At 32.5% G+C, this 72089-nt stretch overlaps 1 protein-coding gene across 1 annotated transcript; it reads left to right on the top strand.

Annotated features, from left to right (window-relative positions):
• Positions 1-14785: 14785 nt before the first annotated feature.
• Positions 14786-66386, top strand: LOC134264426 (fibrillin-2-like). Its single transcript, XM_062746715.1, has 105 exons — positions 14786-15885; positions 27903-28170; positions 28586-28698; positions 28786-28853; positions 28933-29168; positions 31561-31674; positions 32011-32124; positions 32281-32397; positions 32544-32657; positions 32835-33065; positions 33190-33303; positions 33458-33574; positions 34723-34839; positions 35013-35126; positions 35235-35351; positions 35463-35579; positions 35892-36005; positions 36550-36666; positions 37008-37124; positions 37321-37437; positions 37681-37797; positions 37912-38025; positions 38119-38235; positions 38625-38741; positions 38853-38969; positions 39077-39190; positions 39338-39454; positions 39663-39779; positions 39953-40069; positions 40815-40931; positions 41226-41339; positions 41579-41695; positions 41802-41918; positions 42042-42158; positions 42280-42396; positions 42519-42635; positions 42767-42883; positions 43137-43253; positions 43358-43471; positions 43591-43707; positions 43927-44043; positions 44284-44400; positions 44500-44613; positions 45486-45602; positions 45823-45939; positions 46062-46178; positions 46314-46427; positions 46565-46681; positions 46849-46962; positions 47075-47191; positions 47378-47491; positions 47899-48012; positions 48176-48292; positions 48392-48508; positions 48589-48702; positions 48958-49074; positions 49329-49445; positions 49584-49700; positions 49828-49941; positions 50089-50205; positions 50830-50943; positions 51154-51270; positions 51358-51471; positions 51577-51690; positions 51919-52035; positions 52446-52559; positions 52702-52818; positions 52906-53019; positions 53113-53226; positions 53351-53467; positions 53707-53823; positions 54190-54303; positions 54474-54590; positions 54690-54803; positions 54966-55079; positions 55172-55294; positions 55377-55493; positions 55611-55727; positions 55906-56022; positions 56118-56234; positions 56471-56584; positions 56763-56876; positions 57033-57146; positions 57236-57349; positions 57442-57555; positions 57652-57765; positions 57854-57973; positions 58068-58181; positions 58272-58385; positions 58521-58634; positions 58739-58852; positions 58985-59098; positions 59439-59552; positions 59654-59770; positions 60228-60341; positions 60581-60694; positions 60830-60943; positions 61164-61277; positions 61818-61931; positions 62407-62523; positions 62779-62889; positions 64500-64613; positions 64973-65281; positions 65680-65988; positions 66120-66386. Exons 1-105 carry the CDS (start codon positions 14938-14940, stop codon positions 66281-66283), a joined length of 13749 nt encoding a protein of 4582 aa, XP_062602699.1. The 5' UTR covers positions 14786-14937; the 3' UTR covers positions 66284-66386.
• Positions 66387-72089: the final 5703 nt, after the last annotated feature.

Here is a 72089-nt window from a genome sequence, read left to right as displayed (position 1 = left end):
GTAAAAGTGAGACTATGGCTAGCAATTTCACACAACAGCAGAAAATTAATCTTATCAAAAGAAGGATATGGAGATAACGAACAGTATTCAATATCAAATTCCTTAAAACAATACAAAATAGGAGCAGAGCAAACACGGATCTCCGAAACATCAGAGGTGGGATCAGTTGCCATGGAGGAGTGAGCATCCCCTGCTGACCGGTCACACCCGCCATGTGCTCCTTGTCATGATTGGGAAATAACGGAAAATTCCGTCGTCAATTTAGTGTATAAATAATGGACTAACAATTAGTATGAAAAACGTCAGTCAGCATTTGACTCAATGATAAATTGTATTTGCTGACAAGGTCATTGTATCGGCCATAGAACTTACAAAATGATGACTTTAAACGAGACTGCTGATATTCTTGTTTCATCAACTTGCTTGTCAATAATTTACCTCGTTTTAGAAATTGTTCATACGAAGAGCATGCTCTTGCGTATCGAATCAACTGAGATATATACACTCCGTATGCAGGTGATGAAGGTATATTGCTGCATAAGTAAAGGGGGTTGACGACAGAAAAGTTAATGTCATCCCGTTTATCATATTGCTTGATTGTTAGATTACCATTAACGTCTTTTTCAAGTAAAATATCCAAGTATGAAACAGATGTGTCAGGCTCTGTGGTATCTTTTATCTCAAGTTCACCAGGATATATCGTATCGACGTAGGAATGGAAATTACCGTTGTGAATTGACAATACGTCGTTGGTTTATCTAAATGTTAAGTTGAAGGCCACAGCAAGTGTTTTCTTCTTTTCACGCATAAGATTTTGCACAAATTCCGCTTCATATGAATAGAAAAATAGGTCTGCTAATAACGGAGCGCAATTGGTTCCCATGGGAATTCCAATAGATTGTTGGAAGACCTGGTCTCCAAAAACCACATAGATATTGTCAATCAGAAACTCAAGCATCTCTTTGATGTCAACTTCAGAGTACTTGTGTGTGCAATCAGAATGTGTTTTAACAAAATAATTTTGCAAATGACCAATGAGCAGGTAAGTAAATTTACGAGTTCCATTTTTATTGAAAAAGGAGCTGTCAATGATATCAAAAAGCCTGGACTTTAATTTATCGTGGGGAATGGTTGTGTATAAAGTTGAAAAGTCATAAGTTTTTAAGCTGTTGATTTTGGTAAAATCTTGTGATTTCAAATTGTCCAAAAGTTCTTTGGAATAAAATGAACTTTTTTTTAATTAGGCTCAATTTCTTTTCCTTGAATAAAGAGAAAAATACCCACCCATACCAATATTTGCAATACATTTGTTCTTGAGCCTGTTAAAAAGCCAACATGACACAAAAATGAAGAGTTTATAATCAGAGTACCTGGTACGTCTTTATTATTAATAAATCTACCTAATACGAAATGCACATGTTGACGAAACATAACCATATATTTTTCCATTTTTTACAACCAAATTATGAAGTATCTTAATGCTCTCACACTGACAGTCGAGGCCAGAGGATTCCCATAACGTTCAAGTGTCAACCGAAGTAACGTGATTGTTAAATAATTGTAAATATTTAAAATTCTTGGCATGCACATTTTCTCTGTAGCAAATGACATCGCTTAAGTGAAGAGTCAAGGACTTAAAGTATTACTGCATTTACACAGATGGAACTTATTTTTGATTACAGTAGTACTCCAAAGAAAGAACAGATCATTAGTTTCTTTCTTCTTTAAAAAAAAAAAAGGTTTTTGTCTACCAATTGCACCCTTTTTATAAGCTGGCTTGATTTCGACAACAATTTTATAATTAATAGTGTTTGTTTTTATTTATACTATTGATTATCTCAACATTTAACTATAGTGAGATGAATAGAACTACAGAGTATCTAGCATTTACGACATATTATTACTAGACAAAAGAAGTTTATGGTTATCTAACAACAAAGCTTTATGATAAACTTGATTACTTTAACTTTTCAATCGTCAACTTCACTTACTTATGCATCAATGCACCTTTGTCACCTACATACAGAGTTTATATCTCTCAGTTGATTCCATTCCGAAGAGGATGTTCTACGTATGAACAAATTCTAAAACAAGGTAAATTATTGACAAAAGGGTTGATAAAACAAGAGTATCTTCATCAAATACTCGTTTAAAAGTCATCATTTCGTTAGTTAGAAAGGGTAATTGCTCAGTGTTAAAGTCAAGTCGTGTTTTAGTAGTTTTTTCTTATTATTAATTGTTTACAATTACAACCATGTGAAGATTTGTTATATATACCTACTACAATTCATTTTTAAGGATCTTTGTTGTCAACTTGATCCCACATCTTAGCTATAGTATCATGTATCATGGGTTATCCTTGGTATAAAAATGTAATGTGAATCATATTCATGTCTTTCGAAATCTGATTGATTCCGATATTTTATTTTAATTTTATTGTTTAGTGCAAAACATTTATATAAATGTATATCATAAAAGTATTTTATTTAAAAAAATGCATTGTAACAATGCACAGTGTATATGTAGTATACCAAATAAATATCTATCTATATAATGCTGACTGAAATTTTTTCATATTGCTTCTTAGGCCATTATTTACTTAATTCTCCCACTTTATGCTTTCTTAGTTTCTTTTATGAGAGGTCGTTTTACTGAAGAGCAAAGAAAATGAGAAAAGTGGGGAAAATGAGGAATAGTTACAAGAATTCTGCCTTGAAATAAGAACTGTTTAACTAGCCAACGTTATCGTATGTTTTGATAAAAGCTGAATCTATCGTAAAAATTAAATCAAAATTTTAGCTTATAGCAAACGCTGAATATTTTTCTTAATTCACGAAAAGGTATTTCATAGTTAAAAAATAAGTTATTTGTTTTAAATATCAACACCCTTCATCAACCTATGTAACTTATGAAATGTAAAATCAAATCCCATTGATCATAATGGAATGATTTATCTTTATTGAATGTTTTCCATCAAAAATAGGGTAGGAAGTTATTGCTTAAAGGAACTAATGAATTTGTTGACGTAAAACACGTTGAAACGCATATTTTTTCTTCAAAAAGTATTTTACTCTGGAATTAAGTTATCAATAAAATGCATGTGTTAATGGTATATAACTATAGCATTGATATATGGACAGTACAAAACAATACCTAGGTTTTAGAGAAAAACAGAAAAAGTCAGGCGTTTGACTTTTAATCAAACATTTGTTCTTGTAAGTATATGTAAACAAGAGGCCCACGGGCCTTATAGGTCACCTGAGCATTATGCAACAACTTTCCAGTTATTGAATTTGATTCATGTTTTAAAAAAGATGCTTTTCCAAAATTGGATTATACACTTAGCAGTTGCTTAACTGTAAAAGCCAAAATAGAAACTGTAACACATTGCACAAATTTTAAAAAGAACTATTAAATAAATGTTTTATAAATACAAAGGAATCAAACAATTAATTCCTTTTCAGTATATAAGTAAATTCACAATTCTGGAAGATTAGGGCCCTTGCTCATCATAAATATAGGTAGTTCATCTGCTTCATACCCAGAGACAGAGAAGAAAATTTTCAATTTAATGTATTTTCACTACATAATCAATAACACCAGAACCCCTGACCCTGGGGCCATAAAATTCATTTTTAGCTATTTATTTAACTATGTACTTAGTTAATTTAATTTCTAGGAGCAGAGAAGAAGATTTTCAAAGAATTCATGTATTTTCAATATATAATCAAATGAGCCCTGCCCTAACACATGTTAACCATAAAATTCACAATTTTGGTATTAACTGTCAGTTACTTTATACATAGGAGCAGAGAAGAAGATTTTCAAAGAATTAATGTATTTTCACTATATAATCAACACCAGCACCCTTGATCCTGGGGCCATAAAATTCACAATTTTGGTTGAAGCACTCTTGCTCATCATAACTATGCACTTAGTTAGTTTATTTAATACCTAGGAGTAGAGAAGAAGATTTTCAAAGAATTCATGTATTTTCACTTTATAATCTATAGCCCCCCCCCCCCCCAACACAAGAACCTTTGATCCTGGGGCCATAAAATTCACAATTTTGGTTGAGCACTCTTGCTCATCATAACTATGCACTTAATTTAATACCTCAGAGAAGAAGATTTTCAAAGAATTCATGTATTTTCACTATATAATCTATAGAGCCCCCCCAACACCAGAACCCTTGACCCTTTGGGCCATAAAATTCACAATTTTGGTAGAGGCACTCTTTCTCATCATAACCATGCTTTTAGTTAGTTTATTTGATACCCAGGGGCAGAGATGAAGATTTTCAAAGAAATCATGTAATTTCACTATATATAATCAATAGAGCCTCCCCCCTAACACTAGAACCCCTGACCCTGGGGCCATAAAATTCACAATTTTGGTAGAGGCACTCTTGCTCATCATAACTATGTACTTAGTTGGTTTATTTAATGCCCAGGAGCAGAGAAGAAGATTTTCAAAGAAATAATGCATTTTCAATATATTATTTAGCCCCACCCTAGCACTAGATTGAATTCACAATTTTGGTAGAGGACTCATGCTGATTACAATCATGCAAACAGTTTGACTGCTTGATGTCCAGGAGTAAAGAAGAAGATTTTTAAAGATTGCATTTATTTTAGTAGTTTTGGCCCCACCCCTCAGGCCCCAGGGGGGCAGGGATCATGAAATTCACAATTTGTGTTTCCCTTCACCCATAGGTGCTTTGTGCCAAATTTGGTTGAAATTGGTTCATAGAAGAAGCTGAAAATGTTCAAATGTTAACACACGACGCCAATTTTTACTCAGGTGACCTAATAAAAAAAATGGTTTTCCAATTGGATTATCAGTAAAGTAAAAGCAAATAGAAACTGTAACACATGGAACTTTATGATGAATCTCTGTGTAATCATCTTCGTCATCAAACCGTATACAATAATCTTGCAATCAAGAAAATTTTAGCTATTTATTTAATTTACACTAATTTACACATAAAAATACGTAATGTTAAGTAATTCATTTGTCAAATATTGCTGCAATATGATACATTCCTACATTTTTGGCCACATTCCATGTATAAGGACCTTAGTTATTTTTATAGCGATTTATGTAAAACCATGTTCTTATCACAAAATCTTTCGTTAATAGAAATATCTCAAAGATATTATCCAAGTTTGATATAAAAAAAAATGGTAGGGATCATTTTCATCTGATAATATGTCTATATTTGAATATAAATAAATATATGGTAGATAATCATATCCATTATGCATTAAAAATTTAAAATATGTTATTTATACAAGAATATATTATATGTCTAGAATTTTAAGATTTGTTAATCAATGATAAAGAAATGAAAATCAGTTCTTATCTATATCTTTTTTTATTAAGTGGTGGATTTTCACAATTACAAATTTTAACGTTTTCTATTGTTTGATGTATCATGTTGATTTTCTTCTAATAAATCAAATTTTTTTTTAGATCTAAAGTATAGCTTGTTGAAAACCTAAAGCAAAGAAATTTAATTTGATTAATTCATCAACCATAACTTTCTGCAGAAACAGACTAAATTGCAAATTTGAATTCATTAAAAAATTATAATAACTTTATTTCTTTAAAAGTTGTTTTCTACCAATTTTGTTCCGTCAACACGTCGAGTGTCAGCGTCCAACAGGGCATGCTTACTATCCTACAGCCCTTATCCCATCCCTGGAATTTCCAGGGGTCCATGTTTATGCCCGGTATATACGTCTGATTTTATAAGATATCATTTTTTATTTTCATCGTCACCTTTTTCATATCGACAACACCCTTTTATTTCATTTAATTTTATGCCTAACATGAAATCTGTTTATTCTCATTGTTTCTTAAGGTCAAGATCTAGTAAATAACTTGAGACAATTTTTTGGTGCTAGATCATTAATCAATTTCATTTCTTTTTCCCGTACTTTACGGCTTTAGCAGAATATCCTGTCATTCAATTTTTCATTTAAACCGGATACCTATATTAAATTTGATACTGATTTAAAGAAAAGGCCATGAACATATTAATTACCGTTTTCCGAGAGACTGTAGGCAATCTGGATACATTTCCTTTGCCGAAAACGAAAAAAAAACTCCCATTTTCATGACTGGTTTTCTTAATTTTTCATTAAAAATGACAGTTTAGAATACAGTTTTTCATCTTGTTTACCTACAAATTATGCCCCGAAACACCTTATTTGACCAAGCTAAAGTTGTAAAGCATCAATAAAGGAATTTATTTCTCAAGTTTGATAAATCTGTAGGCACCTTTCATTTACTAGATCTTGACCTTAATTAATATAAAGGGCTTTGAATAGCGACAATAAGGGATCCATTACAAAGTAATTTTTATGTTAATTAATAAGCAGACATCTGGAAAACCTTGATATATTTTTTTAAAAGGAGAAGAGAGGACAAAATGTATGCAGTCTTACACCCTTCAAACTGTCCACGCCCATTATCATCGTCATATTCATACCACAATGATACGTATACTGCAGGTTTTTTCGAATCTTGGCGCAGAGGTAACATAAAGTTGGCAAGAAGAGTCGTGAAAATTAATGAACACATTAATAATATGGCAGATTATTTATTAAAGCATGTTATTAATAAAATACCTTTATAAAAATGTCTATGTTCTAGTCATACAGTCTCCTTTATGTCTTGGATCATTCCTCATTCATGGAAGATAAATTCCCGGGAAGAACCTGTATCCACTTCACATCTTATCAGAATCGTATGACTGAGAGAATTTGTGAAGATCTGTTTAAGGATTTTTATTTCTTGTCGAGTATCTTCACAGTTATATTAATATATTATTATCAACTGAGTCAGGAATATTTCAATTCAAAGAGATTCATTTTCTAAATAAAAACTATATCTTCCAGATTTGTTGAAACAAACATTATACAAAACATGTATAATATAAGACTTTTTGATAGTATGTGAATAAAAATTGCAAAAAGAACAATTCTTCTTAGATAAGACTAGTTTATATAACTATAAATATAAATATAGCTGGGAAAAAATTATGAGTTGAAATTAGCCTTGAACTTCATGACATTACCTTTTAAAGAAGGTTTGAAGAACTTCTACCAATGGGTCAAGAAACGTAAAACGTATTATGTATTATTAAAATGTATTCATTAGCAAGTTTACAACAGACCGCAACTATACGTGTGAATTGTGGTGACCGTGAATTGTTTGTAAACTTTCAACTGAAAAAGGTCAAAATATAGAAAATAAAGAAATTCTAATGTATCTTTTCTATGTGGTTATATAAAAAAAAATTGACAAAGAAAGGAAAGTGCTTTTTCTAAAAACAAGAAAACAAACAAATTACGAAATGTAATCTTGAATATAAATATATACATAAAATTTTATCCCCGGTATATCCCGTTGAGCTTGAAATACTTGTAAAGGATACCATGCAGAGTCTGACACACCTGTTTCATATTTGGATTTTCTACAAGAAATTGACGTTAATGGTTATCTTACCACAGAGCTGTATGATAAACCTGATGACTTTAACTTTCAATTGTCAACTTTTTTTTTTACTTTTGTAGCAATATACCTTCATCACCTGGAAACGGTGTTTACATCTCTCAGTTAATTTGATACTGAAAAGCATGTTCTACGTATGTACAATTTCTAAAATGAGGTAAATTACTGACAAGCAAGTTGATGAAACGAATATCAGCAGTTTCGTTTCAAGTCATCATTTCGTCAGTTCTGTGTCGATACAATGACTTTGACAGCAAAAATACGAGGGCCGTTCAAAAATTACGCGGACTGTGCTATTATTTACTCTTACAGACGTCATATAGTTATGAAATTTCACAGAGAAATATGTATCTTAAAGATTCCAATAAATTTTGGGCAATATTTTCGTATTTTAAAAAATTCTACTAAAATTATCAGTATGTTGATATCGCTGATGGAGAGGTACGGAGCACGACAAAACATTTGAAGCAAAAGCATGCGGAATCCAAAAATTTAACTCATTAATTTTCTATAATTCGCGATATTTCTCATAATTTTCTCAAATGTATCTTTGAATTGTTCTATTATTATGTATTTATATTTCTGACGTGATATTTGAAGAGAGAGAGAGAGATAGTGATTTTTCTGGTGCACATTCCCGTGAAAACGACTGTGAAAATTTTTGACGTCTCCTGAATTGACACACTTTTGTTAAATTATGTTTAATGCTCGAGATATCGCCAACATAGATCTAAAATATGCATAATAAAACTTGTAGTAAACTAGGGTATTCGTGACATTCGTCCACAAATAGCAAATTAAAATTTTAGACCGTTAGACCTCTGTAAAAAGGCTATACGGGAGGACGGGAAGAAGATTATCGACGAAAACTTGATCCGGACTGTAAAGAACGTGATTAAGAGTCACAAATATCACACTATATCTAAAAAATACCTGCAGTTTTTGGTCTTTAAACAAAAAAGAATATTCTTTACTTGTTAAATAGTTATTAAGCTTGACAAGAAATGGTGTTTGGATGTGTAGATAAGGTAACTCAAACTGTACAGGTACTCTTGGGAAAATGTTGAGAAAATGAAAGCTCAATCACATATTTTTTATAATGCCTGTGACGTAGAAGATTTTGCTGCTCCGTGACTTAATGATATGTTCTGGAAAATCACTCAAAATTGATAACAATTTACAACATTTTGATATGAAATTTTGAAGACCATATAAGTAAAGATTCTTTTATATTACGTGTGACGTTTTGTCCGATTATATCGTCCCTGTTTGCTCTGCTTCTATTTTGTATTGTTTTATAGACTTTTGAGGTCGAATTCTCTTCGTTATCTCCAGATATTTCTTCCAAAAGTATCTTTTAATGTGAACATGCAAATTTACATCAAATATTTTTAATATTTCAAAACAAATGTTTAACCAACTAATTTATATAAATAGGTGACTTCCGCTTTTCATGGTCAGCTTCCCCTATTTACTCAGTAATAATCCGCTATCATCTGCTTTAGGTTCATACGTCGTTCAGCTTATTCTAAGCTCAAGAGCAAACTTTGAGTCCGATCAATTTTAAAACTGAAGTAGGCTAAGTTGATGCAACAGAGATTTCAAAATCCTCAAAGTCAGCATTTCGTACCTACATTCTATGGACGTTATATTGACCTCGTTAACAAAAATAAGCTATCATTTGGTCGTACTTTGGTTGAGGCATTTTATCATTATCGTTTTGCCTATCGATCAATATTTGGTACATAGGGTGCACTGCAGGCGTGAACTGCTGGAGTTTCCGGGGTCCAGGTTTCATGCCAACTTCCCAGAATCGCCGTGTGCTCCTTGTTCTGTTGGAGGAAAATAGAAAATTCCATAGCAATCAGTGTAGTCGAAATAATGGCATTACAATTAGTATTAAAACCTAAGTTAGCATTTGACTTTATATTAGGTTGTATTGACCATAAAACTTGGAATAATCATGACTTGAAACGACACTTTTGATATCCTTGTTTCATCAACATGCTTTACAATAGTTGAATCGTTTTTATAATTTGTTCATAAGTACAGCGTGCTTTGCGTATCGAATCAACAGAGAGATATAAACCCCATATGCAGGTGATAAGGATACGGTGTATATTGCGGCATAAGTAAGGGAAGCTGAAGATTGAAAAGTTGAAGTCATCGTGTTTGTCATAAAGCTTTAATTTGTTGTTAGGTTACGATTAACGTCTTTTCCTAGTAAAATATGAAATAGATATGTCAGACTCTGTGGTATCTTTTATTTCAAGCTCAAAGGGAAATATCAAGTCGACATATGAATGGAAATTACAATACCTTATCTTCGATATATACAAGTATCTAAATGTCGAGCTGAAGGCCACAGAAAGTTTTATTTTTCTTCTCATGTATATAAGACTTTGAATTAATTCTGCTTCACAGGAATACAATTAAAGTCTGCTAATTATGGAACCCACTGGAATTCCAGCAGATTGAAGGTCTGGTCTAAAAACAACAACACAAAAATGTTGTCAATTAGAAATAATATTAACTTCAGAATACTTGTGCAATCAGAAGTGTTATTCAACAAGAAAATCATTTTTTAAACGAAATCTAATAATATCAGAACATCTCGAAACACAAAATGCATCTAGACCCACTTTCTTGAAGCATGTATGATAAACTATTCTCCTGAAGTCGCTTGTTTTTCAGACAATGTCTATAAACTGAAGAATTCGGTTTATGATTTCAATTATATGGCGAACTAATCATATGTAAATAATCCTGTCAAAATTTTAATTTATATCTGTTTTTCATTTAAAAGTCGGATTGGGATGGTCAAAATGAGTGACTTGAAAGTAAACCTTACATCTATCATTGCTATCCCTAACCACGGAAAGGACATAAAAACAACAAACGCCGTCGTAGGTCAGCCCCTTTTCTCTTAGAAATTCACTTGCACTGAGGCTTCAGCTTATTTGAATTTCAAATTTCGTTTTATGCTGCTTTTGCAAAGAATTATTAAAGGTGACCTCTATGAATTATGAATAAAGGTTAGAGCTGGATATGCAAGCAACGTTATAGATTTCGAAGACGTTCACCACAAATACGTACAATGGAAGATTGCAATTTGTAATTCTAATTATCAATTTTTTTCCACGCTTTACATTTTATTGCCAAAGTTTAGACTCACACAACATGGTGTTTATTTTCAAATTATGTTCGGTCTTTTGTAAGATACCTCACATCCATTAGGACGTTTTGCATTGTAAATGTTTCTACTAGTAAATGCTTTTTTTTGTTAAATTACCAATTTAAGTTAGTAATTTTAACAAATACTAATATTCAAGAATTTTGGATCTGTCCTGACTTTTTTTTTTGAATTGCATATATCAATATACATTTTAAAATATTACTTATTGACACAATGCTTTAATTTCAATTTAAATTTTCATTTAGAGCAAAATTGATTATTATATAGAAGACATTCAAAAATTTACTAATTTTTTATGTTTAGTTTAAGGAAAATAACATTTAGGTTTCAAAGAATTGCATTGTTTATAGATGTTTTGAATTAAATCATTGTTGGTTATCGTCACCTTTTTTATTTGTTTGCGTCAACATCTTTTTTTTTTCTTTACACTATGACGCTGTATTAAAAAACCGTTTTATGCTAACCATTCCAATAACAAATATTAAAAAATGAAAATAAAATGCTTAAATAATGTTTAAAATGACGCTCGTTTTTAAAGAGGGATCCGGGACCATTTTATTTAAATAACAAGGTCATCTAAAGGTCAACACCTTTTTCGTTCTCATCTTGAAAAAAAATATTGTTGTCAATTATGTTATGCCTTTTTTTTTTATAGATATTATTTTTAGGGGGAGGGGACATTGAAAGATTTTACAATATAGGACTTTTCAAACGTTACCAATAAATTTTCATTAATAATATAAATTAAATGGATATAAGTTAATTCGAATTTCCTCTGTTTTCCTTTATTAAGGAATATACGTTATTTCTCATAGATCTGAAGAGGACTTCAGGTTTATGTTATTTCATGTGCTTTGTATATTAAAATTTTTCTTGTTGTCAAATATGTTAAGATAGTCATATAAAGATACAAAGTTTTAAAAATACGTTTTTACCGTTTAGTCAGAAAAAAGACTTTTTTTTACTGATTTTTTGCTCAAATATGTACTGATCATTAGAGAAAGATTAAAGATTTTTTGAAAATCAATATATACACTTACTATAAAGTTAAGTACCATCACTCTTTTTGTGAATTTTTTTTGAACATTTCATTAACACAGACCTATCCAATTAAATATTTCAATTTTCGTTTTAAAATCTAAGTAGATCTATACTTTCCTTAGTCAATGCATGTTTCGAAATCATCTGATAATTAATTTGTTTTATGCAATTGACATTTTCCAAAGAAAGGAATATAAGTAAAAAAAATGAAGAATTCAAAGTTTCACTTTAATTTGTTTTTGACAAAAGTTGCTAGCAATAAGCATGTTTAACATTATTGGCATTTAATGAGTCATTAATTTTCAACATTTTATAAGCATGGATATTTAATAATGTGTATATCCACCACGACTTTTGTACAGTTCTTTCACACGCCTTCTCATACTGTGGTCAAGTCGTCGTAGCCGATTTGGGGGAACTGTCTCCATTCCTGAATTAAAGCGTCTCTCAATTCCTGTACGTTTTCACATCTTGGGGTCCTCTGATTGATTCTACGACCAAGATAATCCCACATATGTTCAATTGGATTCATACCTGGGGACATGGCGGACCAAGGCATGGTTTCAATGGCTTCTTGGCTGAGATAGTCTTGAACTATTCGGGCCCGATGAGGTCTAGCGTTATCATCTATGAGTACAGGTCGAATTGCTAATGAATGATCATCGAAATGAGGCACAACTAATGGGCTTAGTATGTTGTCCCTATATTTTTGAGCAGTTAAGTTGCCATCAAGAAATTGCAGCTTCAGTTCACATCGCAAAGAGAAGCATCCCCATACTGTTACACCGCCTCCACCAACGGCCTTCATTCCCAATACATGCTGTTGTTTGTATGCAGAGTTTGGATGTCTCCATAATCGAACCATGCCGTCTACTGGGTGAAGCAAGAATCGGCTTTCATCTGACCAATGTATTCTCTGCCATGACCGAATGTTCCACCTCCTATGCTGCTTCTTTGTGTCTCTGGGATAAGAGTGGACGTTTTATTGGCCGACATGGTCGCATTCGTTCTTTGTTAAACCTCCTGTTGACTATGCTTTTACTGATTCGAGCTTGGGTGTTCTACTTGCTTCTCAGCGTGTTTGCAGTGTCAAAAGGACTCCGTTTAGCAAGTCCTTTTAGAAGTCTATCTTCCCTTTCTGTGGTCTTTCGGGGTCTTCCAGATCTTGTTGCTTCATTCACAGAAACAGTTCTTCTCCAGCGCTGTACCAGACGCAAAATTACGGTTTGACTGACATTAAAGTGATCGCCAACCCTCCTATACGTCATTCCAGTTCTTACCATTCCAACAGCCTGCCAACATTCAGCATCCGATAGTTTTTGACGAGGCATGGTTGCACAAAACTTGTAACTTTTTTCCCTATCAGTTAAGCTCATGCCAACATTGACGTGAATACAATTGAAAACTGCATTGTTCGAACACGCATGGATAGCCTTAAAGAAACCGGATTTACAAGTATTTGAATAGAGACATCCAGGTAACATAAAAAACAAATAATAAATAAGCGTTTGATTGGCTAGTAAATCTGAAATTATTCAATCAAAAATATTTTTTTACTTTCAATTGTCATATCAAAGTGAGTGGTCATTAACTCTTGGATAAGTGTTTGTATCAATACTTAATAAACTTAAGAATCAATGTTTCGTACGCGTAGCACATTTGTTTGAGCGTCTGCTCTAGAGTCACGGAGTAAAGAAGTGATAGTTCGTTTCTACTTTGGGACGCGTGGAGACCGGTCCTGCGGATGAATCCGTATAAACTGAGGTTCCATGTCGCAGTAGTTGTTGACAAAAATGACTCAATGCTCAATGCCCATGAGTGCCAAGTTTAAGTATACAAGTATTTGCAGCCCTCCACCTCCATAAATGTGGGAATTAGTTTAAACTTTATAATCCCCAAAACACATACAAAATTGGAAATATTCTTGAAATTTTGAATTGTTTTCAAAATTTTTATTTAATTTATTGTTCTGTAAAATTACAAATAAAAAAAAACGTAAATTGAGATTTTTCATTAGCCACGTTTTCACCAAATATATTCCATTAAAGATTTTGAACTCAGTTTATCATTCATATTTGAATTTTTAAATTATAAAGAGAAAAGAAATAAATTACATTTTTAAAAATCAATTACATCTAAATATATATATATATATATATATATATATATATATATATATATATATATATATATATATATATATATATATATATATATATATAAAAATATTAGAAATTATATTCTGAATATTTTTTAGTCAGGATCCAGACAATAATCCCTCTTTAACCTCTCAAACAAAAATTAAGTTTTTTAAACAAATATTTCTTTCTATTAGTTATCCTTTATTATCTAAAATTTTTAATGACTATTGCAGTTTATTGTTAAGTTTACACTATTCGTAGAATGATTTCAGTGATTAAATTTCAAATATTTTTATGACTTTTTGGTATGCATTTTCGCACCATCTGCTATGCTAGTCTATTTACATGATCGTGTTGCTATGTTAACGAAAAATCTAGTGCAGATATATAATTCAAATTCATATCTCTAATTGAATTGTGTATATATGAATAATTTCATAAATTATTATTAACACATTTGCAATATCTAGTTTTAAAAACCTGAATGAGAATTACAATACATTGCAACATAATCTATTCAAAAATTATACAATAGAAATAAAGTCATGTTATCTTTAGACTTTTAATGTTGACGTTCTTAATAGAGCATAAAATTGAATCTTAAATGCTCTTTTGAACGATGATGTGCCTAGAACAGGCGTGGAAACTGTGATTGACACATTATGTACCGTGTACTGGTCAGCTCTCTCTTTGTTACCTTTTGAGATTATAAAGCAAATATTCATTATGCAAAACGTACATAGGAATTGTATATTCTCCTAACACGTTGGTTTAACATTATTTGACAGGACTTTGTAGCAACAACGTACTTGTGTAATTAATTATGTACATGGAAATTTTCTTTTAGAAGTTATTATTATAAACTGTACTTGGATGTCGTGTTGTATATAAGGTGCTCTGCAACAGTTTAATAAAACGTGTCGAGAAATGTGTTCGAAGACTTTAGAATGACTGCATTCAATTCATCTTTGATTGACGCATTACTTTAATTAACATAATGTTGTAAAACAATATAGAATACACATAAATTGAGCAGTGATGGATGACGAAGATCTCCAGAAAATCAAGGTTTTGCCAACTGATCAGGAAAAAGAATTCGGGTCTGTCTGGCGAAAATGGATCACACGTAAAATTTCAGAGGAGAAAAGTGTCTCAAGAAAACCAAAGTGGCGAACCTTATTAGATTCCCACCTGAGAAGAAAGCTCAGGAAACCCGAAACTGAAAATTCTCTGGATTCAATTGAAAAACAAGTTGACCCTGTTGAAAATGGATCTGAATTAATTAAAAAATCAAATATGTCTGAAAATATTGTGAATGATGGCGATGAGGCAATGGATCATCATGATTACATTCACGAAAAACTTAAAGGAAATTTACCCAATCCAGTAAAAGTGATCCCTAAGTTTAATAGAACGTTCTCTTTACCGGAAGCTGGTATGAATTTGTCTAGTCCCCTTGTTGAAAATGTGTATATTCCAACGAAGGATTATTGTCCATACCTTGACAAACCTCCGAGGAAAAAACGAATTAACAGCGATCCAATCGATGACGGTGCCAAAAGTGTTCCCATTGTGACCGACGATATACAGGATAATCCAATAGTGATTCCTGAAAAGGATTACTGTCCCTATCTAGACAAGGCACCCCGTCCTCAAGTGAAGCAAAATGATTTCGAGGTTCGAAAATGGATACTGAAAAATGAAGCCGGGGAAGACGAAGAACTTCAGGTGTTCTTTCAGGATAACACATCCTTAAAGGATAGGAGGATTTCTGTCGGAAAAAACCTGGCACCAAGATCCAATTCTCTTCCCGAAATTTCTTTTACACGCGATAAGCCACCAAAATGGATGGAACTCGTAGATATGAAGTTAGGATTCGGAGATTTTCCGGAGGATATTGATAGCATTGTGGAATCTACTCCGGAAACAGAAATAACTGAAATAAAGAATAAACCCAATGATGCTGTCGATCAAGAAGTCTTCAAGGTAAGATAATCATAACTATTTTATTGCCCAAAACAGAATAACATAGATTGTATTACATGTACAAGCAAAGCAAATACAGTTTTGTGATAAATGTTATTAAAGGTATTCAGTAAGAATAATCTGTAAATTTATAGATTTTCTAATCGCAGTGTCCCAATGATTCTTATTAATAGATAATATCAAGTTATGAAAAACCCATTGCTAATTAGAAGTGAAAACTAGATTGAATGACTCAGGATAGACATGGAATATATTAACATAATTTAATAATCAATGAACAATATTTTTCTATTCTCTTTTGAAAGGTTTTTTGTTAGCCACCATTTTATGTATCAAAACATGTGCACAGTAAAACAATTGTAAAAAAAAAAAAAAAAAAAAAAAAAAAAGCCATGTAAGTTTAAAGATCCAATTTTTTGATATTATAATATTACAGAAATTTCTTTATATATTAACCCTATTTTTTAAAAAAAATTGATTTATTGAAACTGATAGTATTTTTAAATCGACTTTTGTCAATAAAAATGTGTTTATCTTAAGTCATCTGGTTATGTAACAAATAAACAAAGCTTAGTTCTACTCACAATTTTCTTAGATTAAAAGGGTTAAAATAATAAACAGAGATCGGTCTTAAAAAAATCCACAATCAATGTATAAACAAGTACCCCCGGAAATTTCAAAGCGAGGCTGGTGTGATCTGGTGCCCGAGAGGAGTAGACATCCCCTTTGATGTAATTTCAATTAAACTGCTTTTATCTGTAATCGATTAAATAAATGAATTCACAACGATCAAATGTTATTGAATAAATTATTGTTTATTTTACAAATGTAATCATTGTTTAAATGAATTACAATTAAAATTGTTGGTACGTTTTGTAGCGAAATAATTATCATTTTATGATATGAGTCCATGTATTAATTTGACATATAAATTTCACAAAAGCATAAACTGAACTAAGAAGCAGTAAATCACAAGTATAGAAAGAGAAACTAATAAATGATTCAATTTCCTTTTGCCGGTCTAAGTTTATGATTTTTTTTTCATTATTGAGGACAATATCTTGCAGTGCTTTTAATTGGTTTTCATTATTCCCTGATGCTCACTCCTCCATGGCACCTGATCCCACCTCAGATGTTTTAGAGGCCCGTGTTTGCTCTGCCCCTGATTTGTATTGTTTTATGGACTTTTGATCTTGAATACTGTTCGTTATTTCCATATGTTTCATTCCATATGGTCTAGAATATTTAAAGGTTGATAGATAGATTAAGATATGGATTGTCTAAAATCATAGAATATTTGATAACATAGGCTATGTGTTTTACTAATCATTGCCTTTAGGTATATAAAATTAGATCAAGTGTTAGCAGGGATTAATTATGATGAATGACATCATTATCAAAATATGTATATCAACGAAAATAGATAATTATGTGACTGTGATACTCAGGTTAATGTATCGCCAATACTATAATGTTATCCTATACGTTTTTTGAAAGCTTATCTTTTAAATTAATTTTTAAAGAAAACTAGTCTTCTTTTCAGAATCTATTGACCCTATGTTATTTTATTCAAAGTTGGAAAATGTTATACTGTACCAAATATGTAAATGCATAGCATTGTTTCAATAATTTCAATAATTCATTTAAAAAAAATCAAAATGCCTATAAATTGCACGTGTTAATTTTAAATGAAAATGGAAAATGTTATTTTGAATAATAAAAATAAGGACTGTTGGCATATTTCAGAGTAAGCAATTTAATAACATTACTTAAATAATGGTTTAGCTAACTTACAATTGCTTCTTATTACATTGATGCCTCTTAGATAGCAAATTAATAATCATTTAGTTAAATGAGTTTATTTATTTTTCTAAGAATTGTTTTTAATGTAATGAAATGTAAATCACCATTTTTAATAGTTTTTTTCTCTTTAATATATAATTTAATTACAAATCAAGTATATCATAAATACGAAAATTAAATATTAGAAAAGTTATGTGACACGATTTGCACCGATTGATGTTCAGGAGATTAACATTCAAATTATTTGTATTGGTCCAATGGACTTTGGTATGTGATTACTTTTCTATATCTTCATTTTAAATCTAAAGTGTTGTGATTCATTACCAATTCAAAAACAAAATCTATTTGTGAACTAAATTAAAACCATATGACTCCGTGTTCGTACATTTCTAGCCATGTTATTTATTTGTGATAAATGTTTCTCATTAAATTATTATAATGATAGTTAAATGACTCTAAATGACCTCTTCAGCAATTTTATCTTTATATCTTTAACATTCGCAAACTGAACATCGTTTTATTTTTTCTCTGAATAGTAATTTAGTTTTATCAATTTATTTCAACACACTAGAAATACACGAAATAATAATAGGCTATTAATTTGATTTACGCTTACAATGTGAACATGTTCAAGGCCCTTAAACATTTGACTTGACTAAATTATATTTTCAACCTGAATAGTATTTAAGATTATTCAATTTCTTCATTCAATGAATGCCTTTTAAAGCATTCGTTTTAAATGAAGGAGCATCACATTTGTTACACTTGGCATAATTGGATATGTGAAAATTTATATGAAAAAAGGTGCAGATAACGGACATCGATCGATCTCCAAAATTCTATGAACGATACAAATTTGTGAATATGGAATGAAACACGTACCTCTGGAAATTCACAGAGAGGGATAAGGTACCTAGGAGGAGTAAGCATCTCTCGTTGACCGCCTTGAGTTCTATGTAATTGTATTGATCAGCTAGACATAGCATTATAGATTGAGAACTGAGTATTGATATTACAATAAAACATAACTCAAAAGTTTAAAAGTGTATTTTAGCTTAATATATACTGTTGCAAATTTTAACATTTTAGAAATAAAAGTTTTTGGCATTGCACTCCATGTAACTATTTAGAAATGAAGCATTCATTTGCGTTAGAAATAAATGATGAATTTAAATAAATAATTCATTAACTTTGTTTAGCACAAATTCATCATATACATTATCAGCCATATGTTTTCTCTTCTGTTCTCTTTACGTTTATTTTAATAATATATATACTTTAGATGGGTGTGAATGATCGACAGGGAATACTGCTTATCCATGGCCCCAGATCCTTCCTCTGTATTCAAAGCCCTTTTTGTTAAGGCTGTTAATATAATTTACATTTTTAGAATGATCACAGGTCAGTATCTTCAAATTCATAATCTATATTACCAAAAATACTTATATGCACATGTGATATATTTAAAGTAAGTATATGTTACAGCAATTTCCACAACCTCGTTTAAAGTCAGCATGCATTCTAACATTAGTTGACCGTTACAAAGACCCTGTTAGCAAATTAAACTTATGAATGGGACGTATTTTGCTGCCTTGTATTATACTATATGTCAGGCCTCTGGTCTATACAAGAATTGACGACTGTATCATTGTACCATGTATCATTGACCGATTCAAAGGGCTCACAGCGGATGTGATCGATCAACAAGGGATGCTCACACTTCTTAGGCACCTGATCTCATCTCTTATAATTCCAGAGATCCGTTTCTTATGCCTTCTTCACATATTGCATTTTATCTTTTTTTTTTAGATCTATAAATGTTTTCTTCACTGTTTACAGTTTTTAACGTAGAGTAAAATTGACTTGTAGCATATCTATTCTTAGTCTATTGTTTAGAGAAAACTTGGAAAACTTGGATGTGCTTTATCATCAATTTCACGAGAAATATAGTAAAAGTATAAAGAAGAGATAATAAAAAATAAAAAGGTATATAAAAATAAATAAACGATAGAAACTGAATGCAAAAAAATAACGAACCCCTGAAAAATTCAAAGATAGTATTTGGCATGGTATATACATGTATCTTTCTCGATACGTAAAAGAAAAAAAATCAAAGATGAATATTTTAATAAGTTTTTTTTAATTCTTGATGAATAGGGAATACGTGATCCATTTGATGTATTAAGATGTTACGTTTTGGATAAAAATGTAAATAATTTAAATATTCAAGACAATTCCATGACAGGCATGTCCCCTAGACTGACTTCAAACGCACTGATGCTGATGACAACTGGCGTATAGTGACCTTGGCTTTATGTCATACATTAACAATAAGGTCGCTGAGTAAAGGGATAAAAGAATCAGAAAGTTTGAACAATTGAATTTATTTTGTTTACCTTGAATTTAAAAGATTTTTTTATTCTATTATTATCAAGGTCGCGTCAATTGGGTTGTACGGTATGACCATGTTATCCGTTTTCGTCAAAGCGATCTATTCTGTTGTGTGTGATATTGTTTCCAACACAAATTGATGAGATTTTCGCTACTACATAATAATAAAACACTTTGCTATGAGTTAATGAAATGCTTATAAATCTTGATACTAAATAACTTGTTTTACCTTTTATGCACCTGGTATGTTATGAAACATATTCAAGATTGAAGCAGTAGCTAAGTGCATATTATTACTAAACGCTAAAATCCTTAGAAATACGTACATGGTGAACTCAGGGCATGGGCGTAGACCGTAAGAAAAGACGACAGTGACATAAATAAATTTTACAAAGTCTTCTGCAAAGTCTTGCAAAGTTATTCTATAGTCAGGCATTTTTCAAAGGTCAAATTGACAATTAAAGTTGAGAAAAAATGTTTATTCAAAGAAATCTTGCTGTTGTACGACGAGGAATAGTAAATACGGTATTTTAAAAACCTAGTTTTAAAGCTACTTGTACACTATGGCACCTGATCCCACGCCTGATGTTTTTTTTAACCTTGATAGTTGTTTAAATGGACTTCTGAGTATGAATGCTGTTCTATATTTTCAAATTATATATATATATATATTCGATATAACTTTTTATTATACCTCTGTGAATTTGTTCTATATAAAAATATGACGAATAAACATGCTATCTTTTCCAAACAGCCCCTACCGTGAAATAGTTTTTGTGCTATCTGCCCATGGTGAAATAGTCATCAAACTATTCACCGGCAGCATTCTGTTTCCCTCGCTTTTCATCTCGGAAAACTTCTGATTTTATACGGATTGTGACGTATATATTATGACGTAACAAAAGTAAAGTCAGCATCGGTATAATAAAACACTTATTTACTGACTATGAGGACAATAGCAAGTTAATCGTCCCCCTCGACAGCAAACTATTTCCCTCGGCTGCGCCTCGGGAAATAGCTTGCTGTCTTGGGGGACGATAAACTTGCTATTGTCCTCATAGTCAGTAAATAGGTGTATAATATTTCCCCCTAAATTGTAATTTTCTACCTACTCCACCATTGTATCTGTTCCTACTTCTGATGCTCTTGGAGGTCAACGTTTGTTCTGCTCCTGATTTGTGATGTTTGGGTAGACTTTGAGTCGGAAAATTGTTCTTCATTTCTATAGTTCATTCAAGAAATGATTAATAATTACTTTTTTGCCTGTATACGTAGTTTATGACTCCTAATTGACTCAATATGGAAAAACACCTTCTATGTGAGCAATACCTCAAGCACGGTAGGTTATTGACAAATAGGTTTATGATACAAGGATATTGACAAATTGCTAATATCCGGCATTTTGCCAAATTCTGTGCTCGATACAACTGATTTAATGTTTCTTCCTGATAAAAATTGATAATGGTCAACTAACCACTAAACTGTAGGACAAATTTCAAATTCTCCATCATCAACTTTCCTTATTTAGTAAATACCTTATGAAGTAATATCGAATTATCTCCTGGCATATTGCGTTTCCATCTCCAAACTTATTTGATACTAAAGAGCAATCTCTGAGTACTATCTTTTAAGCCAAGGATGACTACTGATATACAAGTTGATGTTACAGGGATTTCAGTAACATCATTTTATGTCAACACTTAGTAAACTCTTAAGGACGCTGTAAACACTACACACTGAAGAGCTCTATTTATAAGGTAGTTTTATGCAGTTAGAGTGATCTACCCTTAGATGTAAGATTAAAAAAAATGTTATTTACTGTTAATAACATAATTTATAATAATATTTTTAGCATTATATAAGACCAAGAGTAAGAAGTTAGATTAATTATTTTCATTAATTTTCCAAATGTAAGTAAAACAGTGATTTCTGCTTAAAAATAGTCCATTGTCTTTGAATATTTTTCCTGCACAAATAAGGCACGTACCTCATGTTCTAAATGAATGAAAATGTCTCAATATGCATATCTTTATATAATTTATTTTTCTCTGAGTCCAAAAAGCAGTTTCTGTTAGTGTTTAGAGCTTCCTTAAGTCAATAAAAAGACATAGTTAGTAATTACAAACCATCATTGGGTCTTATTTTTGGCTGATTCGTTTCATGCCAGTCGTTAGGCGTCTGTTTTTATACTGAATGTTTTGTCTACCTCATCAGTTTACAAGGCTCACGGCAATTGTGTCCAGTCGACGGTAAATACTTACTTGTCTAAGGCACCTGATTCCACCTCTGGGATTTTCAGACGTCTGCTTTTGTGCTCTCTTCATAGATTTGTATTGTTTACAATATTTTTGAGATCGATCACTGATCGAATACTTTATCTTCACTCTCTTTATCATCCGTTTTCTACGGATTTCCGCGATTATGACAAGGTGCACAACGCGGTGCGTGTAATGACCGATTGACATGGGATGTTCTATACTCTGGTACCTGGCACCTACTAGTATTTTTAGACATCCATGTCGGCTGTTTAAAAGGTCATTTAGGAATAATCATTTTTTTATTCCACATATTTCTTTCAAGCAGATATTGGTTTTCAATACCATATAAATTTAGATGATTTATCTGCCAATAAAAGTAAAGAAACTCGTTTACATTAATTCTGAGAAATAACACAAAACACAGCTGTAAATTAAAAAAGTTTATTAATCTCTATTTAAAAACTCTTCGAAGAGTTCTCCCGACCAATATCAATAACAATAAAACATTGCATAAGATGTACTTCACTGATATATTATGGTCTTAATATTGACACACCCAATTGATTTCTAAAAATTCTAGCCATTTTTGCTGGTGATTTATTGGATTTAGCAGACAGAATGATTATCTGTTCAAACCTTTAGCTCCTGATGACAGATTGATTGGGAAGTTAGGACTGTCTTGTGATTGAAGCACTGTCTTCTTCCTTGTATATAAAAAAACACAATCCTAAATATATTAAAAATGACACAATTTAAGATAAAAATAATGTGAAGACAAATATGATTTGATCTGAATTTTAATATTCCTTCATTATTTAATTATTTGTCTCTAACTAAAAATTAAACGTTCATTTTCAACAATACAGTAGTTCTAAAAATAACTTATGAATGCATTGACTGCAATTCTTTTTATGAGCAACATAGTTTTAACCTTCATTTTCTAAGAGGTAGTGAAACTTTGCTTGGTAAACGTTTATTTATCACAAGAGATATTTTAACTGTGACAAACCGCCATATATAAACATGCCATGTGACACTTATTTCATGCCATCCATTATATCTCTAATTTGGAGGTTACAGAGGTCCGTCTTTTGCGTACAGATGACGAGAAAAAAAATCTTACCCTAAATAATGAATCACAAAATGTCCTGATTTAGTTAAAGAAAACGTGAAATGATAATAAAACTTGAAAATAAATGGCTGACACAAGAAACGAGAGCATTGAAACCTATTTGTAGATTTAAGGTACTCTTTTGATGCATAAGCATTTTTTTTAATTTCCGTTTTTATTTACTAATTGGTTGTGTACTAATCAAACGGTTTTCTTCGTGAATTTCGCGTCTTCATAATTTTTCGTCATACCCTTTTCATAGATTTGTATTTTTTGTAGATTTGTTTGGAGATTGATCACCGTTTTTTATATTTATCTTTTCATTATATATGTCCTGCAAAAAAAAAACATAACTTCGGTTTGGTTTTTTATAATGTTACTGTAATTTCTGAGACAAGCAAGTGACCTATTGTAGTTAAAAGTAGTTTCGTTTTTCGCTTTATCTCAGATCTTTGACAAGGTAAAGTCAGTGTTTAGTCATCGTTTTGTGAAAGATATAAAGAGGAAGATAACGAACAGTGATCAACCCCATAAACCAAAAAGAAAACTTCATAAACACGGACCTCTGGAAACACCAAGGGTGGGATCAGGTGCCTAGAAGGAGTGAGCATCCCCTGTCAAATGGTCACATCCGCCATGAGCCCTATATGTAATAATCAGTTAGTAGTTGATGGATTCTCTTAATCGTGATCATATGAGATTTTTTTAATTTTTGACCATGCTTTTGTTTAAATGTCTATGGTATAATGTTATTTTCCTTCTTATCTATTCTACTACTACATTACGAAAAACAGTAATTTAAGAAAAAAAGAAAAATGCATGTTATATTTTTCAATGTTATGCCAAATATTTTTTTTAATTCATATTAACAATACTGGTTCAGCTAAAACTTTTTGCACTCTCTTGGTCCCACTTTAATTTATGCTTAAAGGTCAAATGTGTGCATATATTTCACTATTTACCTGATCATTTGCTTCTGTTTGCCCTGATGGTTTCAATTCTAGTACTGACAAGTACATATTTAAATTTTTTTTTTAAGTTGTGATCATTTGTGTTCATTTAAAATGGAGATAATGAACAGAAGCTCAAAACTTCACTGAAACAATGCAGTTCAGGAGCAAAGGAACTTTAAAAACATAAGAAGTTGGATCAGGTGCCATGGAGGAGTAAGTTTCCCTTTGACCGGTTATACCCGCCGTGTGCTCCTTCTCATGATCGAACAAAGATAAATGTACTTACTAAATATTCTTTGTTACTGTACTTTAAAAACTGGTTGTTAGACAGAAGAATCAAAACAACACATAACCCTTTATAACAACCAAGTAACAAATAGAATTTTCCAAATCTTTTATGTTATAATGAAGAAATTTGTTTACAGGAAAAAAGACCAATAAAATACCCCGATACCTAATGTTTTTCCCCAAAACTTGCTGTTAGGACTTCTCTGTTGTATTTCTTTTTGTTATGCTAAGTTAAATGATATTCACTATTAGTTTCAGCAACGTTAACACATATGAACTTTTAACAAAAAACTTTGCTCATACTGGGCTCCTTTCTTAATCCCAGGTGGTTCAAATCTGTGTTCCAAGTAAATTATTCTTCGAAGAAAGAAACAGTAATTTGTTTTTCAAATCTCTGCAATGCCAAGTTCTTTAGATGGAAGTACACATGGTTTTTGAATAGATTCTAATCAAACTGTTTTAATTCTAACAAACATATATATGTCCTCGACATTCCAAATATAAAAGTTTTTTAAATGCACATTTAAGCATTAAATTAAACAAAAACATGTCCCAAAAGAAGGATGCCTCAAAATGATAAAGTGTGTCTTTTATGCCATCCATTTTACTGAACTGCACACCATAGGAGAATTGTGCATAAATCAAAACAGCTGGATGATTTTATAATTGACTTTTGTACATTTCTGGTCTGTGTTTGTTAATCATCATAATATGTTGACAGTGATATGTCTTCAGACACAAATGGTCATTACGGGGCTACGCATGCAGAAAATTAACCTTATGGATTGTTATTTTTGAAATTTATAGCAAAAGCCTTCACCGTATGTTGACATATATTAGTGTTAGAATATCTCTTAGTTTATCATGTTTCTTTATGGTTTTCTTGCAAAATGATTGATATTTCAAACATGCAGATAAAAATAATTAACACGACCTGTTAATTGTGAAATGATTGTTTTACACCTAACAACTTATAACAAGTTTCAAAGGAGAAATTGGGTAAGTATGTCAAAGATACTCTGCAAGACTTGCACCAAATTTCAATTCTTCTCAAGAATGACTGTGGTTTCAGTAAAAGTTGCATTAAATGTGCTTGACAAAACAAAAATATAAGATTTAATTGACCGTTTTCTCTTGGAACAGGTGTTGAATGCAAATTATGTTCAGGTTATTTAGAAGTAATATCTTTTCTTATCCAAAGCACACATCAATTTCAGAGAACAGCTGTAACGAATATACAATTAAAACAAAGATTGTAACAGACATGGACTTTGTTCCTAAATGTGACCCGTTACAGACATACTTATTGATGAGTAGCGGCTGAAAAAATGACAACAATTTCCTCGCTACCAAACCCTCCAACAAGAAGGTGTCTTGGAGTGTTTTAATGTCAGATAACGTCGATCTTAGAGCTGTGTAAAGTTTGATGATTGATAGTACTAAATTCTTTTTTTTTTTTTTTGCGTTTAATTATGAAATAAATAAATTCATAATTTATGACATATCACTCATCACTTATGTTTGTATGGACCTGTGGGTATTCGGGTCATAAGCGCGTAGAACAACCTAGAAATGATTTAACTAATGTTTGTTTTTTTTATTGAGAACTCAATTTATCTTCTCAAACTGCAAATTATCCAATTATCGAGAAAAAAAATTGTACAAAAACAAACAAACAAACAAACAAACAAAACAAAAAAAACCCAACAAATCCATAACCAAAAAGTTAATTAATATGCGTATAATATGCGAAGGACTGAATCCGGAATTCAATATTTTCTATATGAATTTTTTCATGTAAGTTTTTATCCCCAAATATAGTTTTATGTTTTCCTAATTAAAGTTTCTTAGAGAAATATTACCCCCAGCATTTGGTAGAGTAGGGGTCCTTAATCGTTACAAATGATTATTTTTTAATGCATCTTTCCACGGACTTCCACTTTCCTCAACAAATCTTGTAACTCAAGCTTTTAATAAATGATAAGCAAACCAACACAAATGTCACAGTGATTGCCTTCAATTACTGCAAACATGCAAATACAAGCGAATGATTTATAACAAAGCTTACTTAAAGTAAGTTATTGACAAATAGGTTGATGAGGCGAGAATATCAGCAGTCTCGTTTGAAGTCATAATTTCGTTGGTCGACACAATGACTTAGTCAGAAATACATATTAAGTCAAATACTGACTGACTGACGAAAACCTCAAAATAAATTTAATATTTATAAAAAGTATACTTTGACAATAATACAATATATTCTCTTTATCTCATTATGAATTGATGGCAGCATAAGAAGATTTGACAAACCCTCTTTAACGATCTATTTTTTTTACAGTTGTGTCACATGACATCTTTGTTAAATTATTTATAAAGATTACAAAGATCAAGTTAACGCTTTTATGAAATATTTTTAAATTTCAATGTGCATTGAGTCCAGGAGGTGCAATTTTTAATGAAGGACTTGTTTTGTAAATATTTACTCTTTGCATGTTTTTCAGTTATTTGTAATATAGATTTTAAACCAAGTCTGAAGTCAGGACCATATGACATTTATACAAGAAAGAAAATTGTGAATGCTTTAAGATATTGCGGAAAATTTTATCTAGAATTATTTCTGTTCGTTGCCTTAACATTTTTTGAAACATCATTTGTCTTCTGTTTTAATGAGGAAATCAGTAAAGTAACTTTTGTATTGATATTTTAAATTATTCACATGGTAAACCGTTGATTCTACACTTTTTTCTTTTATTTAAATTTGATATTTTAATTTATGAAATGTGAAATGTGAAGGAATTGCTTCATTAAAAGATCCTTATAATAAATGTACAAGGTTTCATAAATTTTCGCTTTGTATTTTGTTAAAATAAATCTTCTTTACGTTGTGGTAAACATTTGTTTGTGGAGAATTCTGCAACTAATTATAAAGCAATACTTTTTTGTTTTGTCAACGTCCTTATACTTCAATTTTGACTTTATAAAATAGACAGAACTTGACATTTACGTATCGTGATGCCTTGTCACGTCGATTGTTAATTTATTTGGGGAAAATATTTTAATTGTTAAAAACACAAATCAGTTTTATTTCAGGAACCTTAAAATCAGAAAGCATGTTTACAAACATATTTACGCTCTAAGAAGGTGATAAAGCAAATTTTAACGTATTATATAATGATTTAAACATAAATGAACAGATTTATTTTCCCTTTGAAGCCTGCCTTGAGGTATACCCCGTCCCAGCCATGGTGGCTTCCCGGAATGTTAGGTTCCCTCCGGGACACTCCGGATTTCGGAAAATACTCCCGCTTCTCCTCATTTTCTACCTTTGCCCGATCCACGACGGCGTCAGAGCTCACCAAGGAGCCGTCCGAGGAGAACCTCCGGCGGAGGAATACAGTGGTCGTCATTCTGATGATCATTGCGGTACTAGCCGCCATAGCTGTGATTCTTGGCATTACTCTCTACTTTCTATACCATAAAGGTAATACAGCAAGGAGGATTACTTTCTATGAAATTGTTAATTAGCAAAACAAGCATAATGAAACACCACATTCTCTTGTTAAGGACAGACGAGACGTTCCTTAATAATAGATAAATTTTTCATAGAGTTTGTCATTGAAGTTTGCTTGAAACATGTTTATTGAGCAAAACAAGTTTTTCTTATATAATCCTTTGGGGAAGAAAAATAATTTTCCAATTTCAAATGTTTAAGTGTTTAGATTTTTTTAAAAACGTCTAGAAACTGGTTTAGAAATCAGAATTTTATGAAAATTTTGAATATTTTTCATACATTACGTATACAAAACAGATTTTGACCCACTAAAATTACATTAATTCCTTTAATTTCACTACAATAAATTATATGATAATCACTGGCTATTAAAATATTTTTGCAGCAATAATCCGAGCCCACATTGATTTAACCATTTATAATCGTAATTTCACCGACGCAATGGACAACCATACATCATCTGATTTTAGAAACATAGCTGAACCTTTATGTGACGAAGTAAGTACAATTAGCATCTTATATGTTGCTCCTGAAGCTTCACTTTTGACTTTGAATATTCATACTACTTGTGTTTTATAATTGCAGATGGACAAGTATTTCTTTACCAGTAAATTCAAATATTTCTACCTCCAGTGCAAAGTTCATGATCTCAAGTAAGTAATAATTAAAAAACAATCAATTTTTCTTAATATTTAACTCAGTCGTATTATATTACTTGAAATCTACTTACAGAGATAATGGCGGGAAAGTAGGCGTGTACTTTACCGTAGACTTCCTGGACAATATTTACACACAGAACGTTAAGGATATACAGGATGTTATTCTAAAGAAGTCTGGGCGACTTGTTAAGGACAATGCCTTATTTCTTGTCATCCGGGACTTCTTGGTTTACATAAAGAGTTTTGGCATACGATTGGAAAAGATACCAACAGATGGGCCAATCAACCTACCCCGTATTCCATTCTACGGTACAGTATGATAAACTGATAACTTCATGTTTTCTTCATTCATTTAAGAGTTTGTGTCTGTTTATCCTGATAAAAAAATTGCCTGTTTTCCATTAAATCAATATATGCAAGGTAAAAGGTGTTTGCAATTTGCATGAAATATCGCTTTATTTTGCATCATTTGTCTTTTCCGTTATGATTTATTCAGAAACATACCTCTTAAAATATCTAATAGAGTAAATATTTCACTTAATAATCACCCAAAGCTTGCTTTAATATACATAAGCAAAAATTAAGGAACTCATGGAATATACCATTACCAATTGAATTTTCAATAAATTCATCATTAGCGGACAATACTCTTACTATTTCGAGTACGGAAACAACACCGGAAGATGTAATATCCACATCTTCTACGACAAAAGAAGCACCAAAAACAAGCAAAATACCAAAGTCACTCGAAGAATTTAAGACCACTAGCGAAAAAACAAACGTCACTACACCCATGACGTCAACAACAAGTCAAGCGCCATCTCTTAGAGTAGGCGCACTTAAAGAGAGGACAACTACAATTTCTACCACCACCGAGAAAACAAGAACCACCACGCCTCTATCATCAACATCAAGTAAAGTATTATTATTGAGAGTAGGAACACTTAAAGAAGATACCACTTCCACAACTACAACCAGCACGAGTACTACAACTGCGTCACTTCCGCTGACAACTACTACTTTTAGTCCTAATTATTGGGATTTATTATTGAACAGATACGGATTAAGGGAAGGTGTAGTTGAAGAGGGTTCATCTCTTCCAAAATCACTGGAAAAACCTGGTGAGAATGTGCACAACTATTACCTCGACCCTCCACACGCCATTTTCCATATAACCAGCTATTGTAGAAACCTGGTGGGAGTGTGCGAAACTGTCACATAGAATCCCGTAGACGCCATCATCTATATAACCAGCTATATATTTTAGAAACCTGTGTAGTCGTTCAGAACTATCACCTAGACCCCATTTTCAATATCCAGCTTTCTTAGAAACCTTGCGAGAATGCGCGAAACTGTCACGTAGCTCTCTCTAGATGCTATTTTCCATATAGTAGTAGCATACCCCATGCACCCAGACCTTAATATAAACATATATAAATTCCCTGTACAATAACTGTACACTCTTATGTCTGTGCTGTTTAAATAATTTATTGTACACCTTTCATTTCCAGTCTTTGCATCATACATTATTCTAGTAACATTTTAATTTTTTATATTGTTATCTTAAAAAAAATTTGTTTCCTTTGAAATATAATGTTGTATACTTGTACACAAGTTTCTAATGAAATGAAATTTTGTTAACGAACATGAATTGTTCCCATTTTTATAACATAATCAGGACAAATATCAACTAATGTATGTTATTTGAGATGATAAACGGTGATTTGACCTTTTGAATGCCCGGGCCCCATCTCCAATCTGTGCCCTGTAGCAAAATGTTTTGCTATCAATTCCATGTGGTATAATAGAAATTACAATCATATTTGTTCATCAGAGATTTCAGTTTGTTTACGCCGACAGTCTGAATGCCGTACCGTGGTGGTGACCCAGCTAGCGACCTGTGACCCAGCTCAGAACAGACCTTAAACTACGTAAAGTTTGAAGAATTGAAAAATTTTATAAATTATGAAATGCAACAGGATATTTTTCATGTGATCTCTGTTCAATATTTATATCAAGTCAAAATCTATTTCATTTATAAATAAAGATGAAAAATGGACATTACACAAACAAAGGGGGGGGGGCATAACGAGATGAAGGGGGCGGATCCCTGTAATAAAAGACAATATACTTGTAATAATTTTATAATCAGAATTTAACTTACCAGGCTGCATAATGCCTATTAGTTTGTTGTAAAGCTCCTTATGCTCTCTATCTTCCAGTGAACTGCTTCATCATTACTGTGATCTTGTGACTGTCAGGCGCTATGCACAATTTGCGCGGGGCAAAGGATTTTTCACGTGATTGGAAAATTGAATTTCATTGGAGTTTGGATGTTTAATAATGAATAATCATTTTAGAAAATCACGTGTTCAAAAAACTTTTTAATTGGACCATGATACAAGACAGTTATTGAATATTTATTTTGGTGGTGAAGAATTATTACATAATCTTTTAATAATTCAATAATAATGAAAATTGTAAGAATATCAGATTTTAATTTTTTATATTTATCGTATTTGTAAAATTTTGAGAATTTTGTTAAAGTTCCCATTTTTATAACATATTAAGGATAAATATCAACTAAAGTATGTTATTTTAGAAAATAACCGGTACAGTAATTTCATTACAATATATTTATCAATTAATTGTAAAACTGTGAAGGATTAAGGTAACAAAGAAGATTCTTTATAATTCAAAGATGACAAATGTTCGGAAGAACCCTGTCTGAATAACGCCACATGTATAAGTCATGGCGTCACTCTCTATAGCTGTGTCTGTGACAGAGGCTGGAAAGGAACACGCTGTGAAACAGGTAGATTACATCAGATCTAAAAATATCACACACATGCGCTCAAGAATTATTGCATAATCCTTTAATAATTTAATAAAAATAAAAATCGTATGTTTGATAACGTGCAAAATTTTGAATGATATTTCAGACAACACAATTAGAAAAATATTTTTAGAAAAAATATAGAAAAGTATACAGCATTTGAAATAATCATTTGAAATAATCGTATTTAGATATCAACGGGTAAATTTATACAGATAAGTTATCTTTGAAAATGTCTGCATTTTTTATTTTTTTAATGGATGCACATCAAATACGTATTTGAATATATTTTTGAATTCCCTTTTGTCTTTTTAGATATAAACGAGTGTGAAAATTCTCCTTGTCATAATAATGGGACCTGTGTAAATACTGATGGATCATATTTCTGTGTTTGTCCACCAGGGTGGACTGGGCGCACCTGTTATAATGGTAAGTAAACAACACTTTGAAGGAACAGAACCATAGGTATCATTAGTTTCTATAAAAATCTCAATGATCCTGATATAAGGAGATTAAATAAAATGCCATTCTTCTCAGCAAATTTTCAATCTAAAATTCTTGGCTTACTTTTATTAATTTTTTAAGATGTCCAAGAGTGTTCTACTTTAGAACCTTGTCAGAATAACGGTACCTGTATCAATAATAACGGTTCTTACGTTTGTCAATGTGTGGAAGGCTGGCAGGGACAACATTGCCAAGATGGTAGGATTTATTGAGGAAACATTATCTCATGATCTGAATTTCAACATATAAAATCCTATGGAATAATTACAGATATCTCGGAAAAATTGAAAATTAATTTTGACATGTTAGGGACAGAGTTATTTTAAGTTCCTGGTTATTTTCAGATCAAAATGAATGTCTTATGTCTCCTTGTCAACACAATGGTAGTTGTACTAACACCCCAGGTTCTTACACGTGTGATTGTACCGAAGGATGGCAGGATAAGCATTGCCAAAAAGGTACTTAAACATGCATCAAAGTGATATATCTTATAATGTACTTTATACCTATGTTTAAAGTACAAAACATTTCAAAACACTTATTGTTCTTTTTTGAGGTTTTATATGATAGCGAATATTGAATAATCATTAATGAGTATACATGCATTATTCATTTTTTTTCTTAATATTTTCCAGACGTGAATGAATGTAAGAGTTCTCCTTGTCTTAACAATGGCACATGTATAAACAATGAAGGATCCTACAAATGTAACTGTACGGAGGGCTGGAGAGGCAAAAACTGTGAAGCTGACATCAATGAATGTACGGAAACCCAGCCGTGTCAGAATAACGGCACTTGTTACAACAACGACGGTTCTTATACCTGTAGTTGTGTACAGGGCTGGCGGGGGCAGAATTGTCAAGATGGTAAATTATAAATAACTTTTCAAATAGAAATAAAATAGAAATAAAAATACCGATCAATCAGATTAAAGATTTGTAAAGCGTTTGTGTTTATTTTCAAATATTGACTTTGTTTATTTGTTTTAAGATCAGGATGAATGCGATCTATACCCTTGTCAAAATAATGGAACCTGCGTAAATAGCATTGGATCTTTTGACTGTAACTGTACGGAGGGCTGGCAGGGGCACACTTGTAGTAAAGGTAAATGTGCCATCTGTGTTATTAATAATATGGAAGTTACCTGAGCAATAATTTACATGATTAAGCGCACATTAGATTAATGTCAATAACCTTTTGTATTATTTTTGTAAACAATGACCCTTGAATAATAAAGAAATGTTTTTACAATTTGCAGATATTGACGAATGTGTAATTTCCACTCCCTGTCAAAACACCGGAACTTGTATAAATAATAATGGCTCCTATGTTTGTGGCTGCACGGAGGGGTTTATTGGAAGACACTGTATGGAAGGTGAATCAAAAATATCCCACCTCATAAGCATCCATTTGTCATTTTGATCATTTATCATTTTATTTATGAGATAAACCGGACGTAAAGAAACCGATTCAATCTAGTAAAAAATAAATCAACAATTTAAAGAAAAGGAGAAATCCTATTTGTTCAATTCTTTATCCAGGAATTCTATAGTATTTTGATAAATGACCAGTAATTATTCATCTTAATTCTGTAATAAATTCAAATAACAACATTTTTACGTGTCATTTTTAGTTTATGATTATACGTACCTCTTATATTTTTAGGTCACCTGAGTCACTCAGGTGACCTATTGCTATCTGTTTTTGTGGCTGCACGTCGTAGGGGTTTTTTGAACATTTTCAGGCAACCACTGACCAATTGCAACCAAATTTGGCACAAAGCATCTATGGGTGAAGGTTGTGAATTTCATGATCCCTACCCCCCTGGGGCCTGGGGGGTGGGGCCAAAACCACTAAAATTAATGAAATCTTTAAAAATCTTCTTCTTTACTCCTGGACATCAAGCAGTCAAACTGTTTGCATGATTGTAATCATTTTGTTCAAAATTGTATTCATTTTATTTAGGGCGGGGCTAAATAAGTATATAGTGAAAATGCATTATTTCTTTGAAAATCTTCGCTCCTGAATATTAAATAAACTAACTAAGTACATAGTTATAATGAGCCCTCTACCAAAATTGTGAATTTTATGGCCCCAGAGTCAGGGGTTCTGGTGTTAGGGCGGGGGGGGGGGGGGGCTAATTAAAATAAAAAAACATCTTTGAACAATTTAAAGCAAATGAAACCTATATAGTTATGAAATCCTAATTTTCAAGAATTGTAAATTTCTTTATCCAGGAATATACTGAAAATGAATGAATTGTTTGATTTTGATATCAATTTTTTTGAAAAGCAGTAATTATGTGTGGATCAAAGCCTTCAAGGATTCCTGTGTGGTAGCGGCAGTAAATTCAAATATTACTGATTTGTTGAAATGCATTTTTTGTTCCCCTACCCTGTGTCATTTTTAGTTTATGTAAATGCTATAGCATCTGGCTTAAAACAAATTCAATCACTATATATTTTGATAAATTTCAATTGGCGTGAATTTTTCATTGGGTGTTTTCTATTTTAATTTAAAAAGATAAAAACGAATGTGAGAAACTTGGATTGTGTGAGAACGGGGGCACCTGCCACAATAATAATGGTTCTTACGTCTGTATGTGTACAGAGGGCTGGCAAGGACAACACTGTGAAAAAGGTGCATAAAAATAACAGTACATATATATGGATGTATATACGATAGTAATTAATATTTAGTACAAAGAGATTTGACAGAAAATAGTCTTCGCTAAATATTATATCATAAACTGTTTTTTTTTTAAATATGAAATATATTTGAAAAAGTTTTACTTATCCTTTTCATATTTTTAGATAAAGACGAATGCAAACAATTTCCTTGCCAAAACAATGGATCATGCATCAACACTGTTGGCTCCTATATGTGTAATTGTACTCCAGGATGGTCCAGTCAAGACTGCAAGATTGGTACTGTCTATTGGAAAATTGCAATATTTTTGATTAAAATTAAAAACATTGTTGTGTCGGAAAAAAATTTGATCTCATTACTGAAATCTAATTTTTTTATGAATGTAGATGTGGACGAATGCAGAGACACGAGTTTATGTCAGAACAATGGTACCTGTCATAACAACAATGGCTCCTATTCGTGTGAATGTATGGAAGGCTGGCAGGGTCAGCACTGTCAGGAAGGTGAGAGAGGGGATCTTGAATCCTGGAAATGCTAAATGATTTATAAAATAAAAGAGGACTTTGAAAAACAAAGTCGAAAGGATCTGCACTTTTCAAATTATATTGTTTCAGATACAAATGAATGTGACGTCATAGGACTGTGTGAAAATAACGGAACGTGTGTGAACAGTAACGGTTCTTATTCGTGTTCCTGTTCTCCAGGATGGCAAGACAAACACTGTCAACAAGGTAGCCATATATTAAGCATGGTGTGTTAATAATCCTAATAAAGGGACCTTGTATTTGTATGTTATGGAAATTTTATTTATAAGATGTAAAGATTTGATTTCCAGGTCAACTCTGAATATATTTACCTCACTGATTGTGGAATGTGTTCTTTGATTTATTAAGTGGTACCAACGCTTACTGTTCATTTAATCTTTCATGAACATAAAAATTCAATTTTGAAAAAAAGATTCACAGAATTTATATTCTTATTTGAAGGTTCTTATTTGAAATAAAAGTCAAATAAAGTTTTACAATAATCAACATTTGTTTTAGATGTAAACGAGTGTAAATTATTTCCCTGCCAAAACAATGGAACTTGTATCAATACTGAGGGATCCTACACGTGTAACTGTACAAAAGGGTGGAATAACAAAGACTGTTTAGAAGGTGAGGGCGTTTAATATCATTACATCACTGTTAAAATAAGTAACTAATAATAGGACCAAATCAACATTATTGTATATACATGTACAGAAAAATATCTCAACTTCCTTTAATAATGATTTTATTTACATTGCAATGGATAGTAATCGCTATACTTTACCATTTAGTTGAATGTGTTTAACATCTGATAGCTTAGAAGACGAAGGAACATAAACAAATCAAATTAAAGTAAATTAATGCCACGATAATTTTTTTCTATCTTTTTTGAAAATAATAATTAATGGTTAACCAAGTAATTGAAAAAGAATTTATTTTATTAACTTATCTGAGATAAATTTATCTTGTTCCTTTGAATAATTGCCTTGCATTTAAAAATATATATACATACAGCCCGGGTTGTCATTAACTTTCTAAATGATTTATAACAAATATTAAAATAATTTTGTTCACATAAAATAAGCTAAAAATCGCTGTCACTTTTCAAATTTAATCATATTTTTTGGTTTATTTACACTTATTCATATCACTTTATGATTGTTATTTACAGATGTAAATGAGTGTATGCAGTTTAGTCCATGTCAAAATAATGGTACCTGTGAAAACAATAACGGTTCCTACACATGTGACTGTACGGAGGGCTGGCAGGGACATGACTGTGAACAAGGTTTTATTCTTATTTAATTTCTTTGTAAATGTGAATTTTAATTTAAATAAAGAAAAGTGTGGGGGAAAATCTTATTTTAATGTTCAAAATTAATATTTAGCATTATGAAAAAGTGTTTATTCAAAGTATAATTTACAATACCAAGAAGCTAATGGGATTTTTTTTCATTTCGTGCAGGTTTATGAACTGATGATTTTATTTGTAACAGTACAAGCCTTGTTGCAATTTTTTTCCATTGTTGATTTAAGTTGTAACTATAAAGTATGTCTATAAAACTATGAAACTTTTTACATCTACACCATGTACATTTAGTAAAAACAAATTAATATCTCTATTTTTAGATATTGATGAATGTAAAATGTATGGTCCATGTCAGAATAACGGTACTTGTAAAAATAACGCCGGTTCTTACAGTTGTGATTGTACGGAGGGTTGGCAGGGACATGACTGTGAGGAAGGTGAATACTTTGATTATTATGAGAACATTTTTAAATCAATGAAATAATTAAAGGACATGATTTTTTTATTCTCATAATTAAAGTATTTTTGGTAATCTTGATAAACTACGAATATGAATTTTATAACCTTTTTGTCTTACATTCCCGTATTGATCTAAATAATTGAATTTTGCAACATTATCTTGATAAATTTTAGATATCAACGAATGCGACGTCATGAATCCGTGTCTCAACAATGGTACATGCAATAATAATAATGGTTCTTACAAATGTGTCTGTATGGAGGGCTGGCAGGGACATGACTGTCAAGATGGTATTTTTTAAAAATTTATTTTTAATTTATTATAATTAATTTTATACGGGGATGCTCACTCCATGGCACCTGATCCCACCCCTGATGTTTTGGAGCTCTGCTCCTATTTTGTATTGTTTTTTGGACTTCTGATATTGAATACTGTTCGCTACCTCCATATGTTTCATCTTGAATACATATATCATTTACAAATGTAAGGGATTGATTATTTGTTTTAAGGCTGTTGATTTTTTAAAATTACAGATGTGGATGAGTGTAAATTTATCAAACCATGTCATAACAATGCAACATGTATTAATAACAATGGATCCTACGTATGTAATTGTACGGAGGGCTGGCAGGGACAACATTGTGAACAAGGTGCGTTTAGAGCACAAGAATTTTGGTTCGTGTATATAAAACCTGTCCTACATGTATGTAGTATGTAAGATCAACATATCAAGGTCTTTAAAATATTTTCTCTTTCGTCTTTAGATATTGATGAATGTAATTTCTTTCCTTGTGAGAACAATGGGTCTTGTATCAACAATAAGGGATCTTATATATGTGACTGTACGGAAGGATGGACGGACAAAGATTGTATAAGTGGTAAAAAAATATTATATAACTCTACATGGGTAAATTATTTTAAGTTTGGAAAATATAACTAAGGTACCATTAAGGAAATGTTTGATTTTTTAGATATAAACGAATGTGAAAAGTTTCATCCATGCCAAAACAACGGTACCTGTATTAACAATAATGGATCCTATTTTTGTAACTGTATGGAGGGCTGGCAGGGACATGACTGTGACACTGGTATTTGTCTAAATATTTTTAAGTGTTGAAAATTAATGATGTTTTTAAATTTAAAACATTATAAATCATACAAATTTATGCTATAGATCGCCTGGAATGTGAATTGTTTCCTTGTGAAAACAATGGAACTTGTATCAACACTCTTGGATCATATACCTGTAATTGTACACAAGGATGGAGTAACAAAGACTGCAAAGAAGGTATGATCCTATATCTAACATTAACTGAATATGAAATATCACAGGCATATATCATTTTTAGACATGTAATTTTATCGATGCAATGGATTGATTTAAATGATGAAATGGTAATATCAATATATTTTTAAAGATTCCAGCACCCGTTTTGAAGTGTTTTTCTTAACATGATATCGTTATGATTTCTTTCAGATGTGAATGAATGTGAACAATTTAGACCATGTCAAAACAATGCTACATGTTTAAACAATAACGGTTCATATGCCTGCGAATGTACAGAAGGCTGGCAGGGACATGATTGCGAAAAAGGTAAAATTAACATTTAACTATATAAAGAAATAATTTTCATGCCACATGTGCGTATAAATAAAAAAAATAATAAACCCTTCTTTTGATGAAGAATATTCTTTTACATTCCAGACATTGATGAATGCGACGTGTTTTATCCATGTGATAACAACGCAACATGTATTAACAACAATGGATCCTACGTTTGTAATTGTACGGAGGGCTGGCAGGGACAGCATTGCGATCAAGGTGTTTATTTTTCAATGTTATAAATACTTAAAAGAATAATAAATATACGAAAAAATAAAAATAAGACCTAATAGAAACTTGTATATGTTCTCTATGTTTACCCGTAGATATTGATGAATGTGAATATTCTCCATGCATGAACAATGGGACTTGTATAAACAATAATGGATCCTATACATGTAGCTGTAGAACTGGGTGGACGCATAAAGACTGCATGGAAGGTTATATAGTTATCTTAATTGAATTTATAATTGATTTGGGAGGAAAATATATTAGGATTTTCTCTTTTATATATATTTACCATCACTGTCAATTTGTATTAAAATACTACATTTTTCTGAAGTATTTATCATTTCATGATATTTTAGATATAAATGAATGTGACCAGTTTAGTCCATGCCAAAATAATGGCACATGTTTTAATAATAATGGTTCCTACACATGTGACTGTATGGAGGGCTGGCAGGGACATGACTGCAAGGACGGTAGGGATTCTCTTTTGAATTATAAATATACGATACTAAGATATTAGGGTTTTTCTACTAAAATATGTGAAAAATAATTATGAATTATTGTTTTCTAGTGATATATTGATATTCATTATCCAACTTTTGATTTAAAACATGAAAACATTACCATATATTTTTGAATCTGATACAAAGTATCTATTTTTAATGTACATCTGTATTTTAGATATTGATGAATGTAGAATTTTTATGCCATGCTACAATAATGCAACATGTTTAAATAACAATGGATCTTACGTTTGCAATTGCGTGGAGGGCTGGCAGGGACATGACTGCGAAAAGGGTATTTCATTTTCACTAATTATAACAATATTGGATAAACTGATAAATGATCTTTGATTTTTTTTCAATCGAATTTGATAAAAATGATAAGCCATAACTTATTTAAGTAAAGAAAGAAAGTTTGAATATTTGATCATAAACTATTAATTTAACATATTGTTTGTTTTTTTAAAGATGTTGACGAATGTAAAATTTTCATGCCATGTGAGAACAACTCTACATGTGTAAATAACAACGGATCATATGTGTGTAATTGTACGGAGGGTTGGCAGGGACAGCATTGTGACCAAGGTAGGATTAATTTCATTCTTTCCATTTTTTCTTCATTTCTCATAAAGTAACCCAATTGTTAATTACAATCTGAAAACAATGTCTCCACCTCCAAGCATTATACCGTATAAGTGGAAATTTTAGCGAGACGCAAATTTAGCGATTTGTCCTTAAAAACTGGTAATTTATTTTTAGCGGGATGTTTTTTAGCGGTTTTAAAATGCACATTAAAGAAGCTATAACAAATAAAATGCAATTAATTTTTAGCGATATTCAGTTTTAGCGATCTCGGCACCCTCGCTAATAATGCCAAAATTAAATCCTCGCTAAAATTTCTACTTATACGGTATACATTGTTCATGTGTTTTATATGTCTAAAATTCTGTAACTAACACATGAAAGTCTTAGTTAGCCTGCTTTCATACAAAGATGCAGAATGTAATCTTTAATGATAAAAACGTAATATTGGGAAAAAAATTGCATGGTTTTTCATTCCTTGTATGATTTTCCTACCTATACCATGAATCATCCGGTACCGCTCACAACAATGGTCCTTTATTTATTTTATTTTTTTGGAGAGAATCCTGAATATTCTAATTTTTTAATTTGTATTATTCTAGATCACTTTATTCATAATTTGTATAAAAGTTAGCATAAGTGGGAAAAATATACCATTTAATTAACAGTAAACTTATCTTAACTTTGATATGAAACAAAATCAAAGTGACACATTTTTCAATATATATTTCTTCCAATTAAATTGCAGATGTGGATGAGTGTAATTTCTTCAGCCCATGTCAAAACAATGCTACGTGTATTAACAACAATGGATCCTACGTGTGTAATTGTACGGAGGGTTGGCAGGGACAACATTGTGAACAAGGTGCGATAAATGGACAAGAGTCCTATCTAAGCAATTGGAGTTAATTTGATACTCTGATAAGTAAGATAACTCCAACAAGCATATAACTATTATTTATACACTTAATTTCTAAGCCATTTTTGCTAAAGTTTGTTACATAAGAGGTACCGAAATTGTGTGTATTAAATATAAATTTCTTTTGAATAAATATAAGCGCTAATGACACGTTTTATATGAGTGCTCAGAGGGATGATAAGTCTTCAGATAACTTAACTTACAAACTTCAAAAAACTATTGTTTAAAAATAAATTTCAGATATTAATGAATGCAAATTTTCGCCCTGTGAAAACAACGGCACATGTATAAACAATGATGGATCTTATACATGTAACTGTACGGAGGGATGGACAGAAAAAAATTGTGGAGAAGGTAAAACATGTTGAGAAACCCGGTGGGTTTTTTTTCATTGACATCAAACTATTTATTCTGTCAAATATTTCTTGTCAGAAAAAAGGTAATAATAATAATTCAATCTAAATTTGATATCAAAGTTCAAAGCTTTGAAAAATCATTTAAGGAATTACCCGATAATATAATAGATCATTTCATATTATTTAAACAAAAAAGATATCTTGAAGAGTAAGACAAGGCTTTTATTTCATCTTCAGACGTAAATGAATGTGAGCAGTTCAAACCATGTCAAAACAATGGAACTTGTTATAACAATAACGGCTCCTACACATGTGACTGCATGGAAGGCTGGCAGGGACACGATTGCGAGAAAGGTAATATAACTCTATTGAAGAGAACGGAATAACTTTAAGAGAGAAAATATGAAGGTCATCTAAAAGTTTTATTCAGTTTCCCTTTAATTTAAGTTTTTTTATTTAGATATTGACGAATGTACGATGTTCTTTCCATGTGACAATAATGCTACATGTGTGAATAACAATGGATCTTACGTGTGCAACTGTACGGAGGGTTGGCAGGGACATGACTGTGAAAAAGGTTATTTAATTTATGTTTTTTTTTAAATTTCAAATTAGTCATTTCATTATCAGTTCTTTTTAAACAATTAGGAATAAATCTTGATTAATAGCACATAGCTAATGGTTTTTATCTCATTTTCAGACGTTGATGAATGTGACCAATTCAAACCATGTCAGAACAATGGAACTTGCATTAACAATAATGGTTCATACACATGTGACTGTATGGAAGGCTGGCAGGGACACGATTGCGAAAAAGGTATGAATTATGTAGTAATGTAACTCTATTGAAGAGAACGGAATAACTTTAAGAGAGAAAATATGAAGCTCATCTAAAAGTTTTATTCAGTTTCCCTTTATTACATGCATTTTTTATTTAGATATTGACGAATGTACAATGTTCTTTCCATGTAACAATAATGCTACATGTGTGAATAACAATGGATCTTACGTGTGCAACTGTACGGAGGGTTGGCAGGGACATGTCTGTGAAAAAGGTTATTTAATTTATGTTTTTTTTTAATTTCAAATTAGTCATTTCATTATCAGTTCTATTTAAGCAATTAGGAATAAATCTTGATTAATAGCACATAGCTAATGGTTTTTATCTCATTTTCAGACGTTGATGAATGTGACCAATTCAAACCATGTCAGAACAATGGAACATGTATTAACAATAATGGCTCCTACACATGTGACTGTATGGAAGGATGGCAGGGACATGACTGTGAAAAAGGTATGAATTTTTTTGTCTTGTAAATCCGTGAAGAAAGCGGAATATTTGAGTGCAGACTGTAAGCATGATGAGAGAAAACATGAGAGGCATCTAAAAGTAGCAATCATTTCCCCTTGTTTTCTTTACTTTAGATATTGACGAATGTACAATGTATTTTCCATGTAGCAATAATGCTACATGTATAAATAACAATGGATCTTACGTGTGCAACTGTACGAAAGGCTGGCAGGGACATGATTGTGAAAAGGGTATGTTATTTACGTAAATAATGATATGAGGAAATTTGTGTATAATGGTAAATTTAAAAAAAGAGATGAATATAAAGGAAAATGATATTATCTCAAAAGAAACAATAATATGTTGGAATCATTCAAATGTATAACGATGTTTTATCAAAATCTTTAAAAAATCATTGATGTTTTTAAAAAAAAAAAATAATTTGCTGAATAATTTTATATGATCATAAAATTATAAATATATACATGCATGCTTTCTTTAAAGATGTTGATGAGTGTAAAATGTTCATGCCTTGTGACAACAATGCCACATGTGTAAATAACAACGGTTCCTATATCTGTAACTGTACGGAGGGCTGGCAGGGACAACACTGTGACCAAGGTACAATTTATATCTAATTTTACTGCAAGACTGAATAAAATTATCTATCTATATCAGCTATCCATGCATAGATTTTTAATTACGTTCCGTTTGATTTTAATTAGATATTGACGAATGTATTTTCTCACCCTGTGAGAACAATGGGTCTTGTATCAATAATAATGGATCCTATACCTGTAACTGTACAACTGGCTGGTCAAATACAGACTGCAAAGCGGGTAATAATAATCTCCGCAATTTTATAATGCTACAAAGTATGTTTTATTATATATAAATGTGACCTTTTATTTTGGTATAAAAAAGTTGTGAAATATCCACTTCCTGTAAATTTCTTTAGATGTTAATGAATGTGTGCAGTTTAGTCCATGTCAAAACAATGGTACTTGTGAAAACAATAATGGTTCCTATACATGTCAGTGTACGGAGGGTTGGCAGGGTCATGATTGCGATACAGGTATAAAATATTTTGAATCATGTCCAATGTTAAAGAATACTTTGCCACTTAAAGAACAAGATTACTCAGATTTTGTCAAAGGAAATCATGAATTATTGAAAATCTGTATTTAGAAACTTTGTTTTCCTTTTTATTTCCATTTTTTTAAAAAGACGATTTCATTATATTTATTAAACCAATATAAAATGACCTATAATAAATGATAATTCTTTATTATAGATATTGACGAATGTAAAATATTCTCTCCATGCGACAACAATGCAACATGTTTGAATAACAATGGATCTTACGTTTGCAAATGTACGGAGGGCTGGCAGGGACAACACTGTGAAGAGGGTAATTATTTCCCTTCAATGAGATTTTCTATAAAGAAGAAAAAGAGCATCTAAAGAAAATATTTTTGTAATTTGAAAATAAATGATAATCGTTTAGAAACATCTGATCAATAAGGAAAATCTTTAAGTTAGTCTGCAGTTTTTAAAATGCATAATTAAAAATAACAAGAAAGATATTTTGTGATAAAGAAACTGTTTAGCTTGCAACGATTCTTGTGCGTGAAAGTGTTATCTTTTTAAGATATTGACGAGTGTAAAATATCCTCGCCTTGTGACAACAACTCTACATGTATAAACAACAATGGATCATATGTGTGTAATTGTACAGAGGGTTGGCAGGCACAGCATTGTGATCAAGGTTTGACTCGCTTATGTATAAATGGTTTCACTTTTAATTTATGCCACCTGTATAATTTTGTTTGGTATCAGTCATCTGAATATTTTATGTTTTCATTAGATATTAATGAATGCAGTTTCTCGCCCTGTGACAACAACGGAACATGTATAAACAATAATGGATCTTATACATGCAACTGTAGAGAAGGATGGACAGCCAGGGACTGCACAGAAGGTTCTCATTTTTTTTAAACTTTCTTGAATAAACAAAGTTTCATTTATGAAACGAAACATATAGAGATAACAAACAGTATTCCAGATCAAAAGGCCATAAAACAATACAAAATAGGAGCAGAGCAAACACGGACCTCAACCACATCACAGGTGGGATCAGGTGTCATGGAAGAGTGAGCATCCCCTGCTGACCGGTCACACCAGCCGTGTGCTCCTCGTTATAATCGGGAAATAACGGAAAAATCTGTCGTCAGTCCTGTATATATATATATATATATATATATATATATATATATATATATATATATATATATATATATATATATATATATGTATGTATATGTATACATGGCGAATCTGTGTTAAAACATAATTATACGAGATTGAGTGTATATATGCATATACACATGTATATCTGGCATATGGCATTTACATTCAAATGAAAACATGACCGATTTTTGTTAAATTTGTGGAATCAATAATAAATATGATTATATTTTAAATAATTTATATCGATTAGTTTAAAATAATTTATGTAATTTAAAGAAAAGTTCTATTTTTTTATGTAAGATTATAAAAAAGTAGACAAATATGCACAATAAATTGGCTATATTATATTATAAATATTATGCCAATGAGTTCAAATTATTTGTATAATAATCCAGGAACATATACCTTCTTTATATTGAGCTCTAAATTCTTGTAGTCAATGTGCATAAATTTATTAAATATTTATCTAAATATGTATTTTTCTGAAATTTGAAACACACAGCAAGTTGGATAAAAATAAACAAATAATGAATGGGAAATTTCTATTTATCTTATTTATCTCACCTCAAAGTTTTTTAATCAAGTTCAAAAATTCATTTCCAGACATAAATGAATGTCAGCTGTTTAGTCCATGCCAGAACAATGGTACATGTTATAACAACAATGGTTCCTATGTGTGTGATTGTACGGAGGGCTGGCAGGGACATAACTGTAAAGACGGTGAGATTTATTTCATGTACTGTGTAAATGAAAATGAAATACTGTATAAAAGTTACAATGAAACAAAAAAAAGTGTAAAAATATATTTACAGTACATCTAAATTCATACGCTTACTTTAATAATATATGAAAATAAAATTAAGATTGAAGAATACTATTCAAGTCTTTTGAGAAAAAAATATTCTCTTTATATGAATAAATATAGATATCTTAATTTTAGATATTGACGAATGTAAAATATTCTCCCCTTGCTACAATAATGCAACATGCGTGAATAACAACGGATCTTACGTCTGCAATTGTAAGGCGGGCTGGCAGGGGCATGACTGTGAAAAGGGTATAATCATCTTCTTTATAGCTTAATAGTGAATGAAGTGTTCTAATAGTTTAAAAATGGATTTGCCACTCACTCCGTATTTTACGGTAATTTTGCAATATATTTTATTTCTTTTTACAAAGATATTGACGAATGCAAAATACTTTCGCCATGTGACAACAACTCTACATGTATAAACAACAATGGATCATATGTGTGTAATTGTACGGAGGGTTGGCAGGCACAGCACTGTGATCAAGGTTTGATTCGCTTATATTAAAAATCTTAAATTTTACGGTAAACACTTTATATCAGAAGTATGTCTTGTTTGTATGAATTTGCACCAAGCTTTCAATGATCAAATAAAGCATTTGATTGATTTATGTTTTTATTAGATATTGATGAATGTAATTCCTTTCCTTGTGAGAATAACGGGACTTGTATAAACAATAACGGATCTTATACCTGTAACTGTAATACTGGGTGGGCAGATAAGGACTGCAAAAAAGGTACTCTATAATAAAGCAGAATGTGATGCAAATATGTATTAATTTTATTGATCGTTGCTTTTTCTACGATTTTTAGAAAAAAAAAATTTGAAAATATTAACTTTTTTACTTACATCATTTTATGATGTTTACTTCAGATGTTAATGAATGTGATCAGTTTAGTCCATGCCAAAACAATGGCACATGTTTTAACAATAACGGTTCCTACACATGTGACTGTATGGAGGGCTGGCAAGGACATGACTGCGAAAAAGGTATGATTATTTTAAGCCACATTTCTTATGTTTCCATTGAAAGTTAAGAATGTAGTAAACATGTCCTTATCAATAAGAGAGACAATCAAATAAAACTTGCAAATAAGCTCTTCAAAATTCAGTTTCAAACTTAAAGTCTCAAATTGAAATTCCTTTCTTTTCTCCAGATGTCAATGAATGTAATTTCTCTCCCTGTGAAAATAACGGAACTTGCATAAACAATGATGGATCTTATACATGTAACTGCACAGAAGGATGGACGGCTAAAGACTGCAGAGAAGGTGAGAATGCATCTTTGGAGAAGCCTTACTTTTTCAAGGAGATGATATTTTTATGTAACAAATGCTTTTGAAATTTTAATTAAAATTCCTCGATTTTGATTTCTCCTTTCAGATGTCGATGAATGTCTGACGATAATGCCTTGTTTAAATAATGGAACATGTATCAACAATAATGGATCATACCATTGTAATTGTTCCCTGGGTTGGCAAGGATACACCTGCAAGAAGGGTAATTTTAACACATGAGCTAAAATTAAATGGTAACCTGTAATAAGTAGATTTTAATACATATCTGAAATTATTTATTAATGTTTAAATATGTAGCTTTCTAGAACATTTTGTCAGAATGACAGAGACTTAATTTGAACTCATATTATGTTGATTGACTTAATGTAAAAAATAAACCTTTTTTCAGACGTAAATGAATGCAATGAAATTCCATGTGAAAATAATGGAACTTGCATCAACAACGAAGGGTCCTTTACCTGTGAATGTTTAAATGGATGGAATGGAAAACTCTGTCATATAGGTGATAAATTTTGATTTCACTAAGTCCATTACATTCCTAAATTCCACATATTTCTCTTATTAGTTTTATTCTGATTTATATTAATTGCGAAATTTAATTACACGTCCTTTTAATGAGGTAATAAGTTTGTTTTACAGACAGCTGTTTATTACTCAGAAGGTATAAATCATACATGTGTATATAACAGTATATATCCTATGTCCTCCCTTTGTATCATTTATATTCCTACCAATATTTCCCTTCAAACCCCTAACTGTCCATGTCTAAACCAGGGTTCGCAGACACATCAAAATTATTTGAAATAAGATCAGTGGATAGGCATTAAAAGATGTTTATATGTGTTTCTATTTTTCAGGGGTAGACTTATGAAAATTCATTTTACCTCGAGCTTTATTTTTTTTATGCAGATGAAGACGAATGTGAGTTGTATTCACCCTGTGACCATGGTTTTTGTATCAACACCAATGGCTCCTATATCTGTGATTGTGAGGACGGATGGCAAGGGCAAAACTGCACTGAAGGTTATATCTAATTTCAAATTCAACTGTTTGATTAAGCGTGGAACAGTTACTTTGGAAGGAATAATGGGCATAAATAATTGGACCTGACTAAATTTTTATCAAGATATTTTTTTATTCATAAAAATGATTTTTATTGAAGAAATTTTCTATTTATACACACTAGACGCTAACGAGTGTCAGCTGATTGGAGTATGTGAAAATGGCGGAAGCTGTTTGAATACTAACGGATCTTATGCATGCCAATGTACGAAGGGCTGGGAGGGACAACATTGTGAAAATGGTCAGTTACATATATTTAGGGCCTGATGGAAAACTGTTATCATTTGTTTGAGGATTTGTTTTCTGTTTGAATATTCTTTTTTTTTATTTTATTCCCTAGATATAAATGATTGTAATGTGACACAGCCATGTCAGAACAACGGAACCTGTGAAAATACATTTGGGTCCTACATCTGTAACTGCCAACAAGGCTGGCAGGGTCAAAATTGTCACAAAGGTACAATTACATTGATTTCATTCCATGGTTATCCATTACATTATATTAACAAACTTTTAACTCAATTATTGATGTTACAGATGTGAATGAATGTAATATCGAACCGTGTGAAAACAACGGGACATGTCACAACAATAACGGATCCTACACGTGTGAATGTATGGAGAACTATCAGGGACAACATTGTGAAGATGGTATATATTTGATGAAAGGATAAGAAAAATGAAAATATTCGTAAAATGTGTATAACCTGAGGTTGTAATGTGTTTCTATTGTAATTATGTACTTTGGAATTCCTACACATATTGATACAATGTATATCACAATATCGCACAGTATGTCCAAATATCAAAAATCTCATTGATCTATATTTTATATATATATATATATGGCATTTTTAATATATGTTAATTTATTATTATATGTTAATTTTATTTTTGATTCACTAGATATTGACGAATGTACTGTAAAGGAACCGTGTGAGAACAATGGGACCTGTATTAACAGTTTTGGGTCTTACGAGTGTAACTGTGAGAGTGGCTGGCTGGGAAAACACTGTGAAACAGGTATGCTGTGTCTGTACATGACAACTTATAATAGTCTCATTTATAACGAATTCTTCAAATATTTCGAAATTACATCAACATTATTTTTTTTATCTATAATTGATTAAATCATACAAGAGACAGAACCGTCGCTAAAGTTAAATGCTGTTGAATGCAAATCCTGGCCTTGTGGAAATAACGAAGCAATTTATATCATAGTTCAAACGGTATTTCTAATACGAGTTATATTATTAATATTATTTTTAATTGACTAGATGTAGACGAATGTATCGTTAACCCTCCATGCCAAAATAACGGTACTTGTGTTAACAACAATGGTTCCTACACGTGCGTTTGTACCGAGGGATGGGGAGATAAAAATTGTCAAACAGGTACATAGTATCTCATTTCAAATCAATGTCACATACCCTATGTGTGTATGTCTCATACCTTGAAATATATTTTCAATTAAATATAAAATTTAAAAAGATATGCATGTATAGGAAATTCACAAAAGTCTTGCTTTTTAGATGTCGATGAATGCACCCGCTATTCTCCATGTCAACATAACGGAACATGTATAAACAATGAAGGGTCATACTCCTGCGACTGCAGAACAGGGTGGGAAGGTTTCAATTGTGAAAAGGGTGATTTTTCTACCTATTCCTTCTTATTTTTTACGGATGCAATTTTCGTTTCAGTTATGAATAAGGTTTTTAATCTGAAATTGAAAAAGTTAAGTTTAATCTTTATGTTGAATTTCTTTGTCTTTAGACACAAACGAGTGCTCTTTTGTGCCATGTCTTCATAATGGAACCTGTATCAACACAGATGGATCATATTATTGTAACTGCACAGACGGATGGCAAAACAAAGACTGTAAAGATGGTAAGTAAAAACCATACAAGTATTATGTTTCATAGTTCATACATGTATAAATTACATCCATTCATTTTAGGAATTACATCCCATGTTTTGCTTTACCACTGTTGAAATGACTAAGCAATACCTTATAAGGATAAGTTTATATTTCAGATTTTGACGAATGTGCCGTGCTGGATCCATGTCAGAATAATGGTACATGCTACAATAATGAAGGTTCCTACACATGTAATTGTGTGGAGGGCTGGCAGGGGTATAATTGTGATCAAGGTAATATTCAATTAACAATTCCATGATAATACCAACAAATTGTTTTATCAAAAAAGGCAAAAGATTTAATTTAAATCTAATTTCTGATCTAATTTCTGATCTAATGATAGACTCTGTTTCATTAGATATAAGTACAACACGATCATCCTAAAATAACTTTTAACAAAATAAATAAACCTTTAACTTGTATTCTTGTTCTTTAGCAATAACTACATAAGCATTTATTAGCATTTTTATCTTTTATTTTACATAATAATAAGCATATACACATCTTTAGCAATAACTACAATATTAACAATAAGAATTCAAATATGAAGCAATGACTGAGGCAAATTCAAACGGAAAATCATTTTTTCCTTAAAGTGTCGGCAATTTTATACCAAATAGACTGCATTTTCATGTATTGTTAAAACGCAGATTACTAGACCAATTCATATTAAAAAAGGGGGTGGGGTGATAACGATTCCAAAATCTTGAATTAATCATACAGCAAAAGTCATAGGAACGATGGAAAATTGGAGAAATATATACACGTATTAGCAGAAAAACTGGTCAGTTAAAGTGGTTTATATTTTTGTTCCTTTTACTATCTTATGGTGATTTATTTATTTACCGGTATTTTAGACGAAAATGAATGTGAATATGACCCCTGTCAGAATAACGGAACGTGTGTTAACGTCAGAGGATCGTATGGTTGTGTTTGTACAGAAGGATGGATAGGACAACACTGCCAGGAAGGTATAATGTTCAGATGGCGTATATCTGTGAACATATTTATTACGTTCTAATTTCCATTGTATAAAAATCACTTGTTTTTTATTTTCTTTTTAATTTGAAAGAATAAATAATAATTTTTACTTGATGTGCTTTGGTAACAAAATAATTGATCTTTATGTAAATGCATTTATAGATTCATTAGTACCCAATTTCTTTTTTTTTCTCTTGAAGATGTGAATGAATGTTTGACGGGAGAGATTTGTCAAAATAACGGAACTTGTGTGAACAATAATGGATCCTACACATGTCTATGTACGGATGGCTGGTTAGGACAACATTGTGATGATGGTAAAAACTCTCTCTCTGTCTCTCAATATTGACAAATTCGTTTAATAATCATATACATCACGAAATCAATTTGTTTTTACTCTACAGATGCAGACGAATGTGCCGTTGAACCTTGTTTCAATAACGGAACGTGCATAAACAACTTTGGCTCATACGAATGTAAATGTTCAAAAGGATGGCAAGGCGGTAACTGTGAAAAAGGCAAGTATAGAGGCCCAAAAAAGACAAAGCGATCACTAGTTATTCCACTCTTCAGTATTTTTTTCTTTTTCATTTTGTTTCAATATTTTGTTTGTATATTTTCAGATGTAGATGAGTGTTTGAATTTCCCATGCCAGAACAATGGTACCTGCTTTAACACAGAGGGTTCTTATTTTTGTAACTGCACAGAAGGATGGACAAACTATGACTGCGAGAAAGGTATTTTGAAATATTTTTTAAACAATCAACTTATGCAATATGTTATCAGTATTTAGCGATAATGTGGCGGTACAACAGGGGGTCAAATTTTTACTCAGTGAGTTGAAATTTAATAGAACAAAAACCTTTATCTTATCTGGAACTGAATTTCTTTTAAATATATTTTTATATATTAAATATATTTATATATAAAATATAAAAATCATGCGACTTTTTATATTTATCTAGATGTTAATGAATGTGATGATATCACAATCTGCCAAAATAACGGAACGTGTTCGAACACTGAAGGCTCCTACGTGTGCGGCTGTATTGAAGGCTGGCAGGGACAGCATTGTGAAATAGGTATAGTGATTGATGTATAGTGTAATAATTGATAGCTTAGCTTTACTTATGAAATTCTTTCTTCAAATCGTCCCGTGGGGATCCGGGTTAGAATAGGTCCTCAGTACCCCCTTGCTTGTCGTAAAAGGCGACTAAATGGGGCGGTCCTTCGGATGAGACCATATAAACCGAGGCCCCGTGTCACAGCAGGTGTAGCACGATAAAGATCCCTCCCTGCTCAAAGGCCGTAAGTGCAGAGCATAGGCCTAAATTTGCAGCCCTTCACCGGCAATGGTGACGTCTCCATATCAGTGAAATATTCTGGAGAGGGACGTTAAACAGTATACAATCAATCAATCAATCATTCTTCAAATCATTACGAATTTTTCAATTTTTCCTTCACCAAAATGGATCTAATTTGAAATCTTCAGATACAAATGAATGCCTTGTAAGCCCGTGTGAGAATAATGGAACATGCATTAACACTATCGGATCCTATATCTGTAATTGTGAGGATGGCTGGCAAGATCAAAACTGCAGAACTGGTGAATATTTTACTAGTATTTCATCAACCTATCACAATACGCAGGCTATTAACGATCAATATTTTTCATTGGAACTAAGAATTTATTTTAATTAAAAAAAAATTGACTTGCCTTTAACGCATAAATTTGGATATATTTTCAGATGTTGATGAATGCATTGAATACAGTCCATGCCGGAATAATGGCACATGCATAAACAATGAAGGATCTTATGTATGTAACTGTACGGAGGGCTGGCAGGGACAACATTGTCAAGAAGGTATTCATTGTAATAAATATGTATATCATGAACTGAACAATCCCTTGAAAGGTTTGCAGATATTTTATATTTTTTTTTCAATTTAAGATGAGAATGAATGTCTCCAAGCACCTTGTCAGCACAATGGTACATGCACAAACAGCATTGGGTCCTACACCTGTACATGTGAAGACGGGTGGGAAGATAAAGATTGTAAAGAAGGTGATTAAATCAAACTCTTTCTTATCTATTGTTCTTGTATAATTTTTGTTGATTTAACTTTGCATTTGAATTATTTACTTATTTTCTACTTAGATCGAGATGAATGTTTGGATTTCCCTTGTCAAAATAACGGCACCTGTATGAACACCTATGGTTCTTATACCTGCACCTGTTCAGAGGGTTGGGAAAGCCATGACTGCGAAAAGGGTAAAGTATATACTCGATATATGAAATTATTAATGTTTATGGTATAATCCTTATGTAATGTGTATGTGATTCTCGACTGAAGGAAAGTGTCTGAAGGTTGATTTGTAAAATATGTACGTTTTAGATATAAATGAATGCACTGTGTTTGAGCCATGTCAGAACAATGGAACTTGCAACAACAACGATGGTTCTTACAGTTGTTCGTGTGAACTAGGGTGGAGAGGCAAGCACTGCGATAGAGGTAAGGTTTTTTTACCTACAAAAGTGGATTTACTCTAGCAAAAAGAAATTAGGACTTTAAAAAACATGTAGCATTTATGATCATCAAAAAATTGTGTTGAATTATGGACTGTTATCCTACTGTTTTCTTCAATTTTTGTCTTATTTTAACCACTTCCGGTTTGAATACGAGTTAATTTAGATATCTGTTATTACATTGTACAAAGAAATAGCACACTTAAACATGTCTATAACTAACAGATATAGACGAATGTACGGAGGTAGCACCTTGTACTAACAATGGGACATGTAATAACAATGCTGGGTCATACACTTGTGATTGCGACAGGGGATGGACGGGACAACATTGTGAAACGGGTAAATATGTCCCTTTTATTTTGTAAATTAATAGACATGGTAACTGAGCTGAAAGCCACAAGCCTTTTCAAATTATTCAATATAAAACAGTTCCTTGTTATACAATGGAAATAAGATAAAAGAACAAAGAACATTCTTTGATTTTTGTATGTGCTCCAAGCTGGACAGAAAATAACTTTTAACTTATGTTCTGTCTCTGGATGAGTCTTTGTACTTTGTGAACCATTTATGTGTTTGATACGTTGAATAAAGTACTAGTTTTTGTTTCATATTTTCATGTGTAGATATATATGCATATAAATTCAAAAACTAATACTGATAAATAAATGAATGAATTTAAATTTATTTTTTATTTTAAATAATAAGATATCGATGAGTGCCAACTCTACCCATGTGAGAATAATGGCACGTGCATTAATTCAATGGGATCCTACGGATGTAATTGTACGGAGGGGTGGCAGGGACAAGACTGTCATATTGGTAAGTCCTTAATTTTATGTTATCACTATCATCATTTGCAGGATTTCTGTAAAGGTATTATTCTAAACTGTGAAAAAATAATTGTATCTTTCCATGATAAAATAGATAATATTAAATTCGTTTCTTTTCATAACCTTTTTCTTAACACTTGTTCACGTTTCTGGAAACAGATGTGGACGAGTGCAGTTTATATTCCCCTTGTGAGAACAACGGTACATGTTACAATGATGAAGGGTCTTATACGTGTGATTGCAAGAAAGGATGGAGTGGGAGACATTGCGATATAGGTATAAAAGTCACACATCTGGGGAATCGTTAGAAATTAAAATGATTTCATTTTAAAAACGTCAAGTTTGAAAGTGTACGTTGGATTTAATCCATTTCAGATATTAATGAGTGTTTAATGTCTCCTTGTAAAAATAATGGCACGTGTTATAACACTGAGGGATCCTATATTTGTGAGTGTACGGAGGGCTGGCAGGGAAAACACTGCGATGGTGGTAAGAAACAAAAATAATATTAAAATAATTTATACTTAACTATTCATGTCCTATAAAACATTTCTTCTTATTTATATTTCAAAATTAAAAAAAAAAAATGAAAATTGATTTTGTCAAAAAAATAGCCCGTGGATAATAAGTAGATGCCATTTCTATTCACAGATAATGATGAATGTGCCTCATACCCATGTCTTAATAATGGCACCTGTGTTAATAACGTGGGATCCTACTCGTGTGAATGTGTCAAGGGGTGGATTGGAGATATTTGCCAAATAGGTGAAAAATAATAGGGTTTTTTTAAAGTTCTTTCTTACTTCTATTTTTCATACGATATATTTCTTTTAATTTGATATGTATATATTCTATAGATGACAATGAATGCAAAGCGGCCGGTGGCTCTCCTTGTCAACATAACGGGACGTGTATCAATACACTAGGTTCTTACCAATGTGACTGCACAGAGGGCTGGCAAGATCAAAACTGTGAAAAAGGTACGAGAGAAATCTTCCAAAAATTCCAATCACGCATTGAAGATATAAAGTTTTAATCAATAATGGACTAATGTTTTTGCAGATATTAACGAATGCGATGTGAATGACCCCTGTCAAAATAATGCTACCTGCATCAACAGCGATGGATCCTATAAATGTGATTGTGTAAAGGGGTGGAGAGGTCAAAACTGTGAAAATGGTATAGAAATTTAATTTTCTGGTATAAAACAATTATTCAAATTAGTTGGTTTCCAAATTGTGAGCGCTTATAAACAATTTTAGAATAGTTATTTTTATGTAATTATTTCAATATTAGATATTGACGAATGCCTAGAAAATGCCCCATGTCAGAATAATGGAACCTGTCTGAATAATGAAGGATCGTATGCATGTAATTGTACGGCCGGCTGGCAGGGACAACACTGTAATGAAGGTGGGATATTAAAGCTATCATAAGATCGCATGTATGTAATGTAAATGTACGGCGGGCTGGTAGGAGCAACACTTTTTTGATGTAGAATACTAAAACTATCGAAAGTTTTGAAAATAAAGTTATAATCATGATTTCTAACGAAGTACTTAGAGATGTTATGTATTCTTATTTTTTGCAGACGTTGATGAATGTACAGTAATGGACCCTTGTCGGAATAATGGGATATGTACAAACAATGAGGGCTCCTATTTCTGTACGTGTACACCAGGGTGGACAGGAAAACATTGCAAAAAAGGTATAGCAATTCATATATTTACTACCTATCATTATGTATGAATTTCTTTACTTGAAATCAAAGTTTAAAATGTGATTATTGTTTTAATTTTTAAGATGTGGACGAATGCATAGAATTCCAACCTTGTCAAAATAATGGAACTTGTATGAATAACGATGGTTCTTACACGTGTGACTGCATGGCAGGTTGGACAGGGCATGATTGTGAAACGGGTATGCATCTTTAACATTGTTTGAATTATTGATATAATGTTTAGATTTTAAAACAAATATTTCATAAGCTTGACGTTTCAGTTATGAAAAAAATGAAAGAAAAAGTCATTTTCTTATGGTGGCGTCTCTCTTTTAGTAAAACATTTTCAATGGGAACAAAAAAAGACCTAATAACAATTAATCAATCAATCTTTCAATTATGAAGAATAGTTATATAAGTATTTGAATGATTCTAGATGTGGATGAATGCAGTAACTCACCATGCAGACATGGCGGTATATGTATCAATGACCTAGGATCATACTTCTGTAATTGTACGAAAGGCTGGTCGGGACAAAATTGTCAAACAGGTTTGTCAATCCTCGAAAGAGAAGACTTTGTAATAACTAGTATCCTGGTTTTTTTTTTTTAAATACGTACATATTAAAATTATATAAATTTGGTTTATTGATTTAAAACTTTTGGTCATGCTCATTTTACGATCATTAAAACTTGTGTGTCAATGTATATTTAATCTCGTTTTTCTAGACGTCAATGAATGTGAGTTCTCTCCCTGCCAGAATAACGGAACATGTATTAACACCGTGGGCTCCTACACGTGTGACTGCGATAATGGATGGCAAAGTAAAGACTGCGAAATCGGTACGAAATATTCCGCCGGGTTCTTTTGTTTTAATTATATGCATATATCTTTTACTGATTTTTTTCTATTTATCATCCTTTTTTATTGCACTGAATGATTATCCTTATAAAAATTACTAAATAGGACGTTGTTTTCTTTATGTATTGTTCTTCCAGATGTTGATGAGTGTTTGAACTCCCCATGTCACAATAACGGAACGTGCATCAACAATGAAGGCTCATACATGTGTTCCTGTGCCCCGGGGTGGATGGGTCCCAATTGTGAAAATGGTACCCATTTTATTTTCTAATTTACAACCGACATAAAATACGACCTTTGTTATATATTTATTTATTAATCATCATTAACTACTTTTTAGACTTGAACGAATGCGATGATTCGCCATGCCAGAATAATGGAACCTGCCATAATAACCTAGGGTCTTACAAGTGTGATTGTACAACGGGATGGCAGGGCAAAGACTGCGACACTGGTACGTTTCTTATACTTTTTTTGTTTAAAAAATTGTTTAGATTCTAGCGATTTATTTAGAGATTTTATATATTTATGATAATTATCTTGCAGATGTAAATGAATGTGACAATTCACCGTGTCAAAATGGCGGCAATTGTATAAACAGTGAAGGCTCTTATGCTTGTGATTGTACGGAGGGCTGGGAGGGACAAAACTGTGAAAAGGGTAAAGAAGTTCACAAGGACTTAGAAATTTAAATATGTAAAATGAATTCATGTACAGCCTAGAATTTTTTTTAATTGATGTTTTTAATTGGAACAGATATTAATGAATGTGATGACATGCCATGCGAACACAACGGAACGTGCATAAACACCCTGGGATCTTATGACTGTGATTGTAAGATAGGCTGGACGGGACAAAATTGCAAGAAAGGTACCATAACGTTTTGTCATGAGTCTACTAACAAAACTAAAATAATTAAAAAATTCTCTGTTAATTTATATCTGTACTATACATACAGACGTCAATGAGTGCGATAATTCCCCCTGCCAAAACGGTGGAACATGCGTCAACAACAATGGTTCCTATTATTGTATTTGTACAAAGGGATGGATGAGCAGCAAAACAGATTGTGAATCAGGTAATGAAGATAAGGATTGATTAGTTATAGTGCAAAAATTGGTATAATTCATTTAAAAAAAAGCAATATTTTATTTTTACTTTTCTTTTCAAAGATGTGAATGAATGTCTTGATAACCCATGCCAACATAATGGAACCTGCATAAACAACCAGGGATCGTACGACTGCGCATGTACAGATGGTTGGCATGGCGAGGATTGCAAAGAAGGTACGCAGTCCCACATGGAATCCTAAATGTTTAATACCTGTTGTTTTACATGATGTTTCATTTATGTTTTCTTTATTTTTTTTTTCACAGATCGTGATGAGTGTGCTAATTCCCCTTGTCAAAATGGCGGAGTTTGTTTGAATACCGCCGGATCATACACTTGTAGCTGTAAGGAAGGGTGGGAGGGAGATGATTGCCAGGATGGTAAGATTTTGTATCTTTATCACAGAAAAGCAAAATGATCTTTCAATTTGGAACCAAAATCAAAACTCCCGAATGGATCGCAGTGTATTTTTTTGAAGTGTGTCTGTTTCAAAGTTAAATTTTTGTATTTATTAGATAAGAATGAATGCCTTTCTTCACCTTGTCAAAACAATGGAACGTGTATCAACAATCCAGGATCCTATAAATGTGATTGTAACAACGGATGGACAGGCAAAGACTGCAGAGAAGGCGAGAAATTACTTACTCACATTTGTTTATATTAAATCCATATATCGGCATGATTGTTTAGGCACGATTTTATATTGGTAATATATAAATCCCTCTTTTTGTAGATGTCAATGAATGCAATAACGACCCCTGTAACAATGGTGGGATATGTATGAACACGGACGGATCCTATTATTGTAACTGTACGGAGGGGTGGCAGGGATATGACTGCGAGCAAGGTCTGTATTCTAGCGCTGATGCCTTCTAATCCTTAAGAACTTTTTAAAAAATGTTTTTGAAACCTGATGCAGCAGAAATCTTTGGATTTTGCATTGTATATGTGTTTAATGTCTCCTAATACATCTTTGCAGATAAAAATGAATGTGAAAATTCGCCTTGTCAACATAACGGTACCTGTGCCAATTCACTGGGATCCTATTATTGCCATTGTACGGAAGGCTGGCAGGGCAAACAATGCGACGAAGGTAACAAAGTAGTTATAGGTGCATCATTGGGCAAAAATAAGTACTTATTTTCTTTCGTATAAAGATAAACTCATGCAGCTAGATGATTTATGTTGAAAAGCAAAATACACAATGTAAAGGTATTTATTTTTCTTTTAACGAAATCTAACAAACTTGATGAAATACAACTGGAAAAGAATACGCTAAAGCTTTATACATCGTAATAATTTACTAGGATTAAGAGAAAATCAAATGATAAAAAAATGTATCATCCTACCAATTGTTTTCAATTGAACTACGGTGACATGCAGTGTTTCTTAATACTTATCAAAATGTTTTAACTTCCATGTATTTACCACAGACGTTGACGAGTGCCTGACCTCCCCCTGTCTTAATGGCGGCACATGCCTCAACAATGAAGGATCATTCACGTGTGACTGTGAGAAAGGATGGCAGGGACTCGACTGCTCACAAAGTGAGTAAATCCAAAAATAAAAATAATACTTTGAATAACAATTAATATTCTATTTGTACTTACCCAATTAACCGGTTTGAAAACGTATAATTATTTTGTAGATGTAAATGAGTGTGAGGTATCCTCCCCTTGTCTTAATGGCGGGTCGTGTGTGGATACAGAGGGGTCCTATAAATGTAAATGTGTGGTGGGATGGACAGGGCAGGACTGCCAGACAGGTAAAGAAATAAAGAACCTTAAAACAATATTGTAGATAAATACGAGGGTCATTCAAAAAGTTCGTAGATAAATATGGAACAGATAAATAATTTGATAAAAAAAATTGGAATATATCTTCATATTTCTGAAAATTATCAAAGATTTAGAACAGCAAAAATGGGGTCACGGAGCACCGACAAAATTGAAAAGTAAACATCCATATTTTTTACATGTTTAAATAAAGTATTGTTGTATTAATTAAAATGAAATCAGTTAAATATCTCGCTCCATTTAAAAGATATCAAAATACATAAGGACCTGCATCACGAAGATAAAATTAGCGTTATGGAGATTAGAGCCTTTACTTTTGAAGCATTTCACATAATTTAGATATAAATTTATTTAATCTCAATGGAGACACATGTACTAGCCAAATTAGACATACCTGGAATAATCTTGCCTTGTTTTGTTAAAAAGATGTGAATGAATGTAACCAGTTCCCCTGTCAAAATGGCGGCACGTGTAACAACAATGAGGGGTCCTTTACATGCACGTGCAAGGAAGGGTGGACAGGTGCCACGTGTGATACTGGTATGATGACAATACTTTTTATTTATCTTCTTTTTTACTTCTGTTAACATTTTTAAGGTTTTCAGATCATTTGAAGGGAGAATATAAATAAACGAAATCTAGAAAGAATGTTCGGATTACTATTAAAAAATATTAATGAATTATTTATGACATAGTTGATTTGAAAAGAATTATACTGGTCCCTTAATTTTATAGTGACTGCATTTCGATTTAATTCCGTTTTATTATGCAATTGTCAGATGTCGATGAATGCTCGAACAACCCCTGTGTAAATAACGGAACGTGTTCGAATACTCGGGGCTCCTACAGGTGTTCTTGTGCTGCAGGCTGGACCGGAAAACACTGCGATAAAGGTTAGACAAAAACCATCAGAGAATTAAATGACGTATTCGTTTTTACCACATTTATTCGATCTGTTGGTGTAAAACTTTCGGTTTAGAATCACCTCATACAACATATGGATGATATTTTTTTCCTGATATTTTCAGACAAGGATGAGTGTACGACCTTACCTTGTGCTAATGGCGGAACGTGTATCAATAACGAGGGCTCCTACTCCTGTCAGTGTGATAAGGGCTGGACCGGTAAAGACTGTCTGCAAGGTAAAATTAGCCATTATTCTCACCTTTCTATTTCCATTTTCTCATATTTTGATTTTAATAAATTATTAGAAAATTGTAATAATTTTGATGAATTTAATTCAACGAAGACCATTTACAGACATACGTGTTATCAGTGAGAAATACCTCGTCATACAACTAAATCGAGTTCATTTCAAAACACTATAATTCAAAAAAGAAATATATGTACATATACTTGCAGACGTAAATGAATGCCTGTCATCCCCTTGTAAGAACGGGGGAACGTGTCAAAACACGGAGGGTTCATTCCGATGCCTGTGTGAAGCTGGATGGGAGTCGCCAGACTGCAATAAAGGTAAAAAAAAAATGAAAGTTTTTAATTTCATAAACAGTAGGTTGTTTGGAAAGAAGTTGTAAAACTACAATCGATAAAAACGGCGAACTGCTTCCAGAACCTTTGAGTATAGACAAGTAAATATTCAAATAAGTATAAAATACAACAAAATTTTCGTCATGATTTATATTTATGAGATTTTTATTTAACAGCCCTTGTAATTTTCAGATCGAGTAGATATTTATTTCAACTCTATTCAAATATAACACTTTTAACCAAGATAATTAGGGTCAATATGAAATTCATCTGTTAGATAAATTAAAACTAAAAACACAAAATCAAAAAGGTTTGTAGCCAGAAATATCCGACAGAAAAAAAGATCAAGAAAATCGCTGATATTTCTCGCCTGAAAAAAGTGTCAATTTATTTAGAATTATATGTTAGATACGCTCGCATATTGTTACATTAAATGATTGTAGTGAGTATGCAAATGGATCTACTATCAAATTTAATTAGATTGAAAAAGTGGTTAACAGATCAGATGACTCTTTTATTTCACAGACATTAACGAATGTGAGAACAATCCTTGTGAAAATGGAGGAGTGTGCACAAACACAGAGGGGTCGTATAAATGTAAATGTGCCGCAGGGTGGACAGGTGCTAACTGTAAAAAGGGTGAGTAGCTTTAACATTATTAGCAAAACACGCTTAGAAAAGTGCCAAGGGGTGGTTAATTTTGCTTCGAACCAATGAAGAAGGGTATATCCTTAAATTCACAATAATTATATTTAAAAGCAACGGTGGATAAAAATTACTTTGTTAGTCAATTCAGTACTCTAAACAGGGTTATTTTCGCCCCGTGTTATTTTCGCCCTTTTGCACTTGCGAACAAGTTTGCCCCGTTTTTAATGCGCCCAGGTATTGTTCTGTTTAAGAAATTATGCCGTGTAATTTGCATTCGCCCCTTTTTAAATTCGCCCAATCAAGAAGAGGGCGAAAATTTCCCGGTATACAATATATGTCTGCTCACCAAAATCGTGTTTCACTGTATTACTTTCTCGTAATATCATAATTGAAGTTGATATTTTAAACATATATATATCTATAACCAATGAAGACAGTCCTGAGTATCATTTTTTGTTATCAATAGATGTTGACGAATGTAAGCTGAACAATCCGTGTGAGAACGGCGGGGTATGTCAGAATAATGAGGGATCCTACATGTGTCAGTGTACGGAGGGGTGGACAGGCCAGACCTGTGGAGAAGGTTAGCAAGCACTGATTTACAATAGAGTCATTTTCCGTCCAAATAGTTGTAGATCTATACAGTAAACTTGGCTGAGGTTTGGTACGTTTAGCTTTAAGTCACAATTAACAGCTTAAAGCCTTCAATGAAGAAACAGTCCAATAATTGATATCAAGCTTAAGCCTTAAATCTTAGTTGCGATTATATTAGCGAAGATTATAACATATAGATAGGAAATTGAACAAAATATCCCTATTTTGCCCTTGGTTATTACAGATGTTGACGAATGTATTGAGTCTCCCTGCAGCCATGGCGCATGCGTCAATGAGCCGGGATCTTACGTGTGTGATTGTGAGCCGGGGTGGACCGACAAACACTGCGAGACAGGTAGGGACGGCTATTCACCTTAACAGAATTTATGTATTCAAATCTAAACAAGAGGCCCATGGGCCACATCGCTCACCTGAGTAACTTGGGTGATGCAGTTCTTACCAGATTTCCCCTCATGCTATACCTATCATGCCCCACTACCCCCTTCCCTTTTATGATTTTAAGAATTTAATATCTACACTACCCCAGGATGCTTCCATATACTAGTATCTTTCAGCTTTCCTGGCCCAGTGGTTCTTGAGAAGAAGATTTTTAAAGATTTGTTCTATATATTTTTATGTAAAATTTGGATTCCCTATTGTGGCCCCGCCCTACCCCGGGGGTCATGATTTTAACAATTTAATATTGACACTATTCAAGGATGATTCCACATAAGTTCCAGCTTTCCTGGCCCAGTGGTTCTTGAGAAGAAGATTTTTAAAGATTTGTTCTATATATTTTTATGTAAAATTTGGATTCCCTATTGTGGCCCCGCCCTACCCCCTGGGGTCATGATTTTAACAATTTAATATCTACACTACCCAAGGATGATTCCATATATCTTTCAGCTTTCCTGGCCCAGTGGTTCTTGAGAAGAAGATTTTTAAAGATTTGTTCTATATATTTCTATGTAAAACTTGGATTCCCTATTGTGGCCCAGCCCTACCTCCGGGGATCATGATTTTAACAATGAAATATCTACACTACCCCAGGATGATTCCACATAATTTTCAGCTTTCCTAGCTCAGTGGTTCTTGAGAAGAAGATTTTTAAAGATTTGTTCTATATATTTCTATGTAAAACTTGGATTCCCTATTGTGGCCCCGCCCTACCCCCGGGGGTCATGATTTTAACAATTTAATATCTACACTATTCAAGGATGATTCCACATAAGTTTCAGCTTTCCTGACCCAATGGTTCTTGAGAAGAAGATTTTTAAAGATTTGTTCTATATATTTTTATGTAAAATTTGGATTCCCTATTGTGGCCCCGCCCTACCCCCGGGGGTCATGATTTTAACAATTTAATATCTACACTACCCAAGGATGATTCCATATAACTTTCAGCTTTCCTGGCCCAGTGGTTCTTGAGAAGAAGATTTTTAAAGACTTGTTCTATATATTTCTATGTAAAACTTGGATTCCCTATTGTGGCCCCGCCCTACCCCCGGGGGTCATGATTTTTACAATTTAATATCTACACTATTCAAGGATGATTCCACATAAGTTTCAGCTTTCCTGGCCCAGTGGTTCTTGAGAAGAAGATTTTTTAGTGACCCCACCCTATTTTTGTCTTTTCTTGATTATCTCCCCTTGTAAGGAGACTTGGCCCTTCATTTTAACAATTTAAACTACCCTTCACCCAAGGATGCTTTGTACTAAGTTTGGTTAAAATTGGCCCATTGGTTCTTGAGAAGAAGTCGAAAATGTGAAAAGTTTACAGACGGACGGACGACGGACAATATGTGATCAGAAAAGCTCACTTGAGCCTTCGGCTCAGGTGAGCTAAAACTCATAACCAACTGGATGTTTAATATGCAGATGTTGAATAGAAAATGTTTGGCCTATTTGCCGAATAGGGTATGTGCGCGATTAATTTGAAATATTATTTGGTTTTATTATTTGAAGATGTCGATGAGTGTCTGTCTAAACCATGTCAGAATGGTGGGTCATGCCGGAATACCATTGGTTCTTATGAATGCACGTGTACAGACCCCTATTTTGGACGTAACTGTGAAAGTGGTAAGGACTTGCAAAAAGTCTTTTCTTAAAATTCAAATTTAGCATGTCTTCTTTTTCGATATCACTTAATTACTACTAAATTAAGATCTCTTCCACTATAACATTGAAAATTTCAATTACGATTTGGTAAATACTTGATATCAACTAAGTTTTGTATATAGGTCCCCGATAATATTCAAGTGTTTAGTTCAAAGAAATTTCAACTCTTTTGTTTGAATCCTCTTGATTTAACAACTGTACATGTATTTTACGTAAATTTTGTTTCACATACGATTAAACTGCAAGTTCTTGATAGATTATACAATTCAATAAATATTAATTATAAACATGTATATTATTTGTGTAATTTGACATTTTAGCCATGTTTGCAACATCTACTCGTAAGCAAATGGGAACCAAGAATGTGGATATCATGTGTGATCTCAGAAATGTTGAGGAATGGAGGAATTTTGATGTTGTTCGAAATAACATACCTGTTATCCGTGTCAACCCCAATGGCAGAGTTCAGTCGAGATTCAATCGGAGAAAGGTGATTGCCAAACCCAACATAGAAGGGTCTAATGCCCAGATCAATGTGAGGTTCGCCACCTTCCGCTGTCAGGACGAGGGACTGTATACCTGTAAGATAGACAACAAACAACCCCAGGATATGGAAGCCATAGTTACAAGTGAGTTGTCACGTGAGCTTACTGCATACAGGTGCGGATCCAAGATTTTTTCCGGGGGTGGGGGGGGGGGGTCTATCCAAGTCAAGAAAAAAAATTGAACCCATGAATCCAGAAATTTCTTGACATGCAAGACACAGAACTCTTGGGGGGGGGGGGGCAGTCGTTGACTTTTAAATCTTCATACCTAAAAATTTCAAACCAGGTTAACATGAGCACAGATCCGCGTTTCAATGAGGGGTCCTCCCCTTCTAGATCCGAGCATGGCATACATTATTAATTTGTATGAATCCTGTCGTATAGCAACTTCCTTATGTATGGAATGGCTTGTAAAAAGTGAAAGTTTATAATAAAAACATGTTTCATACAGGATGTAAAAGCTCGTCATATTTTTTTTCCAGCTGCACCTCAAGGTAAACCCATCTTGTCGAAAATTGAGGAACTTTTCGGTGAAAATAATATTGACTTCAACTGTACCGGCAGACCTGGCTATCCAGACGGAAACTTAGAGTTTGAAATTAAATTGTCAAACGAAACGGAATTCCGACCATACCAGTTTTACAGTGCTAAAATTACAAACGAGGACAAAAACTGTTATAGAACTCAAACGGTCAATGCTACATATCTATTTACAATGGAGTGGAACCAGGCCAAAATTCGTTGTTTAAGCGGTGACAAATATGACGAAACAAATGTTTACCTCATACCACGTGAGTACGGTTGCTTTACCAGAAATAAGTAAATATAGCAATTGTAACAATGATAAATTGCTTCCAAATTTGGCAAGCATGTTATTTTGCATGATTTTTTTTCAATACATATTTCTTTTTTCATTTTACAGCCACGATATGTGAAAGAGTACCTGTGAATAGGAGTGTTCGACATCCTTACGATAAACATAAATATATCACGTGCACACGTGAGGCCCCGCAAGCTCGATTCTGTCCCGGAAGTACGTGTTTTGAAGAACGTGCACAACAATGTACATTTACATGTAATGGATAATCACTTTTAGATTTTAGCTATTCATTGTAATTTATTTTGTTTTTATATTTTGTTGTTTTTATATGTGATATTTTTTATATTGAAATAAATTATTTTTTTTTAATTTATAACATTAATTTATAAATAACAAAGGGTACCATAGGACATATTTTTAAGTGTCATGAATAGAAGAAGTGACAAGAGGTAATCATATTCCTCTCCTCTTGTTCTTATTGTTGGCCACTACCGATGACATGGTCACCAGAGCTCGCTTTCTCTCTCTCTCTCTCTCTCTCTCTCTCTCTCTCTCTCTCTCTCTCTCTCTCTCTCTCTCAGTCCAATTTCTGGACTTAAAAAAACCTGCTGATACTCTTATTTTATTTTTGATGAGTTCAAGATCAAGTTTTGATTTCGTTCCACTTAGAAAATGTTGTTGGAATTGAAACATTTGGACTTTTGGCCTAAAGATTTAATTATTATATATACAGGGAATACCTGCCGGTAGGAGACTTGAATTCTTTTTTTGCCTTGTCCTCTTCTTATCCTGTGCCGACCTCAATATCGAGTGTAGTAGCATGTCGAACACAGCTAAAAGCCTCTTATTTACAGTTAAAACTCGGTTAAAAACGATGTTCTGCATGATACTTAAGGGTCATAGGAAGCAGCCATGGTGTTGATTACCGTAGATACTTGAAGCTGTCGATGGTACTGGCTTCTTTAACATGATCTGGCAGGCTGTTCCAGTCCCTGATGGTCCTTGTGAAGAAGAAAAACTTGTACACGTCTCGATATGTTGGTGGCTGACGGTATTGGCTGCCCCTTGTCCGAGTATCCCCTGGTGTTAAGTACGATGTTGCTTGAATATCGATAAGGTCATTGCTGATCTTCTACATCATGTTGAGCCGTGATCTTAGTCGGTGTGTTTCAAGGGGCTCCTAATGTAGCTCCTCCATCATCGATTTTACACAGCCTGGTGTTCTCTCATAATTGCCCTTAACAAACCTCGCTGCTCTCTTCTGGACACTCTCCAGCATTTTTTTGGGTCTGTTGATAAGGATCCCAAACTGTCGCTGCATACTCCAAGGTGGGTCTGACCATTGTACTGTAGGCAGTAGAGATTTGATATCAGCTCTACATCCCTGTAGACTGAGGCGAAGAAAGCCAAGGGTCTTGCATAATTTGGCTCGGATATTGCATATGTGTTCCGTCCAGTTCAGTTCGTTGTTTAGAGTAATATCTTGGTATTTCGACTGCTGACTGACTCTAAAGGTGACCATGGAGGAGGTGTTTGTTGATTATGGGTCGTTGTTTCCTGGAGACATGGATGACTGTACATTTCAGGGGGTAGAATTCCGTTTGCCATTCTCATTCCCATTTCTCTAGCGACTTCAAATCTAGCTTGAGTTGTTCGGCATCTGTTATGGAGTTGATATTTTTATAGAGCAGGCAGTCATCAGCGAATAATCTCACATCTGATGATGTACGCTCCGACAAGTAATTGATGAAGATGATTAATGGTCCCATCACAGTCCCCTGGGGGACCCCGGAAATGATATTAACTCTGGTAGAGGATTGACCCTCTAGAGTGACTTGCTGTGTCCGTTTCGCCAGAAAATCCTTGATCCAGTTCCATGTGTTTCCTAATGACGCCATAAAAGTGCGGTTTATGTAGGAGTCTCTGATGTGGCACTGTATCAGAGGCCTTTAAAAAAATAACAGCACTACGTCTACTTGATATCCAAAGGTTCAATGTTTAAGATTTCTGCCTTTGACACTGTGTCACTGTTAAGCAGACCATCAGGGCCTTTGAGTGGAGACACGCCGCTGGTGTCCTGTTTTTGATGTTTGATGTAGGATCAGAATCTCTTTTAGTCCACAGATATCACTTTCAGTAAAAAAAAAAATTTCCCTTGCTAGTTGAATTTCTCGCTGACTAGATGTTTTCAGTTTGCGATATCGTTTTCTGTCCCTATTGCTGTTGGTCTTTCTTGCTTTTTGATGTGCCCTATTTTTCCTCTTTGTGAGTCTGTTTAGGTGGGTATCAGTCCAGAGATTTGATGGCTTTGATCTACTAAACGTAGTTGGTAAATATTTTCTCATCAAATCATTGATTATTCCCTTGAACTTGGACCATATTAGCTTGATATCCCTGATGTTATCATATTCTTTATTGCTTCCCAGATTGCATCCACATTAGCCCTTTTCCACAGAAAGATCTCCCTACGAAAAGTCACCGCCACTGCACATGTGGAAGATTGCCTTCTTATACTGCTGTTTAAGAAATGTTCTATCTTCCCTGAAACTGTCAAGGTAACTTTCACCTGAGCCTGGAGGTTGATAGAAAGATGATACTATCAATTGTTTCTCATTTAGTAGGTCGATCTTCACTGCAATCGGTTCAATCAATTTGTTGGAGAATATCTCTGATGATGTGAGTGAAGTGTAAACTGCACTCCCCCATAGCTGTATGTACCTCGATCCCTCCTGTATAGGTATCAGGGAGTTCTGATGACAGTATGTCTTTATTTGTCCAGGTATCCGTGCCGATTATGACATCAGGTGCTGTGGTTTCTATCAATACATTTACCTCAAGCTCAGCCGCTTTATTTTTGATTGACTTTAAAGTTTTTCAAAGTGTAAAGTTTTCGATAAAGTTTTTCAAAGTGTCAAAGTTTTCGCCAGTTTTTCAAAGTATCAAAGTTTTCGCCAAAGTTTTTCAAAGTATCAAAGTTTTCGCCAAAGTTTTTCAAAGTGTCAAAGTTTTCGCCAAAGTTTTTCAACGTGTCAAAGTTTTCGCCTAAGTTTTTCAAAGTATAAAAGTTTTCGCCAAGGTTCTTCAAAGTATAGAAGTTTTCGCCAAAGTTTTTCAAAGTGTCAAAGTTTTCGCCAAAGGTTTTCAAAGTGTCAAAGTTTTCACCAAAGTTTTTCAAAGTGTCAAAGTTTTCGATAAAGTTTTTCAAAGTGTCCAAGTTTTCGCCAAAGTTTTTCAAAGTGTCAAAAGTTTCGCTAAAGTTTTTCAAAGTGTCAAAGTTTTCGCCAAAGTTTTTCAAAGTATGAAAGTTTTCGTCAAAGTTTTTCAAAGTGTCAAAGTTTTCGTCAAAGTTTTTCAAAGTGTCAAAGTTATCACTATAGTAAATCAAAGTTTTCAAAGTGTCAAAGTTATAACTATAGAATATAGTTAACTACGAGGGCCGTTCAAAAATTACGCGGACTGTGCTATTATTTACTCTTACAGACGTCATATAGTTATAAAATTTCACAGAAATATGTATCTTAAAGATTCCAATAAATTTTGGGCAAAATTTCTGTATTTTAAAATTTTTTTACTAAAATTATCGGTGTGTTGATATCGTTGATGGAGACGTACGGCGCACGACAAAAAAATTGAAGCAAAAGTATGCGGATTCAAAAATTTAACTCATTGATTTTCTAAAATTCGCGATATTTTTCAACAATTTTCTCAAATGTACCTTTAAATTGTTCTATTATTATGTATTTAGATTTCGGACATAATATTTGAAGTACTAACAGAAATATAGTGATTTTTCTCTGATGCGATTCCCGTGAAAACGACTGTGAAAATGACGTCTCCTGAATTGACGGCGCACCACACTTTTGTTAAAATATGTGTAATGCTCGAGATATCGGCAACATAGATCCAAAATATGCATAATAAAACATGTAGTAAACTAGGCTACTCGTGACATTCGCTCACAAATAGCAAATTGAATTTTTAGACAGTTAGACCTCTGTAAAAAGGCTATACGGGAGGACGGGAAGAAGATTATAGACGAAAAGTTAACTTTATCCGGACTGTAAAGAACGTGATTGAGAGTCACCAATATCACACTATATCTCATAAGTAGTTTTTGGTTTTAAAACAAAAAAGAGAACATTCTTTACTTGTTTAATAGATTTTTAGCTTGACAAGAAATGGTGTTTTGATGTTGAGTAGATAAGGTAACTCAAACTATACAGGTACTCAAGGGAAAATGTTGAGAAAATGAAAGCTCAATCACATATTTTTCATAATGCTTGTGATGTCGAAGATTTTGCTGCGCCGTGACTTAATGGTATGTCCTGAAAAATCACTCAAAATTAATACCAATTTACAACATTTTTATATGAAATTTTGAAGATCATATAAGTAAAGATTCTTTTATATTATTTGTGAAATTTTGCCCGATTATGTCGTCAAATATTTCTTCTGTGCAACAAGTCCGCGTAATTTTTGAACGGCCCTCGTATAGTATTTTTTTGTTAGGGATGGTTGGGTATAACTGTTGGTCTGTTTGAAGTGTTTGATGTTTGATGTTAGAAATGGACTCACAATCGAGGATGATGTAGTGTTATCCAATGAGTTGCTACTACAATCTAATAACAAAGCATATGTGTTGTTATTTAGTGGCATATCATATAAGAATGTTGAATGGTTACAATTATTGCAGTTAGTACAGAGCCAAAGGTTGACCTGTTTCCTAATTTGTGGTATGATTCATCTGATTTACCCATGCACTTTGCATGGAACCATTGGTTGCAATCATCATAAGGTACAGCTTTCTGGTTTGACTTACACGGTTTCTCACTTACTCCATAATATGTATACTTTACTGGTCCTGGGTTTGTCTCAATACCTCCTATTATTAGCAAGGTGAGCAGAAGGCGATAAGATATTACTGTTTTTGACAATTTCCTAACCCTTACATAAGAAAACCAATTGTAGATGAATTAATATATTATCTTGGAAAGTTTGAGGGTGGTATTTAAGTAAAGAAGGCTCCCGTTACCCTCTTCGGGTTCGAAGTCATCCGACTTTCTAGAACTTTCAGTAAGGAGTGAGCTCGGACATAAACGGAAAGGATTTGCACATTTTATTTTTTAATCAGTTATCACAACTTTTTTTTTTCTTTTATATCACTCACATCAAGTTTTGAATGAATAATACGAAAGCCCATTGGGCTCATTTTCGTTGGATAAAAAAATAATTTTTTCCCCTTATAACGCGAAACGTTCGCGATATAACCCGAAACTAACGCGATAGAACGCAAAATATTTCGCAAATAAACGCGAAACTTTCGCGATATAACGCAAAACGTACGCGATATAACGCGAAACTTTTGCGTTATTTCGCGAAATAATATGCATATAGTAATGTTACTCGGGAACCTTGATCTTGACTGACAGATAGGAACATGAAATCAGACGTGAACTTATTCATAAAATATTTCCTCAGAAGATGTACTGGAGAAATGATGCGAGAATATATCAGTCATCAGAATATTTTTTTATTTCAAAACCTTATCTATTAATAAAATGAATTTTACTCACTTGTACATGTTTTTCAATTGTTAAATTCAATAAATTCTTTACACTGATTATTTTTAACCTTAAAAATGAGCTCAGTGGGCTTTCGTAGAATAATTTATTAATGCTGTTTTATGAAAAAAATTAAATACTTGCTTGATGTCAGTTTCATTTAAAAATGTCACTCAGTAACTTAGATCTGATAACCGGAACCACCACCATTCTCTCTTTTGTGCTGTTAACTGAAAATGAAAGTAGACTTTTAATTTAAGTTAAGTGAAATCTGAATATAATATTAAATTTTGGACATCATCATTATACCTAGTGTATTTCTAGATAGAGAAGTAAGTAAGAACTCTGGTGCAGTCGTTTAGGAGTTTATTTGCAAAATGTACTACTGTCTGGAAAAAGCACCCCCACCTCCTGAATGTGTTTGTCCTCTAAATATAATTTCTGTGCACTTATTGATTTTTGGAATGAAACGCAAGAATGAATTTCAATGTACAAAACACAGTCACAAAAA

This window comes from Saccostrea cucullata, unplaced genomic scaffold, assembly GCF_032062105.1.
Source record: "Saccostrea cucullata isolate Sc308-1 unplaced genomic scaffold, CSIRO_AGI_Scuc_v1 ctg844, whole genome shotgun sequence".
Taxonomy (NCBI): domain Eukaryota; kingdom Metazoa; phylum Mollusca; class Bivalvia; order Ostreida; family Ostreidae; genus Saccostrea; species Saccostrea cuccullata.
This window is presented reverse-complemented; position numbering and strand designations above follow the sequence as displayed.

Excerpts from the sequence above, each read along its gene's own strand:
- LOC134264426 (XM_062746715.1), top strand. The coding sequence starts at position 14,938 with ATGGATGACGAAGATCTCCAGAAAATCAAGGTTTTGCCAACTGATCAG. Across the intron at positions 37,125-37,320 it reads GGGACATGACTGTGAGGAAG|ATATCAACGAATGCGACGTC; the intron begins GTGAATACTTTG and ends GATAAATTTTAG. Across the intron at positions 39,780-39,952 it reads GGGACATGACTGCGAAAAGG|ATGTTGACGAATGTAAAATT; the intron begins GTATTTCATTTT and ends GTTTTTTTAAAG.